The 72,089-nt window shown below is 33.5% G+C and overlaps 5 protein-coding genes and 1 pseudogene across 12 annotated transcripts; 2 read left to right on the top strand and 4 right to left on the bottom strand.

The window, feature by feature from the left end:
- Positions 1-18,606: 18,606 nt before the first annotated feature.
- LOC120075367 (EIN3-binding F-box protein 1-like) lies at positions 18,607-22,434 on the top strand. Its single transcript, XM_039028690.2, has 2 exons — positions 18,607-19,007; positions 19,726-22,434. Exons 1-2 carry the CDS (start codon positions 18,983-18,985, stop codon positions 21,642-21,644), a joined length of 1,944 nt encoding a protein of 647 aa, XP_038884618.1. The 5' UTR covers positions 18,607-18,982; the 3' UTR covers positions 21,645-22,434.
- A 934-nt stretch (positions 22,435-23,368) lies between these two features.
- Positions 23,369-27,536, bottom strand: APX6 (ascorbate peroxidase 6). Of its 8 annotated transcripts, none has more exons than XR_016528980.1 (11): positions 27,184-27,398; positions 26,794-26,905; positions 26,453-26,583; positions 26,123-26,193; positions 26,000-26,042; positions 25,795-25,891; positions 25,195-25,278; positions 24,524-24,645; positions 24,060-24,149; positions 23,706-23,838; positions 23,369-23,602 (listed from the first exon to the last, which is right to left on the bottom strand). XR_016528980.1 is itself a non-coding variant. In XM_090312621.1 (11 exons), exons 1-10 carry the CDS (start codon positions 27,365-27,367, stop codon positions 23,739-23,741), a joined length of 1,008 nt encoding a protein of 335 aa, XP_090168747.1. In that variant the 5' UTR covers positions 27,368-27,398; the 3' UTR covers positions 23,369-23,602; positions 23,706-23,738. The 8 variants fall into 8 exon arrangements, 7 of the variants coding, with proteins under 7 accessions (XP_090168747.1, XP_038885451.1, XP_038885454.1 ...); XM_090312621.1 differs by having other exon boundaries at positions 24,083-24,149; positions 26,453-26,580; XM_039029523.2 differs by having other exon boundaries at positions 24,083-24,149; positions 27,184-27,397.
- A 583-nt stretch (positions 27,537-28,119) lies between these two features.
- On the bottom strand, positions 28,120-31,284 carry LOC120076328 (G-type lectin S-receptor-like serine/threonine-protein kinase SD2-5). Its single transcript, XM_039030123.2, has one exon. It carries the CDS (start codon positions 30,778-30,780, stop codon positions 28,315-28,317), a length of 2,466 nt encoding a protein of 821 aa, XP_038886051.1. The 5' UTR covers positions 30,781-31,284; the 3' UTR covers positions 28,120-28,314.
- A 3,485-nt stretch (positions 31,285-34,769) lies between these two features.
- LOC150036588 (secreted RxLR effector protein 161 pseudogene) lies at positions 34,770-35,504 on the bottom strand (annotated as a pseudogene).
- Positions 35,505-60,296: 24,792 nt separating this feature from the next.
- On the top strand, positions 60,297-62,588 carry LOC120075923 (EEIG1/EHBP1 protein amino-terminal domain protein). The gene is made up of 4 exons (XM_039029672.2): positions 60,297-60,650; positions 60,734-60,895; positions 60,981-61,364; positions 61,550-62,588. The coding sequence occupies exons 1-4, from the start codon at positions 60,345-60,347 to the stop codon at positions 62,456-62,458; spliced, it is 1,761 nt and encodes a 586-aa protein (XP_038885600.1). The 5' UTR covers positions 60,297-60,344; the 3' UTR covers positions 62,459-62,588.
- A 932-nt stretch (positions 62,589-63,520) lies between these two features.
- Positions 63,521-65,422, bottom strand: LOC120075924 (histone acetyltransferase). The gene is given in 6 exon segments (XM_090312512.1): positions 63,521-63,703; positions 63,706-64,529; positions 64,625-64,739; positions 64,926-65,040; positions 65,122-65,222; positions 65,370-65,422. Coding segments are annotated over 5 exon segments (1,197 nt in total). The 5' UTR covers positions 65,370-65,422; the 3' UTR covers positions 63,521-63,661.
- Between the last annotated feature and the right edge of the window lie 6,667 nt (positions 65,423-72,089).

The raw sequence follows: 72,089 nt of genomic DNA, 5'->3' as shown, positions 1-72,089 counted from the left end.
TAGAGGGATCAGTGGTATTTAAGAAGTTAGATGTAACTACAGGGGCAAAATGGTAAATTGGTCTAGTTGTACTTACGAGCATATGTGAAGGGTTATCGTATCGTTGACCGGTTATATCCGATGGACACAGAAATATATCTGTAGTGAGAAAAGTAAAGTTGTCGGTCTTTAGTGGAGTGTCCGACAGTTAACGGATGGTGGATCTCATTACTAAAGAGTTTAGTCAGCTATTCATGTAATGTTTGAGCTTCAAGCTACAGGTCCATAAGGTCCTCTTGGTAGCTCAATGGATTCAAGTTGAGAATCAGTTTTCGGGTCAGTTTGAAGTGTTCAAATTGACAAAAGGGAGTTTGATTATATATGATATGATTAAACTGGTTCAGTATGTTATAATTGATATGATATATGAGATACATTAATTGGAGGAATTTAATATAAATATGATTTATATCAAGTAAAGGAGAAAAGAACTATGGTTTAAATGTTACATATGATGTGATATTAAAACTATAGGTTATAAATATAATATGATAAGTTAGTTATTATATTTATTTATAATTAAAACAATTATGAGATAATTGTGGGTAGTTTCTCCATTAACCGTGCGTGAAGTGGGAGGTTATGTTCAGTTTTCATAACTGAAGGATAAAATAAAAAATGTTTTCATTTTGTAAAGGATCGCTTCATTAAGTACACTGCCAATCTTTAGCTCACGAGAAACTACACGACAGCATTCAAGTGTTTGTCTAAATGATCGTGTACACGCGCCATTATCTAAACGATCGTGTAGCTTTTTACTAAACAATCGCGTGGCTCGCGAGATTCACTAAACGATCGTATAAACGATCAAGTTGCTTTTTCCTAAACGATCGTGTACCTGTCGACTTTTACTAAACGATCAAGCACAACAGTCTATACGATTGACAATATCCTTCTCCCACTTGCTTGATCGTATAGTGCTATCGTGATTTCCTCCTTTTCTCTACTAAATCCAAAAGAGCCCACACCTCCTGAATTCTCACTCTGAGAATACCAAGGTTACTGAGTGGTGGTGTCCGAGAGGTTACTTGTTCGTGGAGAAGTTTGTTCGTGACTACTGGACGATTGGGTAGACGATCTGGGCGAGAGCGAGATTTTGCTGTCCAAGTTCTTCACGAGAGCAAGAGACCTGTGAAAGAAGAGTTCTTCAAAGGTAAGTCTCTCACTCCTTTTGTATTTAATTTCTAAAGCATGCCGTAATTTGTTAGAAGATGCATAACTAGTTTGTATGTTTGTGAATGCTTGTAGTTCTGTCACAATGAATTTGGATCGATCGTGTTTTCGCTCATGGGTTCTCTTTGATAAGAGTTCCTTCAGTGTGAAGGGTCCGCAGCGGAAGCGGATCGTCTCAGTTCCCAAAATTTCACAAAATACTAATTTTACAGTGACATGCATAATTATTATGCATTTAATTCAGAATATAACATGCTAAATAAATAAGAAGAGAAAAAAGGGAAGATGAGACTTACCCCTGAAGAACGAAATCTTCACATTTCCTCTACTCTGTGAAAATCACAAACACTAAAAAGGATACTACCACAAAAGCAACCTCGATATTTTTTGGATGAGAATCTAATAGGAGTGGTGCTCTGGCTATTTTAGATTTTGGGAGGGGAGGGATTGAGAGAGGAAGAGGAAGATCATTAAAATTCGGAGCTCTCTATCTTCTCTATTTTTTTTTTTTTCTTTTCTCACACACCCAGAAGAAGAAAACTAAAACTTCCACCACTTACGTGATGTGGAGAGAAAAGAGGAGGGGGGAGTTACAACTCCCTCCCCTTAATTACTAAAAAAAACTAATTAAATTAAATTAAATTATATATATATATATATATATATATATATATTAAACTATATGTTATATCAAATATAACATATAACCTATAGTTTATATATTGTATCAAATACAATATAACCTATAATTTCTTATCTCTCACCAATGACATTTAATATAAATCACATTTACATTAAATTTAACAATATGAATCCAATTCATATAATAAATATTTGAATCATATTCAAATATTTATTTGCTCTCATTAATATTATAATATATTAAATACATTATAGTAATTATATCATATATAATTAAAATTTAGTTAATTGTATCATATATAATTAATTCTCTCAATTAATTTGAACAATTCAAATTAATCCAAAAACAGATTCTTATTAAATCCGTTGAGCTACCAAGAGAACCTCATGACCCTGTAGCTTGAAGCTCCAACAGTACTTGTATAATTAATTAAACTCTTTAATTAAATTATTCACCATCTGTTAACAGTCAGACACTCCACTAAAGATCGACAGTTGCACTCTTCGCACTACAGATATATTTTTGTGTCAATTGGATATAACAAATCAATAATACAACGACCCTTCACAAATTGCTCGTAAGCACAATTGGACCAAAATTACGTTTTTGCCCCTATAGTTACATCTAACTCCTTAAGTACCACTGATCCCTTTGATTAACAATAAATTATAGTCCAACTATGACCAAACCTCTCTCAGGCCAGAAGAGGGTGTGGCGCCACATTGTTCAAGCCCTGGAATCAACCCTTAAGGGAGCAATTTATCTATTTGTCTCAATATTGGTGAAAGAGTGAATTTCTTCTTGTGTAGTTGTGTTCCCAACTCCCTAATCAGACGAATCCCCCAAAATGGTAGGCTTATTGAGTCAGCAATATAGCCACTCTCACCCATGCAAATCAAAGGACCACCCTCATGGGCAAGAGTTCACAATTCATTTAGGATTCAGGTCATGTTACCCATGGTCATCCTGGTGAAATGTAAGTCTCTATTGTGAACGGTGTTATATAATGAGACTAAACAATTTGTGGTCCGGTCTTATACAAACTCCTTTGTATATAGTATTCTCGCTCATATGTTTCCACATGAATGATCAGAATCAGATCATTTGTAGCACTTTACAACAATTGGAACATCTACAAAGTGGGTCATGCTCGTAGTGTCACCAGAATAAGGTATACAACCTTATCCATCTACTACAAACCATTTAGTTTATCACTTAAACATGATCCACCCATATGTCTGTACATACTTGTTTAAGCTATAAGATAACCTTGGATACTAGTTTATTGATTTGTGGTTTAATGCAATTAATGTTGAAATAAAACATCACATACTTTATTACATAAATAAAATGTTTGTACAATACAATTACAAACTATAGGACCCTACGAGATTTAGGACATCAACCCTAGTACTTGTTACATCACATCCTTCTCATGGGTTGAGAATGCCTCGACGTAGTGGGGGATGGGGGGTGCTATTCAATAGCTTGACTGCTATATGGGTTTAACAGAAACTCAAGTCATCATATCCGATGATAGTTTAAAAGATCCATTAACCTTTAAACAAACAATGGATGATGTAGATAGAGATCAAGGATAAAAGTCATGGACCTAAAAAAGGAGTCAATGTATTTTAATTTTGTCTTGGAACTTGTAGATCAATCAGATTGGGTAAAACCTATTAGTTGCAAGTGGATCTACAAAAGAAAGCGAGACTAAACTGGTAAGGTGCAAACTTACAAAGCTAGACTCGTGGCAAAAGGTTTTACCTAAAGAGAGGGGGTAGACTATGAAGAAACCTTCTCTCCTGTTGCCATGATTAAATCTATTAGAATACTTTTATCCATTGCTGCTTTCTATGATTATGAGATCTAGCAAATGGATGTTAAGACAACCTTTTTGAATGGTCATTTAGACGAAAGTATTTATATGTCTCAGCCAGAAGGGTTTATTGAACAGTGTCAGGAGCAAAAAGTTTGCAAGCTTAATAGATCCATTTATGGATTAAAACAAGTATCTCAATCCTAGAATATAAGATTTGACACTGCGATAAAATCTTATGACTTTGAACAGAATGTTAACGAACTTTGTGTTTACAAGAAAATATTCAACAAGACTATAGCTTTCTTGGTACTTTATGTTGATGATATCCTACTCATTGGGAATGAGACAGGATTCTTTGTTGATGTAAAAAGATGACTAGCATTGCAATTTCAATTGAAATATTTGGGAGATGTACAATATGTTATTGGAATCCAAATTGTTTGGAATCGCAAGAACAGAACGCTAGCGCTATCTCAAGCATCTTATATTGACAACAAGATATAATATGCAAAATTTCAAAAAGGGTATGTTACCTTTTAGACACGAAATTCGTTTGTCTAAGGAATAGCGTCCTAAGACACCTCAAGAAGTTTAGGAAATGAAAAGAATTCCTTATGCATCAGCATTCAGAAGCTTGATGTATGTTATGTTATGTGCACGTTCTGACATATGCTTTGCAATTGGAATTGCTACCAGGTTTCAATCCAACCCTAGACATAGCCATTGGACTGTTATTAAGAACATCCTCAAGTATCTTTGGAGAACGAGGGACTATATGCTCATGTATGGTCCTAAGGATTTGACCCTTGCGTGATACACTTATTCTGATTTTTAAACCGATGTAGATTATAGGAAATCTACTTTAGGATCAGTATTCACTCTAAACGGAGGAGCTATAGTATGGAGAAGCGTCAAACAAGGTTTTATTGCTGATTCATGATGGATGCTGAATATGTAGCTGCATATGAAGTAGATAAGGAAGCAGTATGACTCAAAAAATTCCTGACAGATTTGGAAGTGGTTCCAAATATGCATTTGTGGATCACCCTATATTATGATAACAATGGAGTAGTTGCCAATTCAAAGGAAACTAGGAGCCACAAATGCGGAAAACACATTGAGCAAAAGTACCATCTCATCAAGGAGATAGTACATAGAGGAGACGTGATAATCACAAAAATAACCTCTGAAGATAGTCTTGCTGATCCATTTACGAAGGCCCTCCCGACCAAAGTGTTTGAGGGTCACCTGGTAGGACTGGGACTACGAGCTTCATAAATCTAGGGCAAGTGAGAGAATGTCAAGGGTATATAGATGCCCTAGTTTATTGTATTTTTCTCTCTTTTTCTCAACATTATATATTTGTAACCCATTGGAGTTTTAGTCCAAGTGGAAGATTGTTGGGAATGTCTTAAAACTTCCAATTCGTAATATATGAAATATATTCTACTTTTCAATAAAAGTTTTAAAAATTGCATTCTGTTATAAAATTCAATAAACGAACCCATGACTATAGTATGAATACTTTAATTTTATGTAGAGACATTAGGATCAAGTTATAGTATATAGCCTAAAAGGTCCATAGGTATATGGATGAACCTGAGAACATTATGGATGCGGCCCACTTTGTATATTGATACAAACGTTGTGATCCCATAATCGTTCGTGTGGACACATGTGAGTGGGGACATCCTATGCAAAAGACGTTTGTATAAGACCAGACCACGAAATAGTCACTTTTCTTTATAACGATCGTTTACTGTTAAAACTGACTATTTCAATTCGATGACCTAGGGTAACTCGATCTTAATCCTAAGCTAACTATGAACTCCTGTTTATTCGAGATAATCCTTTGATCTGCATAGATGAGAGTAGTTCAACAACACTGCTCAATAGACCTCCTATTTTGAGGATAAAATCGGATAGATAACTGGGAACATCACCTTGCAAGATGAAATTCACTCATACCCAATTTAGGGTTAGCAGATAGGTTGTTCTCCTAAGTACTGATTTCTGGTTTTGAACAAAGAGGGTCTCGCCTTCTCATGATAGAGAGAGATATGGTTTATTAGTTGGACTATAAACCAATTGTTCAATAGAGGATTAGTGGTGACTTAAGAAGCAAGATGTATTTACATAGATAAATGGATAATTTTGACCTAGCTGTAAATACGAATGACCTATGAAGGATCGACTTACTGATCACGGTTAAATCAAGTAGACAGAAATATATCTACAGTGAGGAGAGTGCAACTATCGAGCTATAGTGGTATGTTCCGATAGTTAACGAATATTGATTAATTTGGATTATAGAGTTTAATCGATTAATTTCAAATCGTTGGAGCTCATGATCTGTAGGTCCATAAGGTCCCTTTACTAGTTCATAAAAGATTAAACATTGGATTAAAATCTTGAGTGGATTTGAAAAGTTCAAATTCAATTTTAAGGTATTGATAATTATATTTTATATAATTAACGTTTAAATTTATTGAAATTAAAAATAATTGGAGAGTTAGAAATATTTAAATAATGATTTAAATATTGATTACGGGATTCATGTTTGAATTAGGTGTTTTATTAATTTAATATTTGATATTAAATTATTATTAATTAATTAATTAAATTTGTTTAATTAAATTATTTAAAATTAAATCAATTTCAATTTTGAAATTCAATTTCAGAAATTGGATTTATGTTTTATTTAATTTAATAAATTTTTGTTGAAAAATTAAATTAAATAAAAACTAAATTAAAAATTTGGTTTAAAAGTGGGTTCATCCAAAATCACTCTTCATAGTGGATTTTTCCACAAAATAACACCTAGCCCACTTAAATAATGTTGTTTGGAGTGTCATTGAGCTAATTATTGAAGTGCTTGCATGTTAAATTTGATTAAAAGGTTGAAGTTCAATGAGATTGAGGGCATGCAATCAGATTTTTGAGAAAATTCTGCAAAGAGTTATTTTTCTCTCAAACCCTCTCCAATTTCTTTCCAAATTCGAGTTTCACCACTCAAATCCAAGGCTAGTAATAGTAGAGAAGGTTCTCTTGGTGGTCTACTAAAGATTTGGGGATCAAATTCGTGGAGATTAGTAAGGAATTGAAAAAATTCTACAAAGGTTGTAAAAAATTTTAAACCCTCTTTTATGTTCTTGTGTTTTAGCATGCTTGTGACTCGAATTAAGTATAATTAGAGTGCTTAATGATTCTGTTAGCTTCCGTTTTATGCATATTCACTCTATCATGAATCTTGAGCCAACAAATTTGTTATTTGTCTAGACTCTTGAGAGCCTTGATCTTAAGGCAACTTGCTTGTAAGCCAATCTTTAGGATTGCAATCGCATCGATGTAAATGTTTTAACGTTTGTGAATTAGAGATTCAGATACTTTACTATATTTTTACTTTTAATCTTCTAGGTATAAAAATTTTAGCCCTCTATATATGGAGTGTATTAAAGAACTAATGTGAATTGGTAAGTTTATATGGATAATAATATTATGAATTTTAAACAAGTGAAATTATATGAAACAATAATAATAATAATAATAAATGTGAGTGAAATGTCCATAAAACAGATATTCTTACAAAATTTTCACCCACCTATTTGACTTTATGGTATATAGCCATAGACATCTATGATTTTACTGCTGATAGACCAGCTTTATGTCTGTTAGTAATGGGGCTGATATTGTGACAGACTAATTTTAAATCTGTGAGTAATAGCATTGATAGAGTACTTCTATATCTGTTATAGTGACATATGACTAATGGACTTGTAAATCAGTAATAGATGTAAAATTATTGATAAAAAAGAAACAAATATAACCTATATATCTTTTTTATTTAACTAAAATACTACATCAATTATATATGAAATTTAGATAATCTAACACACGACAGAATTTATTACACACGTTGTTACAGCATTTCCATAAACATCATAAATCAATGTAGAAAACTAAAGAATCAGAACATAACACAAAGTTTGGTAATCTAGTTCGGTGCAATACCACCTACGTTGAGGGACCAATATGCCAGTGGAAAGATATTTTCACTAATATAAAGTCAAACAATTACAACGATAAATTTATCTGTAAATGGACCACAATTACAATGAGACTCGGATAGTCCAATTTAAAGAATGATTACTTAAGCTCCCCTAAGTATGAGACTCTCTCTCAATAAAACTTAAGCTCCCCTAAGTGTGGGATCCCCTCATCTTCAATGTATATAGGCTCCTCCTGAATATAAGAATATTAAGTTAGAGAATACTTCTCAAACGTAAACTTTCTACCTTGTTGTGAATGTACTTTCATTTCAAGAACTTAGGCTCCCTTAAGTTTGAAAACTCCTTCACAAGTAATGATGTCTTGAGCTCTCCCTGAAATAGATAATCTCTTCTCAAGTGTTGAAGTCTTAGGGGGCATTTGGCGCGCAGGTTTGGAATCTTAAACTTGGGAATGATATGCCTAGGGGATTAGGCTAGGAGGTTTAGGTAGCTTAAGAAAACTGTGCTTAGAGTGTAGGTTTTGGAAGTTTGGGTTTAAGAAATCTATATTTTGAGTGCAGGTTTAAGTAGCCTGAGAATGGAGTGCAAAGTTATAAATATTTAGTTTATGAAATATTTTATTGTATTTAATGTTAGATTTTATACTAGTTTAAATTTGTCATCTTAATTATTTTAATATAGTTAAGTTTAAAATAAATTTAAAATTTTAGAAGAATATTTTTTAAAAAAATTAAAATAGAGATTTTGACTAAAATTATGATTTTATTTAATCTATTGTTTTAATAATATAATATTTTAATCTTACTAGATTTTGAAATAAAATTTCATATACTTTTATCAGTTTAACTAATTTGAAAATGATCAAAAAAAATTTCACCATAATAGACTGACTTAAAATTGAAATAAACTAGTATTTTAATATTAAATTCAATGATTGAAAAACTATACTTTTTTTTTTCTTATCAAATTACATTTGAGGAATCAAAAATAATAAATTTTGAGTTTTAGTTTTTATTTAGTCGTTAAGTTGTTTTAAACATTTTGAATCTTTACGTTTAGAAAATAATTCTAAGTCTTCGAGCTAGTTAATTGACCAACAAAAAAATAATTAAAATGTTATTAAATTAAATTAGAGCTTTCAAACATATATAGTTCTACACATATAACCTAAATAAATATAATTATATAATTGCAGTCTATTGGCGTGTTTGGAATGACTTAGAAAAAATATATCTTTCAAAAATTCATTTTTAATTAAACACTTTTGATAAAAACTCATTAAAAAAAATACATGAATTGCAATTCTTTCTTAAAATTGTTTTTATATACAAATTTATCTAGTTTGTTATATACTAAGAGTATTTTCATTCATGTTTTTCAAAGTTGGTCGGTGGCGGTCGCCGGAGGTGGCAGTCAGAGGGTGGCCAACGGAGTTAATGGCTTGAATTTTGCCAATGTGGGGGGAAGGGGGTTGCCAGAAGTTGGTCGATGGTGATCGGTGTTGCCCAGTGGCAACTGGAGGTTAACCGACGACGGTCACCAAGTGGTGGCTAGAGTTGGTTGGTGGTGGTCGCCAAGGTGGCGCCCTGAGTTGGCCGATAGCGGTCGCTGGAGTTGGTTGGCGATGGTTGTCAGAGGTGGTGTCGAAGTTAGCCGACGACGTTCGCTGGAGGTGGCTGTCAGAGTTGGTCGTGGTGGTCACCGAAGGTGGTGTCCGGAGGTTGGCCGATGTACTTCCTAGATTAAATTAGGAAAAAAAATGAGGGGAGAACCCAAACACTATTTAAACCCATGAGAAAAGGATACATGCTTCCTAAATCCATGCTCCAAATAAGGGTTGAGCTTATGGTGTCTAACCCATCTAATCCCAAACCTTGAAACAAACACACTCTTAGGCTCCTCCTAAGAACGTGACAATCTTCTTTTAGCAAAAGCTTCAACAATGAATTACAACAATAACTTCAAGATCAATGATAATTTAAAATTGAAGTTATAACATCCAGCTACCACAAAATCAAAAGTTTTCACAAAACGATGTAGAAGCAACAACCCTAAATAGAACACACCCTTATTTTCTCTTAAAGATGCACAAGGGAAAATAGGAAAATCTCTAGAGCTTAAAGAAGGAAAGAATCCAAAAAAAATAACCTTGCAAAATTTTTTAGACGAGACAAAAAAAAATAAACTGCAAGATTGACATCTTCTGTGACAACTTCTGTGACATCATTGAAACAGTCTAAGAAACAAACTTAAGCAACCTTTAATAAATATATATAGCCAATTTCAAATCTCTAACAAATGATTGTGCAAATAATTATTCACGAAAAGTAGTGTCAAATTTTAAATATAAATCATTAATTTATTCTATTAATATGGTATATCAACCATAGATCTTCATTAAAAACAAAGATAAATCTAACAATAAATTCGTATGCAACATTGATATAAAAACAAATGTTAAATACCACACTTTTACCATTTTTATTCTAATGATATGAAAAATATTAGACTCTTTTTTTTTTCTTTAGGAATGAAAAATATTAGACATTCTATATATCATTGATAGATTGATTCACCTCTTTTTTTATTTCTTTTTTCTTTTTTTGAGATATATAAAAGTAAAAAAGAAATTACTCATAACTGTCTCAATAGACATAAAAATCTACATGTACTTGCAACTATAGAATGTTGTTGCAATGTTTACAATCAATTAGATAATTTGTTTATCCATACATAATATAGACAAGTCTCCTATGTATATAGCCACATAGATACATAAACACATGATAACTTTATCGGCACATTTTAAATAGTAATCAAGCACATTTTTTTTTCAATAAATAGATATGGTATAATAATAAATAAATAAATGCTAAACACACATTAAAAAACAATAAACAAAAATAAAAACTTTCATCCATCTCCAAGCACCCTCTCCAACTGCAAAGAAAAAATATTTTTAAAAATTAAATAAAAAATTTGGTAGTGACAATGGCGTAATTTCACAAATAATGTACTTCTTCAAAGAAATGACAAAAATAAGGTCATTCACAAACTTATTCTAAAGATAATGTAGATTCATAAATAAATGATAAAAATAGGGTAAACTAAAAGATAATGACAAAAATATATGTGAAAATCGTGACCAAATTCACGATTATCTTTAACTCAAATCTCACGTCCACCTCAACATTCATGTCATCAACAGTAATCGTGGATACGGTTCAGGAGTTAAGTGGAATTCGTGGACCTGATACACGAGTTTTTCTTTTTAATTAATCATTTGAACTTTTTGTTTGGGTTTATAAAACATAAAAAAACATCTTGACACATAATAAGAAAGGTGATAATCAAATTATATTTTTAAAAAGTACATCTAAAGTCAAAATTATCAATTACAAGCCAATAAAAACTCAGATGCCACACGGTGGTTGTTTTCTCGCACATGTTCCATGACGAGGTATAGAAACCTTAAAAGTGTTGTTGATGATAAATCACATCATCAATATCTTGTTGGGTGACAAAAGATAAAAACTCATTAGGTGCATCGTGTCGATAACTAAAACTCGATGCGATGTCTCCTTGAACTTCTAGTAAGTGGCCAGGAGAAGTTGGAATCGACTCATCAACTACTTTGGGTTCTAGGTCAACTTGTTACTTTGGAATATTTTCGGTTCTGTTGCCACTGGCATCTACGACGAACACGTCTTCTATCAGTATCGTGAACATTGAGTCTACGTGTCTATTGAATGATATCTTCTACACTTACAATATATCGTTCACACAATGAACCTAGTTATGGTGAATTATGTTGCACCGAATACTGTTGTACATCTCAAACAAAATTATTATGTATGAAGAAAATAATCAGTGTAAAAGAATATTTAAACAACATTATGACAAAAACAAATAAGTAACAAAATTCTTACTGTGTAATAATAATAAATGCCTTCTGGTCGACGGAGCAGACGACAGTAGTGGTCACGGTGGCTGATCTATTGTGGGTGGCAGCACCTGGGGGGGGGGGGACTAAGGGGAGATTGAAGCGTGGCCAACTGATATAGAAATCGTGGACCCGATCCACAATTTCACTTAGGTAGACGTGGACTAGGTACATGTTTTTTGAAAAATTGTGTACATGATTCACGATTTTCACACCTATTTTTGTCAAATCTTTTGCTTCAACCCTGTTTTTGACATTATTTATTAAAATAATAATATTTAAAAAAAACCAGTGGCATGATTTGACAGTTTTATGGTCAACACAGATGCAGTCGAAATGCACAAAATATTTTCGTCCTCCATCACTTTTCAATATGGGTGTTCGTAGATTGGATTGGGTTTGGTTGAAGAACTTTTTAAACCAAACCCAATTGTTCATGTTGTAAATTTCTTCGACCCAAACAACATTCTTTAAAAAGTGACTCATGGTTGGTCAAGTTACTATGGTCATTTATTTAAATTTTTGTTTTAAAAGAAAGTAAAATGTTAATACATAAAAATTTGATTGAATTATTTTCATATATTGAATTAAGATTAACAACTCAATTTCAATTTATATAATATAAAATATATTTCTAGAGTGAAAAAAAATATATTTTTAAGAGTTGTTGGAGAACAAATTATCTATAAAAGTAATGAAATTAAAAATAAAACTAAAAAGTATATCTAATTGTATCATAAGCAATATATATATATATATATATATATATATTGAAGTTAATAATAAATTCAGGGATCCTTTTCAAATATAGAAAAATATTTAAAATATTTACATTTTATAACAAAAAGTTTCGAGACTATAAAACACTTTTACAACTTTTTATTTTAGAATTTTTTCTACTTATAAAAATTTATCTAAATTCACGTTGTTATTTTAGATATCTCATAAACCAACACAATTCATATAATTTTTATTTTTTTGAATTCAACTCCGTCCAATCGTACAAATTAGATTGGGTTGGATTGATCGATCTTTTCAAATTTTCAAGTTTTTTAAATACCACTACTTTCCACACACATTTGATTTATTAAAAGAAAAGAAAAGAAATCTACACGTGTGAAATGCTAGAATACCAGGAAGTTTCCCTTTTGGTACGAGCAGGTCTTTTTTTTTTTTTTTTTTTGCATTTTTTAATATAATAAAATATAAACTATGTTGCTATACATCCATGATCCATCCAATGGGATCAAATCCAATTTAATTGTCCAAGGGGGATTTTTTTTTTTTTTTTTTTTTTTTGTCGACTACGATTTTAATTAAAGCCTAATTCATCACCAAATAAAGCATTATTTTCTTATTGTTTTAATTTGCTAAATTAAATTACATATAAAGTTGGCCGTCGATGATGTTTACTGGCACCAAGCAAGTTGCAATTTAATTAATTAGCATTAATCAACGTGTTAATCTAATCTTTACAAATGGTCAAATGAAAGAGAAGAGCATTCATGCACAATCCCCAATTCCCTCCATTTGCTATGTTTTAAATTCACCAATAAACAAATATATATATATATATATATATATATATATATATATATATATATATTAATGGGGTCTTTAATTTTCAATTATAGTACGGCCTTGCCTTGAGGCTGGACTTTCTAATTCTAAATAATTTTATAGATTTATATAATACAAATGATATCAAGTGGTTTAACTTTATTAAATTAAAATAATTAATCAAATCGTATACATTATGTCGCCTAAGACAAACCACGTAATGAAGCAAAGGTTCAAAAGTTCTACTCGTCATTTCTTTTGTTAAAAATTTAATTTAGGTTAAATTATACCCAAATTTTATTAATTCTATATAATAACTTTTAAAACTTTCCACATCTTCAACCACTCCAATTTTGTTTCTATATTTTAGTCTATTCATCTTCATAAAATGTGGCAAAGCTATAAATTTTCTTAAAATGATTGAAGTTTTACCCTCCGAACTTGAAAATATAATAGATTTTTGTTACTTCCAAAAATACCCTTCAGTTTTAAATTTTTAATTTTTAAAAATACACTTGTATAGCTTTTTCATTAAAATGATAATGTATTTTGATAAATTGACGCAATAATAATGTGTAAGAAATGGAAAAGTATGTGTAAGTCATCTACAACATTATTTGTGTAAATTGAGTCATCTACAACATTATTTGTGTAAATTGACATGATAATTGATGTGTACAAATTGATTAATGATTTTAACAATATCTTTTAAAATGAAATAAATAATAACAACAATCTTAATTTATACATAGTTGGAATAATATCGTGCATCATAATTTTACATATTTGTTGTCACGTTAATTTTCATAATTTATTTTATTAGGAGGATATTTTCCAATATTTAACTTTAAAGTTAAAAAATATATTTTGTAACATACTTCAAAGTTCAATAATAATAATGAAGTTTTTTAAAGTTTAAAGATAATTTGCAATGGGTGTACATGGGTTGAGTTGGAGAAGTTTTTTTGAACAAACTTGAAATTTCGGGATGGTTGGGTTGGCTACCCAGAAAAGGGTCTCTAATTCAATCCAAGTTGGGTTGTGTGGAGGGGCGTGTGTGATAAATAGAAAATAAAAGAAAAAGGAAAAGGAAAAAAGAAGAAAAATTTAGAATGAAAAAGAGTTTGAATTGAATAATAAGAGAGAATTCCCAAATAGTAAAGACCTTTAAATTTAGACCAATGAAGTTAGGAAAAGAATCCATTGGTGGGTCAGTGAATGGCTCAAAGGGGATTGGTTTTCCTTATTATTCCTTGCTTGTCTACTTCTAAATTGTACTTAATTTTAGTATGCCCACAACATCCTATTTTCTCACTCTTTGAACTCCAAGTCAAACTTTTTGTCCCTTTTATGACTATTTGGTATCTCAATGATAATCGTAATGGTATATTACAAATTATTCCCATTTTGTTATGAAATAACGGCTAAAATTTTAAAAGTGTCTCGTATGTTTTTAAAAATTCACTTTTGTCTATTTAATAAGTCTTTTGAAATTTCAATTTCGTATCTTGTAGGTTCTTGATCGAATTTATGTTTTTTAAAGTTTATGAATTTATTGGACATAGGAGATGGAATGGAAAAGAAAATTTCTTGAAAATTTCATGGGAGGAGAATCGTCCCATTTAACTTCTTTTTAATTTATCATAATTATAATTAATATATTAAAATTTCTTAAATTTCAAGTTTTGTTGTTTATCTTCAAAATAATTGAACGAAAGAAATGTGAAAATCATAATATGAAATGTATGAACAAATAAGCATAAATTTCAATAAGTGTTTAAACATTTGTTGTTTTTTTCTTTTTTTATTTTAAATTTCTTCCTTCTCATTTTTATCTAATATCTTCGTAATTTACAATGATCAATTTTTTACTACAACAGTTGTGGGAGTGAGAGATCAAACCTCGTATCTCTTGGGAGGAAAATCATGTCGATCATCGTGGAAATAACCTCACATTAGATCAATTTATGACATATTAATTGATGTAATATGTTATGGATAAGTCTTAAAAGTACTTGTTTTATATTTATGTTTTAATGATTTAATTTATCAAAATTGACAATAATTTTCACCATTATAGTATACAGAAATGTGTAATTTTCATTTATAATAGTTGACCTCATTGATTGGTTAATTGGTTGGCCCCTTCAATTGAAAATACTTTTGAGACTTAATTTTCAAATGAACATAGGAATTTCCCCCATTGCTCAAGCATTCAACTTGGTCACCTTTTTTTTTAATATAAATAAATAAATAAAATGCACCAAGTGGTGGCTTTTGTACCCAATTTATTCTATTATTTGTGACAAGTTGTATGTGTGGTTATCATTACTTTTTATGAATTGAAATTATCATCAAATCTACAAAGCCTGTCAAAATTTCACATATTTCTCTTACATTTATTTATTTATTTTCAAGTAAAAAAACAAGACTCTCCATTCACATGTCAGTATCATACAAATTGCAATTGCTTTCAAATGAGGGAAAGAAATCCCCCATGAGGGCTCAAAAATTTTCATTTGTAAAAAAAAATAGAAAGTAAAACACATTAAAAGAGTGAATTACACATTAATATATATATATATTTTAAATGGTAAAACTATTAAAAATATCTTTCAGGATAACATAATATCACTATCCATCAAGAGAAGTTTATTGCAATATATTGTGATTTTTCATCGATAAACAGTGATATTTTGTTATATTTGTAAAAAAATATTGCAAATAAAAATAAATCTAATAAAACACATATTTTTCTTTCTTTTGGCATTTTATGCAAACCTAACATTAATTAAATAAACTAGCTTGCAATTAGGGGTGTTCAAAAATCCCGATGACCCGAAAAAATCGATCAACCCAACTCAATCCGTGCGGTTTAGGTTGGGTTATCAACTCATTTGGGTTGGGTTGGGTTCAAATAAATAAAAATTTTATGGATTGAGTTGGTTCATGGGTTTACCTAATATAACCCAAACCAACCCGAATTTATTATTAACTTTAAAATATATTTTTTTCTTACCTATAACACAATTATTTATACATATATTGATTTTAATTTTATTTAATTCAAATATTTTTTAAATAATTTATTCTTCAACAACTCTTAAAAGTATTTTCTTTACACTTTAGAAAGAAAATTTTCACTATATAAATTGAAATTGAGTTGTTAATCTTAATTCAATATATGAAAATAGTTAAATTAGACTTTTACATATTTACGTTTTGCTTCTTTTTATAATAAAAATTTAAATAAATGACCCGATTAACTGAACTAACCCAACCCAAATATTTCATGGTTGGGTTGGGTTGGGTTCATTTTTTAATAAAGGTTATTTGGGTTGAAAAAATTTACAATCCGAACAATTGGATTGGGTCTAAAAAGTCTTTCAACCCAACCTATGAACACCCCTACTAGACATTATAGTCTTACTTATGGATTTTGTAGACATTGAATTTTGTAGACATTATTGTCTTTCTTATAAATTTTGGAGACTTGTTTTGTTATAATAGATTTTGGATATCATTTTGTGGATTTGAAATCTTATGTGTTTTTTATTGGTGATTCCAAGCTTTTTTTTTAAGGGAACCGATGGAACCGAACCAACCCAATCCATTTTTTATGAGTTGGTTTGGTTCGGGTTCATAATTTAACAAGGGTTAGCTTGGGTTAGAAAAATAAACAAACCAAACTATAGAATTGGGCCTAAAATATCCCTAAACCCAATCCAATCCAATCCACGAACATCTCTACTTGCAATTGCAATGGGTTTTAAAATTTGTTAATTTTCAATTGCTTTGCAGTTGAGTCAAAGATGTGTGTTTGATGAACAATGGGGACTTTTTCTTTCTTCCATTTCATAAATGTAATGATTATTGACCAAAAAGTTAAAACTTTCAATTTTGATATTTAAATGCAAATATATACATTTTGAAGGGAAAAAATTCATGAAAATCCCATGTTGATGAGGAAAAAAAAATATCAAGCTCTTGGATTTATGAAGATGCCAACAAAAATATCTATGTATCTGTACATAGATTTCTTCTATATGAAAAATCACAAGCACTGACCAATAAAAATAATTTGATGCATTTTGTTTACATTTACTTTTAAAATGGTGTATTTAATAAGTTCATAAACTATAATAAAAATATCGAATAAATCAATAAAATTTAAAAGAAACTAACATATTTTTTAAACCATTAATTTTGTGCCAATAAATCATTGAACCTTTAAAAAAGAGGATTGCAAATAAAGAATTACCAGACACAAAGTTTTTTCTTTTTCCTTTTATTACAAGATAGAGTTCAAAAGCTCATTTTAACACATAAACATATTAGTTAGCCACAACATTAGAAGTTTATTAAGGTCTTATTTATTAACATTTGAAATTTCAATATTCATTTGTATTTTTAATCCTACTTGACAATAATTTTGTTTTTTTAAATTATGCCTATCAACTACTTTCGCCTCTAATTATCTTGCTTTATTACCTATTTTTTAAGGACAAACCATTTTTTTAAATCTATAAAAAAAATTAGTTTTGAAATCTTGATTTTATTTTTGAAAATCGGTTTAGAATTCAATTTTCTTTTAAAGGAACTTGAAAACCTACAAAAAAAAAAATAAAAAAAGTTGAATAAAAAAAGCAAGTATATTTTTTAAAAAAAGTAAAAAAATAAAAATAAAAATATTTATTAAATGGGAAATTCATTTTTAGTTTTCTATTTTTTGAAATTTATGTTTGTTTTCTCCTAACTTGTTTATTATGATCTTCACCACTTTAAAAGATAATTAAATTCTCAGTCAAATTTTTTAAATAAAAAAAAAAGTGAATTTTAAAAATTATCTTTTGTAGATCTCAAAAGTTGACTTGATTTTTAAAAAACATGAATGAGTTGATTATTATAGACAATGAGTTATAATAGTTTGTATTTAGGTTACAAATTATTTTGATTTGAGTTATAATAATATGTGTTTGGTGTGTAAACTATTTTATTTTAGTTTGAGGTAAAAAATAATAAACATTGTAAGAGAGATAAGACGAGTAGAAAATAATGAATACTGTAACAAATAATAATTAGATAATTAATGATAAATTATAATAATTGAAAACATCTATTTTTATAATTAGAATCCCAAATATAAATCAAGTCCAAATAAACCTCTTAAGTTTTTTTTTTTAAAAAAAAAATCCTATAAAACTGATTGTAGTCAAAGACCAACCAAATCTCTTGTAAGGGTAGGATAAGCCAGTGTCCAAACATGACGTGATCCTGTGAAGAATAAGGATAGGATAAGTGCGCATCCAAACAGGCTAAAAAATCCAATATTTTGAAGAAATAAAAAAAAAAAAAAAAGAAAAACAGAAAAAGCAGTGTATGGTTAAATTGATTTGATTAGGGGGAAGAATATAAGCAATGAAGGCCCACCATTTTTGCGCAAATACATTGCATGTGGGTTTTGTTAGCGTGTATTGTCATGTACCCAAACCCTTCCTTAACTTTTCAATACTCTCTTTTATTCATTCTGTACCTTCCATTTTTTTTCCTTACCCTTCATTTCCTGCTTCTTCTTCTTCTTCTTCTTCTCCTCCCCTTTTTTTCCCTATCTGATAGGGTTTCCATGTCATTTTGCCTTCCTTCCCCCTCATGCATCAGCTCTTTTCACCTGAAAACTTGGTGATTGCCGTCTTCACCTTTATTGGGTCTCTCTTTTTTGCTCTCTTTGGAGGGTTTTTCATTGGCGTTCTGCCCACTGTTGAATTTTTGGGTTTCGTCAACCCGTACTCATGGCTAAGATCTTTGGTTTTACTCGTAAGATTTCTTTAACTCTGCTTTTTTTTTTTTTTTTTTTTTTTCCTCTTTTTGTGTGTGATTTTGGTTGAATATCTCTGGTGGGTTGTTTGATTTTTGTTTTGTTTTAAATACTAGGTTGAAGATAGGATGTAGTAGATGTGTAATTTATACATATGTAGTTTGGATCTTAGTTCTGCAGACGTGTGTTGATATGATTCAACTTCTTTTTGTTTTTGGGTTATGAAATTTTCTGTTGCTATGTTGTAAGGTGTAGATCTTGGAGCTCTACGGTTTTAGATCAATTGTCTTAAGACTTCGAGAGTTTAATTTTGTGAACTTTCATGTTTATGACAAAGACTTGTGGTTGTGAGCTATTTGTTCCAAATCTTTTTGGGATTTTCAAGCAAGCTCAATTTGAGAATGTTAGCTTTGGCTTTGGTGATAATTTTATTGAAGATTTCTTGGTATGGATGATATTGGTAGTGTTTTTTTCTGATACGTTGATCCGATTTCTAATACGAGACAAAAACTCTGGTTTTATTAGGTTGAAAAAATGATGATTTGATCTGTGCTCTAATATATTTTTAATGTTCTCTTTGTTGTGATATTTGTGTAACAATACTCGCATATTTTCATTGAAATATGAAGTTTGTGGTGATTTATTAGGAGTACGGTCACTCAAGTTGTGAACGTGGTAGGATGTATCAGCTAATTTCTTTTTCTTTTGATCTTGCAGTCACAGAAAGTGAGGATTTTTTCCCTGGGGCACCAATCTATCCCAACCCCAAGGATACAAGTCTCTTTTTGTCCCTTGGTCGTCAAGTGGATGTTTATTATCCTCTCCGTAAGAGGTCCCGAGTCAATCCCCCATTTGTGCCTAGTGGAGAAATACTCCAAAAGAAGGATGCATCTATTGAGGTTCTTCCAGATGAGTGTCTCTTTGAGATCTTCAAACGCTTGCCTGATAGAGAGACGAGGAGCCTCTGTGCTTGCACTTCTAAACGCTGGCTCATGCTTTTAAGCAGCATAAGTGGAAACGAATTTTATAGCGGTTCCAGAAATTTGAAGCCTAAGAATATTGTGACTGAAAACGAGGAAGATAACCAAATTGAGAACGATGGATATCTTTCACGAAATTTGGAAGGGAAGAAGGCAACGGATGTTAGACTAGCTGCCATAGCAGTAGGAACTGCTAGCTGTGGTGGCTTGGGCAAGTTGTCAATTCGTGGAGGCAATCATGGCTTTGAGGTTACAAACCTTGGCCTTAAGGCTGTTGCACATGGATGTCCTTCCCTTAAAGCTATTTCTTTGTGGAATCTGTCTTCAATAGGTGATGAAGGTCTGATTGAAATTGCCAAGGGATGTCAACTCCTAGAGAAGCTTGATTTATGTCATTGTCCTGGAATTTCAAACAAAGCTTTACTGCAACTTGCCAAAAACTGCCCTAATCTGACTGATATAACAATAGAGTCTTGTGTAAAAATTGGCAATGAAAGCCTACAAGCTATTGGGAAATCTTGTTTGAATCTGAAGTCTATTTCGATCAGAGACTGCCCTCTTATTGGGGATCAAGGAATAGTAAGCTTATTCTCTTCCACCTCTTACACCTTAAACAAGGTGAAGCTCCAGGGTCTAAATGTCACTGATGTGTCGCTTGCTGTCATCGGGCATTATGGAAGGGCAGTTACAGACCTTATGCTTACTGGCCTGACAAATGTTTCTGAGAGGGGATTTTGGGCCATGGGCAATGGTCATGGCTTGCAAAAGTTGAGATCATTTACACTTAATTCTTGCCATGGTGTGACTGATGTTGGACTACAATCGATTGGAAAGGGTTGCCCAAACTTGAGGAAGTTCTGCTTGCGCAAATGTTCATTTTTGTCAGACAATGGAATGGTCTCTTTTGCTGAGGCTGCTACCTCCATCGAGAACTTACAATTAGAAGAGTGCCACAGGATAACCCAATTGGGTTTATTCGGTACCATCTTAAACTGTGGTGCAAAGTTAAAGGCCCTTTCTCTAGTAAACTGCTTAGGGATCAAGGATTTGAGCCTGAACTTGCCTTCTCTGTCCTCGTGCAAGTTACTGCAGTCATTATCCGTCTGCAATTGCCCTGGGTTTGGTAATGCAAGCTTAACTCTTCTGAGCAAGCTGTGCCCCCAGCTTCAGCATGTGGAGTTATCTGGGCTCAATGGTATTACAGATTCTGGGCTATTGCCACTGTTCATGAATTGTAAAGCAGGATTGGTGAAGGTCAATCTAAGTGGCTGTGTGAATCTAACCGACAAAGTGGTTTCATCCCTGACCAAGCTTCATGGTTGGACTCTTGAATTGCTCAATCTTGATGGTTGTTTGAAGGTCACCGATTCAAGCTTGGTGGAAATTGCAGAGAACTGCCCGTTGCTCAATGATCTAGACGTCTCCAAGTGTTGTATCACTGATTTTGGGGTTGCCACGCTTGCTCAAGCCAACCAGTTCAACCTGCAGATCCTTTCTGTGTTTGGGTGCTCTGCCTTAACTGACCAGAGCTTGCTTGCTTTTGTAAAGTTGGGCGACTCCCTCTTGGGCTTGAATCTTCAGCACTGCAACTCAATCAGCACCAGAAGTATTGAGCTGCTATTGGCTCAACTCCATCGGTGCGACATCCTCTACTGAACAGAAGCTTATTAGCATAAAGGCGATAACAAATGGAGGAATCCATCTAAGAAGGTAGCTTAAAGAACTTATCAGGGCATTATCAGTAGACTGTAGTTTTTGGGTCCATGGGTATGGGTCTTCGTCATTAATAACCTTAGGTTCATTTTCCAGGGAATATGGTCACTCTCCTTTTTTACAGGTCTCCCTTGAATGGGGTCTGTTTTTAGTGTTTTGGCTCTCACATGAGATGTCTCTCACTTTGATTGATGGCCATCCTTCCCTGAGCTTTCCAGTTTCTGGATCAAGGTTATTAAGGTTCTGTGTTATTCGGGTAATTGGTATCTTGGTTTTTTGTCCCGCCCTCGTCACGGGGTAGGATTGTCTCAAGGTCTAATACTCGAGCCACGTTTCGGTTTAATGTGTTTGTTTCTGTTATGTTTGGGTTTTTGTTTATGTTTTCCTCAAAAGTGGGGGGGGGATAGGGTGGATCGCCTAGACAAATCATCTTCCTGGTTGCTTTTAGCAGTTCCATTATTTGGTGCCTTTCCATTCACGGGGCCTCGGTCGTGGCAGCGAGTTATACAAGTCTGCCACCACAATCTTCTTGTTCGCAAGGGATTGTTTTTTTTAAGTTCATACCAGGCCTTTGTTTTTCAGGAACCAATTTTTTTAAGGAACTCTGCCTTTTGCAACTAAGTTGTATGTAATGACTTATACAGATCGGCCTATGTCCCTTGTGATGTAACTTGTAAGTTTCGTATCCAATATTATTAATAAATAAGAACCTGCTTTTTATTTTATTTATTAAGATCCGAGCAATGGAATGGTTTGTTTGGCATTGGTTTCTATTTCTTAAGCTTCAAAATTATTCTCCATATGTTTGGTTTCGTCCATTAACATGCATTCTAATATCTGAAAAAATGAAAATACTAAACTTCAGTAAAATAATAATTTTGGCGTTGAATTTTTAAATTATTTATTTTAGCCATTTAATTGTATAGATTAGAACATTATAAGATTTAATTGTAATTAAACCTGAGTTTTAGAATTAAAACACCAAAATGAGATTTAATTGTAGGTAAAATGATTTATTTTTTAAAAAGGGACTCATAAACTTCTGCTTTTAACAAGTTGAAATATTATCTTAAAATTATCTTACACAGTATGAATTCATTAGAATGCTCTGATAAGCATTAGGACTTGGACCTAGAATAAAAATTAAGAGTGTTTTGATCGTTCTAAGTCTCGATTTTCAGTCAACTTCTTAACATATTTCTACACTAAGGGGGTTTCAGGAATACAGATATTTAAAATTTTGTGGGTATTTTAACCTTTAAATAAATGTAGAATTACCAAGTATAGTGCGCAGAACAGGTAGCTTGTTAGTCAAATCCAAGTGAACAGAATAGGGGGTCTTGAAATCAACATTGGCTGCTAGTGCTTTGTCGTTGAAGGCCGGGGAGACGGTCATTTCACGTCTCAACAAGTCATTCACTTCACGTTCTATTCCCAACCACCGTCTAATAAGGCAAGACACTTTTATCCACTAATTCAACTCCTATTTCTACTTTATCCATAGTAAGCTTATCTGTTATCCAATTAAACCTGCAGTAGCTGATAATTACAACAATTAATATGGGGTACTCTTTCACAACTGGATTGTAAAGTTTTTTACCTGTGGAATCTCCCAAGCTCATCCCATAAACGTATTATGTTTTGACAAGGCAACATTGATATGCATATGCATGAAATATACAACCTTTATTCTGAATTTGGAACTCTGATGAATTGCGAGTAATTATGTTCTTGTTTTCCTGATAAGATACAAGTGCCTATACAAGTGCTTCAAGCCAAATTTAGACCAACAAAAGATAAGGCTTCAGAGAGCGAACTAATTGGTCGGTGATGAAAGCACAATACATTTCAAGCTTTCATCTTCATTGCAACTTTTGCTTTGTCTCGCAGTTTCTTTTAACCTACCAACAACGGATCATAGTAAGCAATGGTTTTGGGAGGCCGAAAAGTGTAGTAATATGAGTCAACCCATCTCCACGCCAATATGTAGTAGCTAAAGCTTGCCTTTAGAGTGTATACATGTCGTACAGTTGTTTGCTAGCTTTTCCACTTTGCACCAGAATTTACTAGCTTGATATAAGCATTCTGGAAATCTTCGAAGAACACATTCTGATCGTTGGCATACTCTTTGATCCATCTAGGAATTCGAAGTAATTCATTTCAGTTAAAAAGATAAAAGAGCGAAATCAGCTAATTTTCTCTCTTAAATCTTGGTGGTCGCCTGGTCTGAAAGTTAATCTCATATGAACTTTTCTACTCTAGTCCAACAAATTGAACTCATTCTTGAAATGCTACCCAAGATACCAGAAAATGTCATCAGTTTACAGTGGTGCAGAAAAGTTATGGTGAAAGTCGTACAGGTTTAAATGATAGAGAAGAACCTCAAGCATTCATCATCGTCAGCAAGAGCATGATCAGAAGGCAGCCCTATCATACTGGACATACCACCTAAAATTGAAAAATAAAACAAGGTCCAAATGGAAATATGTATCAACCAATTCAAAGAAATGGCTTGTATTATTTAACAATGGCAAAAGCCGTGAAAGTAACAACTCAGTTTCGAGTAATCACAAGAATTTCATAGCTCAAGTTAAAAGCACTTTTGGAACTTTTTGAAGTGTAAATATTTTTAAATATTCTTTTTATATTTAAAAAGGCCTCAAAATAATAATCATTTTTCTTTACCTATCGATTCATGGGCACACTAATAATGTGGACTTGAGCAAGAATTGAGACAGTGCCTCATGTAACCAATGATTTGCAATTGAGGCTCAATTCAAACAATATGAGACGTATGAAAGTATCATTATGAGATTGATTACCGTTAGATGACCATGGCTTCTCCAAAAGGATTTTGAAATATGCATTATCAAATACAACTGGGCTTCCGAAACCTTTGCCACCAATAGTATGGGCTCCAGATAGGGCAACTAGTTCTCTTGTCCTGCAAAGGAAAAAGAGGAGTATCCATGAATGTCCTTGTGCAGAAGGCACCACAGAGGTGCAAATTCATTCTATTATGAATTATCTGGCATTCAATTTGGAGTCTTACTCTCCTATTTCATTTATAAATGAAATTGAATGAAATTGTTTCTTCGTAGAAAAAGTATGAGATGATGGGCAAATTTCTAGAGTGACATCATTTTAACTTCCCTTCTACTGTCCATGTGAACATACTTCACAGTGCGACACACATTTGAAAGGACTGTGCTGTGCAATCAAATCCAGAACTAGGATTTCCCATTACTAAACTTTTAATAATCGACTTTTGAGTAATTCACTGTCTAATGTTAGCAGGAAATGAATCCAGATAACACCTTAGAAACTCGGCCACATCAGTAAATAAATATATGAAGGAGAGCGATGCAGCAACTGAGAATGTATTGGCCAAGAAGAAAAGATGCAAATTAAAATAAATACCAAATATAAAAACAGTTGAGTGATTACAATTCCTTCAAATGGCAGGGTCAAATGGGATAGCAGATGCACTCACGCAAATCCTTTTCTGCTGAAGATTTGCTTTAATCCAACAGCATCCAGAGATTCCTCAGGAAGTTTACCTTCTGGATCTGGCTTCCTATTTGGAAGGGAAGAAACAAATGGAGAATGAAAACACAGCTAAAATTAATATGACAAACCTCCTACCATATGACAAACAGAGAAATTAATGAGAAACGGAAGAAATTCGGTGGTGGGAACGCAGGAGATTAATTAGCTAAAACGTTCTACTGCACATGGGGACTAAAACTCAGAGTGCTAGTTAGCAGAGGACAGGTAGAATTGATGAGAAGATGGGAGCAAAGGAGAAAGTGTAAATAGTGAAGAGGGATCTATCTAGAATGATGAATGTTAAAGAGAGGGGATCTCGGAAATTGGAACTCGCCCTTGTGCAGAAAGCTCATCGAAGAAGTAAAAATGGTGAGAATATGCCCATTATAGTCCAGAGAACCAAATGACACTAGTTCATAAAGCTCATGGAAAAACGAGCAATAAGAAAGTTAACAAATTGCATCTCAAGGAAAATATTGGCCAGTGGCCTGGGTTGAAGTCTTGTTTCATCATATAACAAGGAAAACAGCCAGCTTCATCTTACTCAGAGTCCAATCTACCCAACTCAACAGAAATACTTGGACCTCCACATACTGAAACTGCTTCAGCGCCAGCCACTGCTATCACGTCTGCCCAAGATACTATTCAAAAGCCAATTTGCTAAGAAGTTAGCTTGATTACTGGTCAATGTCTCATATTATGGAAACTTTATCTCCTTCTAGTAAGGGAGAAATAGAGAGTAAATGTACCTGGTCTTATTAAATCCAGTGTACTCTTTGCTTCTTCAAGAATCTAAGAAACAACAAAACCAATGACAAGCTTGCTGGTAGATGTATTCATAAAACACCGAGGGCATAAGAAGAAAGAACCACCTTAACTGATTTCTTGAGACCTCTGTTTTCAGGTCTATCAAGTTCGTGAATGATAGATCCGTTCATACCACCTACATAAGAATTGACAATCATATTGAAAACTATAGAAGAACAAACATGTCTGAAAGGCTACATAGAAGTGGATATCATGGCCCTTCGTAATCTCACAAAACTTCACATTTGGTGCAAATAAAAGTTCATACAAAACATCCAATAGTGTCTGAATTCCAACAGTTGCACTCAAAATTTAAAATCTTACTCCGAATTCAAATAATCCAAGGCGCCTAAGAAAATGTCATTCTCTACCATCTTAAAGTTAAGGATATTAACCTGAAGTATCATTCATTTCAAAAGTTCCAGCATCGTGAAATACCAGACGAAGCAGACCAGGTGCCCTGCCTTTGGTTACCACCTTTCTTACTTCTTCTCTTATCCGTTCAACTTCCCTTTTATCTAATCTTCTGCCCATAAAAGAAAATAGACAGAATTCGTTTAATAATCCCTCCTCTAAGACCTAAAGATATATGGAATTATATGATATTTGCTGATGAATGGAGATGATCCAGATCCAGATCCTTCCATGAGTTTCCAACAATGTTCAAGAGTCAAAGAATATAGAAAGCTAGATACTTAAAATTAATCGTAAGCAGTAGCCCCATCCTCCATCTTACTCTGCCGCCTCAGCTTTAAAACCTTCCACGGATTCAGCCAAAATAAGAAGAAACGGCAGCGCGGCAGAAAAGACAAATTCCCTCTTCTTCAGAAAGCAGAAATCAGTCTGAACTGTAATCCAAACAGTATTTTAAGGGATAAAAAATATATATAATGATAACAAGTACTAGTTCCACTAATATAAAGGCTCAGTTCGCCATTGCAAAATGCACAATACAGATTTCGGTTTCAGCAGCCACAAATCCAATTGTTAAGTTCATAAAATATATACACAGGATAGATAACAACAATCAAATTCAAGTTACTTAAATTGAATTGACAACACTCATCGGAACACAACAAGACTTTGCACAAAAGAGGAAAAGGAAAGTAGTTAATTAATATTTTACCAGAAGCATCGCCATGGGCGGGGAGAGAACAGTTAACGGTAGTTTTGGCGCGAAACGGGACCGTCGAAAGAGACGATAAAGGTATGATGGCGGGAAATTTCGGTATGAACCCGAATCTGAGAAACGAAGAAGAAACAACAGCGGCGTTGCATGGCGGCGCAGGGTTGAAGAAGGTGGAAGTCATTTCCACGAGCGGGTGAAATGGACCGGTTGTTCAACTTATATACTGTACATTCTCTTCACGTTCGACCGGTTCTATCGTTTCACTGGTCCACAAATACCGAACCGTCCAAATTGGTCGCAGGATTTTATTTATTTATTATTTATTTTAGGAAATTTGGTGATGGGATTTCAATAACAAAATATGGATTTCCAATTTTGAACGAGTGAAATAATAAACAGAAATATATATTTTTTTATTGATTGTGGCAGCCACGTAAGAATCATAGGAGAGGGAGTGGATTCAAAATTTATATGCACCTAATAACCATAGATATGTATTATTGTATGCGCCTTTCCTAATAATTTTTCAAATAAAAATCTTGAACTCGATTCAACATAAATAACATAATTTTGTTTTTTTTACAGATGACCTATTTTATAAGGCTCAAATGAATGAAAATATGTCTACCTTTTGCTTAAATTCGTTTTTTCTCCTTTTGAGTTGAGCTTTTCATGCTCCTTCCTCTCTCTATTTTCCCTCCCTACTCATTTTTCACTCTCGTTTATTGCTCTTTGTTTAAGTAACGAAAGTCAAGAGTAGGGATTGAAAGCGAGGATATACACTAACAAGACCAAAGAGTAATTGCGAGAATTGAGAGCGAATACCTCAGCATAAGAAAGAGAAGTCATTTCCATGATTTCAATTCTATTTTAAGTCTACAATTTGAGTCAACCGTCAAATTGTCTCAAAAATAACTGAAGATGGTCACGTTCTAACTATAAAATGTCAAATTATCTCATAAATAACTGGAGATGGTCACATTCTAACTATAAATTAAAGTTGAACAATGTTCTTAAAACTGTCGAGAAATTAGTGTACACAAAAGCCGGTTCACAAAACTGCAGCAATCTGAAAATTTACAGTGTCCTAAACTCCTAAAAAATGTGCAAGTTGTATACAAATGCTATCTATCTTGGCCCAGATAGCTGCACTGAAGAAAGATACGCATCGCTATTGCAATCGGATGGCCCCGATGAAGTCCATTCCTCGCTGCTCGATTTCAAAAACCCTGCAGCAAACAGCCGGGAACCCAACGGCGAGCAAGTCGGTGGCGGCGGCACAGTGCTGACCCCTTCAAGCATTTGCACCACTTTAGCCATGGACGGCCTTTGTTGCATATCCTCCTGCACGCACCAGAGCGCCACTTTGATGGCTATCGAGATTCTCTCGTCGTTATCCTTTATGTTCAACTTAGCATCGAGAATGGCTTTCATTCTTCCTTCTTCCATCATCTTGAAAGCATATGTTGGGAAATGGGATTTCTCTGAGCTCTCTGTTGGGTCGTAGTTCTTTCTTCCGCCAATGATTTCTAGCAGCACCATTCCGTAGCTGTACACGTCGCTCTTCTCTGAAATGGCGTAGTTTGTGATCCATTCTGGAGCGAGATAGCCTCTCGTTCCTCGCAGTGTGGTGAACACATGGCTCTGTTCCCGGTTCATTAGCTTTGCTAGCCCGAAATCCGAGACTTTGGCTTGGAAATTGTCGTCTAATAGTACATTTTCCGGCTTTATGTCACAGTGAACGATTTTAGCATCACAGTCTTCGTGAAGATATGCTAAACCTTTTGCGGTTCCTAACGCTATGTTGAATCTCGTATCCCAATCTAGCGACAAATCTGCTCTGTTTTTCTTGAAAATCCATTTGTCTAGTGAACCATTGGCCATGAACTCGTAAGCAAGAAGACGATGGGTTCCTTCTGCACAAAATCCCTTTAATCTGACTAAGTGGATGTGATGGATGCTGCCGATTATGCCCACTTCAGCTCTGAATTCCTTTTTTCCTTGCCCAATTCCCTCTAGTTTCTTCACGGCCAAACGAGTTCCATCTGGTAGAAATCCTCTATAAACTGAACCGAACCCACCTTGTCCGAGTTTCACTGAGAAATTATCCGTCGCTGTTTGAAGATCCTTGTAACTGTAACGAATTGGAGCTCCCGAAAGTCCCTCCAAAAAATTCTCTTCTTCTGAACTCTCTTGAGGAGGTTCTGGAGATTCCTTCTTCTTTCTAACGTATCGAATTCCGACGTAAATCAGAATACAAATGACAATCACAGTGGAAAAGGCAATACCCAGAATCGCAGCGGTTGGCTTCTTTCCACCACTTCCATTTCCGCCATCGTTTTCACTGTTTTCTCCATTTTTCAACAGTTTTATGTACGAAACGAATTCGGAGTTCTTGGAGTTCAGAAACCCACCTATCTCATCAAACAGGAAACAGCCCCCTGTACTCGCTTGGAAAAACAGAGCAATACAAGAGCAGTTACTACTGCAAGAGGATTTGCAAGTCTCCAAATCTGTTTTCGAAGAGGGCTGCATGAATTGGAGTGCAAAATAACCCATCTTATCTTGAGACTCCACAAGCTCTGCAGGTTCACCAGATTGGTCACACGGCGAAGTAATCCCAGTTTGGCAATTTGGACGAGAGCCAAGAATTGAAGGACAGAGACACTTTTTTTCACTGTAACAGATAAAATTGGACCCACATGGCTCTGGTGTTCCACAAGGATCTTCAGGAATTCGAATGGATGAAGCATCACCAGACCCACCATTTTGAAGCTTGTAAAAGGAAATAAATCCATCATTACCCAGAACCGCAATCCATGTAGCGTTTGCGTCAGTATTGGTTGAGAAGGCAAATTGCCAGAGTAATACATCGTTTTCACCATGGAAATTCCAAGAGTTTGCTGTGAGAATTGCAGAGACTACAGACCCACCATCTTTGTTAATCGTTTTGCGATTCTCTCTGCTCATTGACCAATACGGTTGTGGAGTTTTGAATCCTGAAGACAAAACCATATCCCCAGATTTCAATTCCAGAAAATACGTCAAATTATTCGAATCCGGCTTACTTACAAGTCTCATTCCTTCAACAAAACCCTGATTCGACAAAAGGGTATCAGTCGGATGGCCAAAACTTTCCCAAACCACTGCATTATCACTCCCAAGCAAAGCCAAATTTCCCGAATCCATCAACGCAAGAGCAGAGACTCCTTTATTCGCAGTGTTTGTAGACCAAACCACATTGCTTTCATGGTATAAAACTACATTACCTTTCTCATCGAACACGAATTTATCCGAAGTCGTAACCGGAGAGGCCTGATTCGCAGTCCAGACGATACTCCTGCTACTCAAGTGAATAATCGCTAGAAAATACTGCGTTACTTCCTGTGGATTAGTGAATCCAAACCCAAACTCAGAGTTATTGGATTGAAGAAACACCCCATCATGATCGACCCAATTCATTTGAGTTCCTTGAAGCCCTGGAGAAATCTGCCCAACGCTCTGAAAACCAGCGGCGCAGGGTCTGAACCTCAGGAGAAGCAAATTGAGCCATATAATAACCGACAAACAATCACCAAATCCGGTGGTTTCCATCACCCTTTTTCCAGAGAATGAGAGAGGCAAGATAAACGAGAAGAACCCAAGAAGAAGATTAAAAAATTAGAAGCGATCTGAAAGGGTGAAGATGAAGAAAGATGGTTTAGAAATGTTAGAAACTGGGGAACAAGCAATCCCAAAAGCTGGTAGCGGCCAACAAACCGCGAGGAATTGGAAAATAAAAAAGGAAGGGTATGTGAAGAATGGGAAATCCATTAAAACCCATAAAAGAATGAACCCCAAATTCCAAGTCTGTAGAAGCAAGAACACAGAGAAAGAGGAGGTTTAGCGATTAGAATGATGGCGTTGGTAATTTCGTCGGCATTGAAGGAAAAATGGGAAATTGGGAATAATAAATGCGAAGTAGGATAGTAGTGGTGGGTGTTCAAAGATGTCAACTAACCCAACCTCATAGCCTGCCATTGCCGAGCTGTAAGGGCATTTAAATCTTGGACCCCTCTTTCTCCGCTTCCTAGTCACAATTTCCCTTTTTTTTTTTCCCTTTCTTTTTGGTGAGCCCATGCCCATCTTTTTCTCTAATGGAGAGTCAATGCAAGTCCTCGGCTTTGGGTATGAATTTGAATTTTCCTCATTTTCTTCTTTTTCTTTTCCTTTCTGACCTAAATTTTCCTTATTTTATTTTATTCTTTCACCATTGGATTTGATTTTTAAAGATAATCTTCTATTTACTTTCCTTTCAAAATTAGTTCATAATTTTAATAATGTTGTGTATGTGCATATATATATATATGGCTAACTATAAAAACTATCCTCCCAATTTTGTCATTTATTACCAAAATATTATTAATCTTTTAGAATTTGTAATATTCAATTTGATTTTTCATAAATGTTTTAAAACCATTGTTGAAGTTTAAAACATTTTTCTTAAATGGAGGTTGGAACCTAAATGATATGGTGGTGACCAAGAACAAGTGACAATCTAAATTTTCATTCATGCATCATATTATTTTAGGTTGCAATTTTTATTCAAAATGTTAAAAGATTAGTTGATGCCAAAAATTGGATCATTGTGAATTTGTTTTTTCTGGGAGAGATTCCTCCAAGTGCTTGCAAGACAAATACAAATGAACACCAATGTGATGTCTAGTGTCATGGTCGAGACTTTTCAACCGTGCAGTGCCATGATTCTCTCTCGAACATGGCTAGCCTAAAGGCTAACTCTAGTCAATATATGTTTTTTTCTCTCGAGTCATCTTTACTCTGTCAGACCTTTATGCGAGGTTCTTTCGTCCTCAATCGAGTTTACTTAATCTTTTACTTCACAACTTACATCCAACATCTGTTCGGCTAGTCGTACCCGTGAGCATCCTTTCGCTCATCAACAACGTTGTCTTAACTGAGTGTTCTCAACTTGATGCTTGCAACTTAGCTTATCTCGACAATGTACGTCACCCCTTTGTACATTCCAACACTTTTCTTTCATCTTAGTTCTTGACCACTTGGTCATCCCATGTTTTACATCGAAAAGGACCTTACCGATATGAGTCCTGACCTTAAGCAGGGCCAGAACTAACTTACAAGGCTTATCGAATGCAATTAGGTGAGTTCTGCGACTTCACTATGTCATAACTACCTTAACGGGGCCATCAGACATTTCCGAGACCATTCATGTTGCATCTTAGTACATGACTAGCTTATCGGGTCCACCGGGTGCTTTCGGGATAATTCCTGCCACACTTTTGGCCAAGATATGCTTAACTTGCCAACCGAGATGAGTATTGTCCCTTACTGAGTCAATACTAGCTTTCAGTTGCTTACTGGGTGCCCATCAATATTCGATAATGTCATCGTTAACATTGTAAGTTAGTTCTGTTGCTTATCGAGACCAACGGGATAATCATCAATTCGAGTATCACTGCAGCATGACGACACTTACGACCATTGGGATTGTTCTATCCCAATTTGAAGACAAAAGGCGATAAAACACTTTTGCATTGGGATTCAATCTCTTTAATTGGTATCAGAGCCAATCGAATTGTCTTTGTTTTGGTTTAAGAATATAATATTTGATATTTGGTGAGTGCTTTCTGTACTGAATTCATATGATGAATGGTGTATCTTTTGTAGGATTGTATCAACAACAACGGAAGCAACAAGGATCATTAAGCACTACAATTCATTAATTTTGGCAAAATATGACGCATGCTCTTGCAGAAACAAGTGAGTTTCATGACATACCTTTGTAAAACTTCTTCAGAGTTCGATCTCCAGTTGCAATCTTCTCCGAATCTCATTGCAAACCATCTCAAGATCTTTCCCACTATTCTCTTGGTGCTCTAGATTGAGTTGGGGGACTCAAAACAAGCTTGAATTAAGGGATTATGGAGAAATGCTCACAGCAACAATCTTGTTGAAGAACACTTTCTGCACCACGAATTTTCAACTTCTCTTGATTGCATGCCTCAAAATCACTCCATTCTTCTTTATTTATTGCAGGTGAACATGCAAAGAAGAATGTTGCATGACTTGTAGCTCATGCTTGAAGTTAATGAAGAAAAAGAAAATGGATATTGTGTGAGCATAAAGAAGATGGATAATGGAATATCTCTATATTCCATTTGTGCATAGTTTTTTCCAGTTTTCTAATTTTATCTCAAAATAAAAACTTGATTTTTAAAATCCATTTTGATTTTAAAACTAAAAATTTTAATTTTTATAAAATTAATTTCATAAATTAATTTTTAAGTAAAACTAATTAATTTAATATCAAATATTAAATTAATTTTTACACATATTCATCTTCATATATTTAAATTATATTTAAATATAAATTCTCTTATTCCGTTTAATTCTCAAGTTAAACAAGTAATTATATCTCATATAATTATTAATCCCCTTAATTCTAATTTGAACGTTTCAAATCAATTTATCACGCTACTCTAGAGCTAATCCAATTATAAGCTAGTAGGGGGACCTCGTGGACCTACAGATCATGGGCTCCAACAATCCGAGATTAATTGGCTAAACTCATTAGACCAAATTAACCCTCATTCGTTAACTAATGGGTCACTCCACTAAAGCCCAGTTGCACTCCCCTCACTATAGATATATTATGTCTACATGATTTAACCATAATCAGCAACCCCTTGAGATTACATCTTATTCCTCAAGTTCCTACTGATTCTCATATGAACAACTGGTTTGTGATCCAATCACTAAACCAAACTCTCTCAGCCTAGTGAGAGGGTGTGGCTCCTTGTTCAAGACATGGATTCAGTACTTGAGAGAACAACCTTTCTTTTATCTCTAAATCGGGTAGACGTGAATTCCGTCTTGCACCCTATGTCCCCAACTATCTACTAGGTTTTACCCATGAAATGGGAGGCTTATTGAGCTGGCGCTGTTGAGCCGACCCTCACCTATGAAAATCTAAAGATAATCCCGAATTAACAGGAGTTCATAGTTAGCTCAGGATTAAGATCGAGTTACCTAGGTCATCTAAGTGAAATAGTCAGTCTTATATAGTAAACAACGTTATAAAGTAAGAGTGACTTATTTCTTGGTTCGATCTTATAGAAACTCATTACATAGGACGCCTCCACTCCTCATGTCATAATATGTACGAATTAAGATCACATCGTATGTAGCACTTTACAACTCTTTGTAATAACTACAATGTACTATAGATCATTTTGACTATTTACTCGAACCTGATCCACTCTTATGTCTCCACATAAAGTTCAAGTACTCGTGTAATAGTCATGGATCTTAGTTTATTGGATTTAAACTTTCAAATATACAATTTATAAAATCAACAATAAGTTTGTTGATTATAGAAAATGTTTTTCATTTTACAAACTGCGAGTTTTTAGGACATAAAACCCAACAATACTCCCATTTGGACTAAAACTCCAGTGGACCAATATATAAAAATATATACAATATTGAGTTTACATGGAGAGAATAAAATGTACAAATAAATAAACTAGGGCATTTTACAATACCCATAAATTCTCCCACTTGCCCTAGTGATACAAAACTCGTAGACCTAGTCCTACTAGGTGACCCTTGAACACTTTGGCCGAGAGGGCCTTTGTAAACGAATCAACTAAGTTATCTTGTGAAGCAATCTGGGTGACAATTACGTCTCCTCTATGTACAATCTCCCTAATGAGATGGTACTTTCGCTCGATATGCTTTCCTCTTTTATGGCTTCGTGGTTCCTTTGAATTTGCAACTGTTCCATTGTTGTCACAATAGAGAGTGACAGATAGGTGCATATTAGGAACTACTTCCAGATTTGTCAGAAACTTTCTGAGCCATACTACTTCTTTTGCTGCTTCACTTGCAGCTACATACTCAGCTTCCATTATGGAGTCAGCAATACAACTCTGTTTGATGCTTCTCCATACAACTGCTCCTCCATTTAGAGTGAATACTGACCCCGAAGTTGATTTCCTCGAATCAATATCGGCCTGGAAGTCAGAATCAGTGTATCTAGTAAGGATTAGATCCTTAGCACCATACACGAGCATATAATCTCTCGTTCTCCGAAAATACTTGAGAATGTTCTTAACAGCAGTCCAATGATCATATTTAGGATTGGACTGAAATCTACTGACTATTCCTACGACATAGCATATATTGAGACGAGTACACAACATTGCATACATTAAACTCCCTACTGTTGATGCATATGGAATTCGATTCATCTCCTCAATCTCTTGAGGTGTCTTAGGACTCTGTTCCTTAGACAGGTGAATTCCATGTCTGAAAGATAATAATCCTTGGAATTTTGCATTTTATACCTAGACAACATCTTGTCTATATAAGATGCTTGAGATAATGCTAATGTTTTGTTCTTGTGCTTCCGAACTATTTGGATTCCAAGAACATATTGTGCTTCTCCTAAATCTTTCATTTGGAATTGTGAAGTCAGCCATCTCTTAACGTCAGCAAGAAATTCTACCACATTCCCAATCAGTAGAATATCATCAACATACAACACCAGAAAAGCGACAGTTTTGTAAACGATTTTCTAGTATACACAGAGTTCGTCAACATTTTGTTCAAAGCCATAAGATTTGATCGTAGTATCAAATCTCATATTCCAGGATCTAGAAGCTTGTTTCAATCCATAAATGAATCGATTAAGTTTGCAAACCTTTTGCTCTTGATCCTGCTGTATAAACCCTTCTAGTTGAGACATATAGATACTTTCTTCAAGATAGCCATTCAGAAAAGTTGTCTTGACATCCATTTGCCATATTTCATAATCATAAAATTTAGCTATGGACGAGAGTATTCTAATTGACTTTATCATGGCAACTGGAGAGAAGGTTTCTTCATAATCTACCCCCTCTCTCTAGGTAAACCCTTTTGCCACAAGTCTAGCTTTGTAGGTCTGTACCTTACCAACTTGGTCTCGTTTTCTCTTGTAAATCCATTTGCAACCGATGGGTTTTATCCCTTCAGGTTGATCTACAAGATCCCAGACAGAATTGAAATACATAGATTCCATTTCAAGGTCAATGGTTTTGATCCATTGGTCTTTGTCCACATCATTCATTGCTTGGTTAAAGATGGGTCCTCTAAACCATCATCTGGTATGATGACTTGAGCTTTAGTTAAACCCATATACAGGTCAGGCTGTTGCACAATCCTCCCACTACGACGAGGCATTCTCAGCTATTTATAAGGATATGAAGTCCCAGTTTCATCAACAACTCTTGTTGATGGACCTACTCTATTAACAACTCTTGTTGAAGGACCTGCTCTATCAATAACTCTTATTGATACATTTGTCGTTATGCTAAACATTTCTTCTATTACTAGCTTATTACGAGGCTGATGATTCTTTACATAGTCTTCCTCCAGGAAGGTTGCATTTGTCGATACAAATACCTTATCTTCTTGAAGATCGTAAAAGAAACCACCTTTTGTTTCTTTTGGGTAGCCTACAAATAGACATAAATTTGAACGGTGTTCCAACTTTTTAGGATTTTGCACTAACACATGTGCTGGATTACCCAAAATCCTGAAGTGACATAAGTTTTCTTTATGTCCTCTACAGAGCTCATAAGGCATTTCAGAAACACTTTTTGATGGAACTATGTTCAAAATATATACTGCAGTTTCAAGTGCATGTCCCCAGAAAGAATTGGCTAACTGAGCGTAACTCATCATGGAACGAACATGTCCAACAAGGTTCTATTTCTCCTCTTTGCCACACCATTTTGCTGAAGTATGTCAGGGGTTGAGAGTTGAGACTGAATTCCATGTTCTATCAAATAGTTCTGGAATTCTAAGTTCATATACTCATCACCTCGATCCGGTCGAAGTATTTTAATCTTTTTACCTAATTGGTTTTAAACCTCGACCTTATACTCTTTAAACTTTTCAAAAGTTTCAGACATTTGATGCATTAGGTAAATATGCCCATACCTGGAATAATCATCTATAAAACCGATGAAATATTCATACCCTCCTCTCGCTTTAACATTTAGAGACCCACAAAGGGCTAAGTGAATCAGCTCTAGGGGTTCTTTGGCTTTAAGACCTTTTCCAGAAAAAGATCTTTTTGTCATTTTACCCTCGAGACAGGTTTCACTAGGTGGTAATGAACTGTCTTCTAACTTACTTAGATGACCGTTCTTAACCAATCTCTCAATCTTGTTGAAATTTATGTGACCCAGTCTCAAGTGCCAAAGATAGACATTTGGAGAAATTTTCCTTTTCTTATGAGTCTCAGCAGTTTTAAACATCTCTATGTTAAATACAACTTTAACCTCAGTTGTTTTAAACTTTATAATTTTGTTCTAGCAAACAAGAGATAGATATGAGATTCCTTTTCATAAAAGGAATATCATATACATTTTTCAAATAAATGTATTTATCTCCTATAAATAACTTCATATCTCCCACTACTTTACCTGAAACAACCTCCCTGGTCCTTACCTTAAAGATTGTTTCACCTTCTGTCAACTGTCTCCAGGAACTTGTTTCCTGTGAGATAGTACAAACATGATTAACAGCACCTGAATCAATTATCCTGATTTTCTCGTTTTCCACTAAACATGCTTCGATAATAAGTAAATGATATTTATCTTATTGTTCGAATTCTGCACTCTCATCTATACAATTCAAAATTATAGATGAATTGGGAGATAGAGGATAATCCTCTGTTAAAACTCTTTTCGTATAATCAACCACTAGTAATTTGTTTGTTGATTTGATTTTACTGTTATTTAATTCGAAAGTGAGTATTCTAGAAGAATTCGACATGCTGATAAAATTCAAACAAATTCTAATTAACAAATTGTAACTAAATACAAAATCAAGTTTTAGCAAAAAGTAATAATGTACCCATAATCATTATTTATTTGCAACGATACTTTAGTGAGTCAGAATACGTGCTACCGAGGGGTAGTCAGATACTCCTTCACTAAATCAAACAATTTTGACCAAATACTATCTCTGGAATAACTCTTATTTCTATTGTCTCCGGAATAACTCTTATTCCTATAGTCGTTTAATTATTTTTTTCGGTCAAGATCTTTACTAACAATTAGTAATTCTTGTAAGTGTGACCCGCCATATTCAAATCTTATAGGACGGTATGAATATGCCTCCAAAGTAGAAGACAATATCCAAGATGGAACTATAAGACTCTATTCATTTTATTGAAGTCTGGGTTGTTTCAAATCCTATGTTACGACCCTCTGAGAGGATAGCCATCGTTAAATGACTAGCAAAGGCCATCTAAAGCAAACCAACAAACGCAACATAGAAATCTCACGGTTCAAACTAATGGAGGAGACCATAGGACAATGTTGACACATTTCCTTCACCCACTTATTATGAACTACTTCCTCCATTTACCTTGTTATTGACTCATACAAAACACTTTCCGTATGGAGGTCACACCCAGGGTGACACGAAGAGTCATATGAATCTAACGGTGTAAACTATGTGGAGACGTGGCAGTTGAAATCTATATATCGAATAAATTGATTTACATTTGAACGACTTCCTCTTATTCACCGCAATCTAGGTTTAAGCTAAAAAATATTTTTCGTATGGAAGTCATTCCCAGGATGACACGATGTACTGCTAAAATCTGGATTGTGAACTCTTAGAGATGTGAGAGCTAAAAATAACATATCATATATGTTATTCTGAAGTGTTCTAATAACTTTATCATATAGAAGTTATTAAACTGTCACTAAAGTGTTCTATTAATTGGGTAAATTTATACTTAGGTTCTTTTCGGCTAATAAAACAACCCTAAGTCTATATGGTTTATCCAAGTATAACGCTTCTAATTGGATTTTTAACCTACGAGGATTTTTAACCTACAATGTCTAAGTGATAAACCCTTTTATTACCTCACATTACTCATGTGTACTCGTAAAAATCGGTTACCAACGCTTAATAATTCGGCCATAATCCCTAGGTAGGAGGTGTTTCGTAAACCGTCAACTTAAGTACCTCCAGCCTTAGATAGGATTATATACCAGTTGAGTTTGTAACTTGAGTTTTATAAGTTTTAACTATTTAAAACAGGTGGTCAACCTACGTGAGCATGTAGTTGTTCTTTATGGATTTTAACCGTCTAACCCAATTTTATAACAACTTATAAAACTTTAGACATGCTAAACATCCATAACATACATAAAGGCATTCAATATTTAATATAACACTTATATTAAATACAAGAAACCCTAACATGCATACTATATATTATAACAGATTATAACATACTTTCAATGCATGTAATATGCTTCCTATGGTGGGATTTTAAATCTAAATGGCATACTGTATACACATACAAGATTTATTTAATTAAAACATACATCATATGCATAAACAATTAAATACAAATTGATACAATTTCAATTTTGGCATAAACAAGCAAACAGATGCCTAACTATTACAAATAAACTTCAAAACCGTCTTTGAACCGCTCCAAGTTGAACCCAAGCATCTTGAACTAGATTGGATAAGTCTAAACCAGACCAGCCAAAAACCCTTTGAGGCTAAACCAGATTGGACCTCGAGAAAATCGATCGAACCGACTGCTCTCGGTCCAACCTCAAAGTCTCGTTAAGGCTGATCGTGTAGCATTGAAGGCAATCGTTTAACATCATCGCCTTGTATAGAGAAGAGATACACGATCGCTTAGTGTCATCTGTCTATCGCATAGTGCAATCGCTTAGTCTCAGATAGAACTACACGATCGTTTAACACCATCGCTTAGCGCTTCGTGTCATCGTTTAGTGTCCGCCGCAGCTAAACGATCGCTTAGTTCCATCGCATAGAACATCATCGCGTCGTTCAACGCTGTAGCTACACGAGCATTTAGTTCCATCGCATTGAACTTGAACACATCGCTTAGCGTCACAGCTAGACGATCGCTTAGCGCTATCGCATAACACTTCATCGCATCGGTTAGCGCGCGCTGTAGCTACACGATCGTGTAGTGCCATCGTATAGCACCTCCAACGCATCAATTAGATCCCACGCAAAAGCTAAGCGATTGCTTAGTGCTATCGTATAGCACTTCAATGCATCGTTTAGTTCCTACAGGTGTACGATCGTTTAACGTCCAATATCACAACGACCAACGTCTATTGCTATACGATCGTCTAGCTTTTCTTCACATCGTGTAACGCTTAGAACTAGACGATCGCTTAGCAACTAAACCTCGACAACGATTTTGCGTAGAAGTTGAAAAACTAGAACAACAGCTTGGCCTCATTCACTTGTTTCTTCAATTACATCTTAATTTCAACTCTAATGACTCCAAATAAATTACAGACTCTTGCTAACACATATAAGCTCATGAAACAAGAGTAAATTAAAAATTTTATTGAGAAATTAAAGAGAATTAAAATGCCAAAACTCAGGAAACCATATCAGTGCATCAGTTTCATATATCTCATGAAAAACACCCAACATACCAAAATTTAACTAAATTGAACGCTTATATGATGCTCTGATACCAATTGCAGGATTGTATCAGCAACAGCGGAAGCAACAAGAATCATTAAGCATTCTAATTCATTAATTTTGGCAAAATATGAAGCATGCTCTTGCAGAAACAAGTGAGTTTCATGACATACCTTTGTAGAACTTCTTCAAAGCTCGATCTCCAGCTGCAATCTTCTCCGAATCTAGTTGTAGACCACCTCAAGATCTTCTCCACTATTGTCTTGATACTCTAGATTGAGTTGTGGGACTCAAAACAAGCTTGAATCAAGTGATTATGGAGAAATGCTCATAGCAGCAATCTTGTTGAAGAACACTTTCTTCACCACGAATTTTCAGCTAAAATTCTCTTGATTGCATGCCTCAAAATCACTCCATTCTTCTTTCTTTATTGTAGGTGAACATGCAAAGAAGAATGTTACATGACTTGCAGCTCATGCTTGAAGTTAATGAAGAAGAGGAAAATGGGTATTGTGTGAGCATAAAGAAGATGGATAATGGAATATCTCTATATTCCATTTGTGCATGGTTTTTTCCAATTTTTCAATTTTATCTCAAAATTAAAACTTGAATTTTAAAATCCATTTTGATTTAAAAACTGAAAAAATTAATTTTTATAAAATTAATTTCATAAATTAATTTCTAAATAAAACTAATTAATTTAATATCAATTATTAAATTAATTTTTACACATATCCATTTTCATATATTTAAATCATATTTAAATATAAATTCTCTTATTCCGTTTAATTCTAAAATTAAACAAGCAATTATATCTCATATAATTATTAATTCCCTTAATTCTAATTTGAACGTGTGCTAGTAGGGGGACTTCGCGGACCTATCGATCATGGGCTCCAACAATTCCATGCATCCCCTACGGGTGGTATAGGTAGTAACTTTCAATTCTTTTAAGCCTTTCTTAACCATACTTTCATGTCCTCAGGACCCCTCTCATTTAGATGTGATATCGGTTCATTCATGTACCCCTCCTAAACTCTGGTCGTTACAATTTATTTTGTACAATTGATTCTGTAATTTGAATGTTTGTGTCGTTCGTGGTGGCTGATTGTTGAGAAGAACGACAGAAATCGAGCATTCTAGATTGCAGTGTCGCGACGTTGCTACCTTAGTGTTACGATGCTGCGACGCGAGGGCGAATGAAAAAATATTCTGTAGCACCACGACGTTGTATCCTAGCGTCATGACACTACGTTTGTTAGACGCGCGCGCGAGTTGCTGGTCGCTGGTTCGAGCCTCCCAGTGTTTTTTTTTTTTTTTTTTTTCGTTTTTTCTTGTAATTTTGTTATTAGTTTAAGGTGCCAAATATCTGTTTATTTATTGGGATGTATACCTTAAACTCGAATTTATATATTATTTGAATCAATAGTCGATTATTTTATATGCAATAATCTATTAAAGAAAAATATGAGGTTATTTTATGTAACTTAAACATATACATGGTAACATATATGTGGATCATGTTTAAGTAGGCCACAGGAAAATAACAGGATATTTATGCATACTTTCGGACAATGGCCTTGTTCATTTTTATAAGGTAGTAACATGTAACAAAGGGTCATAATGTCCCTCTTTAATCCTTGAAATCGTCGAGTTAATTATTTGAGCAATTACATCATTATTACTGCAACTAATACACCACTTTAAATTCTTAACGTATTATTAAAGGCATGCCCGTTATGAATATAGACGTTTCAGCCTCAATCACTCAACCGAGTTCGACTCTCCTAAGCTTTCTTCTAGGCTTAGGCTTCTCAGAGCTCTCATAACATGAACTTTTCTAGGCTCAGGCTCGACTTTCCTAAGCTTTTTCTAGTCTTAAGCTCCTTTAAGTTCATCTAAGCTGAACTGATACTCTCTGAAGCTCTCTTCTAGGCTTAGACTCCTTTGAGCTACAATATGCTTAGTTCATGGGTCTCATTGAACTCTCTCTAAGCTCTTTTAGGCTCTCTCATGGGTCCTCTTGAGCTCTCTCCTCGGCTCCTTAGACTCTCCCATAGGTTCTCTTGAGTTGGGTCCTCTTGAGCTCTCTCCTAAACTCCTTTGAGCTATACATTAAATTTACCTCACGAGTCCTAATGAATTCTCTCTAAAAGTTGTTGGACTAGCTTGTCACATGGGTCTCATTGAGAGCTAATTTTAACCCTAACAAGATTTATACTAAAAAAAATAATCTTGAAACAACTTTCGGAAGAATATGAGTATTTTTGTAAATATAGACAAAAGTATAAGGCTATATAACAGCCTTATATGTGCGTGTTTGTTGCTGACGAATGATTTTCTAGAAAATTGTAAAAATTCGAAAAATATCAGGGCACATTCCGTCAGCTAAGACAGTTTGTCCTTAGCAAACTCTTCCTTTCCTTTTTTTAATTTTTTTTTTTTTTTTGAGAAATTGTAATGAGCTGAAAAATAAAGATTTAGTCTAGGATACATCCAAATATTATTTTTGTAAGTATATCATTTTGACTAAATATAAATTTTAGTCCTATTCTTTCAATCTTTTATTTTTTTTAAAAAAAAATTGTCGATGATTCTTTTTAAAAGAAATATAATTTAATCCCTTTATATTTCATATTTAAATTATGTTACTTGTTTTCGACTGAATGTGGTAAACTTTGCATGTAGCTAAAATATTTGGTTGTCAACATAAAGATAATTCAACTAGTTAAGATACATATTATTAACTAAAACGTCACTGCAATATATTTTATAATTTTTTATTAAAAAAACTAAACTGTGTCTTTTAAAACAATGATTACTATTTAATAATAACATAATTAAAAATCTCACCTAACTTTTTAGTTTTTAGGCATTAAGAAATTCTAGACTGGACCAAAGAAATTTTGTTGTTACACACATTCTTAACATAGGGTATTGATTTAATTTTAGAAAATACAGAAGGTTCCCCAGCTAACCATCTTAGTAACAAAGATATTATTGTTTGCAAGTTGCATCACCCTATTAAAAAAATATAAAAATTAATAAAAATATTTAATCTGTAAAATTACTAGATCTATTATTATTTTTTTAATACAACATAGGGTAAGGCCTCTCGGAAAGAAAATCATGTCGATATCACTAAGTCAAACTCACTGACACTATCAATGATTCCTTAATTTGCAAACAAATTGAGAGTATTATTATACTTTTTGTATTCACATACAACACTATCATATCAATTTAAAAGGTTAAGATGGTATAGTACAGGTCAATAGATCAAAATAATTAGGATGCATCATATTATCAAGTTTAGAATCATAAATTCTAGGTCTGGTTTGATATCCATTTATTTTTAAAAAATAAAAAAAATTAAGCATATAAAGTAATAGTTGGATTCTTAGTCAAATTACAAAAATAAAAAAGAAATTTAAAAACTATTTTTTTTCAAAATTTTAATTTGTTTGGGTTTTAAAACCTTGGTAAAAAATAGATAATAAATAATAAAAAATTAGAATTGAAATGGAATGAGTGTTTATATGTTAATTTTCAAAATATTATCGTCATTTTTGTTTTTAAAAATTAATTAAGGGTTCAAATGTCCATATAGAAAATACAAAAAAGTAATAAATTTTGAGAAAGAAAGAACATACCTACACAGAATTTTGTATATCAATTTATTATTAAAGTAATTAAAGTATTAAAGTATTTGGCAACAGAAAATGGAAAAAGAAAATGAAGGGAAAAAAAAAAAAAAGAAAAACAAGTAAATTATGTTGATAATTGAGGAGACAATGCGATCAAATAATTTCATCATCACATTAATTAGTCCAGCACACTAAAGTCCACCTCACAAGATTAAATATTAATTTTCAACATTCTAATTAAATAAACCATGCATTGCCGATTTAATTTCACATGCCAATCGCACAATATTTGGTAGCTTTCATCACATTGAATAATCTTTCCTAATAAAGACATTCATCTTGTAATTGTTGCAAACCCCAATTCTCAATTAAAAAAACTTCTAAATAAATATCTTTAAAAAATTAAAATAAATATTAATGATTCAAATTTATGTCAAATTTCATTTTAATTTATTGATAGTTGACAAAAAGAAATCAAATCTATAATCTAAACAAACGTATTTAAAAAAATTGATATTGATTCGATTTACGAGTAACAAAATCTTTGCAATACAAATTGAATTTGAATTTAAAAGAGTTAGGGAGAGGCCATGCTACTTAATTAAGGGGAAAAAATAGTAATATATTTGGATATATTATTTGTTGGGATTCTATGTTGAACCAAAATTTTAAAATAATTTGTAAATTTGTTGCTTGCAAAGTTGGTATTTCTACGTGCCACTCGGACTTCTTATTATTATCGAGAGGAGATTTTTTTTTCTCTATGACTCAAATTTTACTCTCAAAATGCTCTTTGATTTTAAAAAATAAGGATGTGTAACCCTTTTACTTGCGTTGAAAATAAGGATGTATAGTAAGTAATTTATCAATGGTAAAGTTAAAAAGTGGACCTTAGTTGATTACGTTTGTTGTTGTTTATCTGTATTTTTAATTGAGAAATAGAAGGTGCCCAATCTAAGTGTGGTTGAAGATTATATGGAATCCACTACCTTTATTGTTACCGTTACATATAATATTACTGTAACTACATGAAAGTTATGAATATGTCAACATTTATTGTTACCATTACCGTTATCATTAATCTTAGGATCAAATGTAATGGTAAAAATAACATTTCGAATAAACTCAAAAAGTTTGATTATTCGAAACACCTTGTGATCTTCAACTAATTCTGCACTTCAATATAATTAACCGGAGTAAGTGCGTTAGCTTGTTTCCAATATTCGACAGCTTGATCGAACCAAACCTTCGCAATTTCAGAATCTCCTTGTCGTATGGCTCAGGTTCTTGGAAAACATTCTTGACTTCTCCCAAGAATTTCAATTTTGTTGGCACCTTTATGGAATTTCCTTCTGTGCTTGCTTGTTAGCAAGCGGTCGCTTCTTTGCTCTATCGCCAAGTCATTTTTTTTTATAGAATCTAGTTGGACTAACACAGAATGAGGTAATAGCTTTCACTTTTGTCCCGTTGTATAATTGCCCATTGAATTTGGAATGACTTTCTGCAAATTGGAATGGTCCGAGGATCATAGTTATCACATGTGGGATAGTAAAATGTCACAGATTCATAAATCTAAGTAAACACGACCAAAAGCCATCCAATTATGTTTACGATTCAATCTTATTACGATTCATTCATCAATAAAATCTCATTTCAATTACACCAAATTTCATTACGGGTTGATAAATTGTGGCCTAATTAATACAATAATGTTATCATACACTAGGATTTTTTATCTCACTCTCTTTTGTGCTTGTGTTCTATGCTTTGGAAAACCATTATTTTCAAAACTTGGGTCAAGCGACATTTTGGAGGTAAAATTTAGATCATCAAAATAAAAATCTTACATGACTTAACAACTATTTTATTTTTTGTTTCATTTTTCTTAAAGTTATATTTGTTTTCCCACATTAATTTTTTACTAAAATTTTTTGTCTTCCTTAAAAAAAATACACATTTAAATTCTAAGTTAAATTTTAAAGAAACAATTTTTTTTTTCGTTTTCAAAACTTTAAATATTTTATTTTATAATATAGGTAATAAAAAAACTATAAATAGAAACTGTGTTTAGAATCTTAATTAAAAAAAGTTATCCAATAGAGTCCTAGGATATTACAACTGCAAATTTAGAAAGGAAATGTAAAGGTAAAGTAAAATTGACCAAATTCTACCTTTACTAATTGAATATTAATTATACTTAAAACAAATAATTTAATATTAATTAAGGAGACTCGTCTATCCTTAGGAAAGAATCCAGACCAATCACACTCGTTAAAGAATTAAAATTTCACACCGAAATTGATTTATTTCATAGCACGCATAATAATGTTTGAAAAAGCAATAATAAAAATTTAAAAAAATTGAAAGATTAGGTACTGAAATGAAGGAAACATCAATGTTCATCCACTATAATATATTTTTAATTCAAACTTTAAGAAGAACGCAAACCAAAATAAAATAAAAACTTTTGTTGATTCAAACACTCATTAAGAGTGGGAGTAGATTTTGAAAAACACACATAACTTAAGCATAAAATAGGCATTAGGTATATTTGAAAAGGAAAGTAGATCGTCAATGCACCCAATTACATTATATTACATTTTTTTAACCAAATAAATTATCTTTCTTCATCATCATTATTATTATTCACAATATGTGGGGATGAAGAGTCGTTCTTGTAGTCGATAGTATAAGTTTTATCTCAGTTTAAATATGTCCATGTTGACTATTTCTTCTTTATTTGATTGGTAAGTAGTTGGTATGTTTTATCTACAATTTTGATTGGCTACTTAAATATATTGAGTGATTTTGACAAAGAGTGTTAATTCATATCTTTTCTTAATCTAACAAACTATTACTAGAGTAAAGAATTTAAATTCTAGATAACAATCTTATATTTATATGATTTTGTCAATCAAATCTTTTCATTGATATATATTAGATTTATGATTCAAATCAAGTTTAGAAGTTATAAGTTAAACATTTATAAGAAGATATTTGAGATTGTGACTTGATTTAGATGATCATATACTAGTTGGTCAATCAAGTAAACTAAACTTAGCTCCCCTTGTAATCAAATCTTTTAGATGATCATATAAATAATTGACCTCCCTGATTTAGTAGTATGTCTTTGTATTTAAATATATATAGTTCCCCTTATAATTGTTTGTTTTATATAGAATAATGAAAATGAAAAAAAATAAGTGTAGGACTCCTTGCACCTTTTTTATGTTTAGATTTGGATAATTTCATGGTATTTAGATGGTGACAAACCTTAAACCTAGCTCCTTCTAAATGAGAAAGAAGCCCAATATGAAATATAGATGGATTTGGGCAAGGGCCCATTAACTACTTCATGACTTTCGGCCCATTTGATTTCATTTAGGTATAGTCCCTAGTTTTTTAAATATTTCAGTTTAGTCCTTTTAATATTTTCAATTTATAATTCTTTCTATTAGTAAATTTTAAATTGGCCAAGGGCAACTTATTCACCATAATTAGTGAATGAATAAACTTTTATGGAAAAAAATCATCAAAAAGAAGAAAATTTTTAAGACATTTGATAGAAATGAATTTTCTATCTTGAATTGATTTTTTGTTCATTGAATAAGAGTACTATGTCTGGTGAATTTTTCATAAGTAGATTCAAACATCCACTAATGAATAAAAACTAAATTGTAAAGTAATCTTTTAAAACAATAATGGCCAGATTGAAAATATATATAAATATTAAAAAGTAAAACATTGTTTTTTTAACTAAAAAGAAAAATGAAATAATGAAGTCCCCTTATTTTTTAATTGTCATATTTTCTTTTAAAAGCAAAACAAATATCTGTAATACTTAATAACGGCCCTGGGAAATTTAAAACATGAAAGACACATGGGGAAATGAAATAAAGTTTGGTATTAATGGCACGTGCCTACTCAGCTTTAGACACGTGATAGTAAATTGTCCGTCGTACGATTAGAAAAACCCAACGAATGGTTGTTGTTAGAGGCAGAGAGATAAGGGCGGGGGAAACCGTTTCTTGCTTCTTCCAATTCCAACGGACAACCGATCTGTCGTTTTACGTTTTAAATTAATATTTAATTTGTCGCGTTTTTCGTCGGAAAATAATAATAATAATTCGCCGCGTTTTCCTAACAATTTTATTGTTTTTCTTATTACGTGTCGCTTACTAATTGGCCGTATGATCCACCACCTCTGACGTGGCTCTATCCTGGACAGTCATCCAAGTACAACTTGCCGCGTAAGCTAAATGAATGAAAGAGGAGTCCACGGGAAATGTAAATAACTTTTTTGAATTGAATTATATCTTTAAACTTTTAATTTTAAAATTTAAGTCCTAAAATTTAATTATGATAATGGTATAGAACTTTAAAATGTTCTAATTTAAATATGAAATAATTTCATAAATTTGATAGTTCAATTTTTATTATTCGTGAGTCCTGTTTCTATAATTATTGTAAATTTGATGGTCTAATTTTAACACTTTTAGAAATTTGGACCCCTTTTTACCCATAAAAGTTTGAGAGTGTATAAGTTCAAAGATATATAAACCAAGATGTATTTTAACTTCTTTTCTTTTTACAATATATGCATTGAGGAGATGAACTTCACACCTCGATGTTTATAGTACATGTTCATACCAGTTGAATCATGTTCATGTTGATATTTTAACATATTTTGTATCTAATATTTATGACGTGAAATTGATGGAATTTGAAGAAAACAACATTAGTCTTATTATGAATATTATAATAATAAATAGATGTCCATTGCTTAGTGTCCCAAAACCATGTGTTACCCTTCATATTGTCCATATGCTTTGTAATTATTCATGTTTGGTATCCATGTAAGTCCACATTTTACTTGCCACTTCGACTATAAATAGTGACATTTTTGTGGATCTTAAAATCACACATACATTGGTGAGAATTTCACTTAAAATTTTCACTAATTTTCATATTATCCAATTTTATAATTTTAGTTATTTTATTTTATATTATATTATATATATTTAATATTATTATATTATATTTTCTCTATATCTGTGTTCTCGTCGTGCTCCACAATTTCACAACACGTTATCGACACGAGCTCATGTGGTTTTCTCTGCTAAAAGTAGGTAATAAATTTAATGTTATTTTGCATATTCAATATCTATTAAATTTCTAATATAAATATAATATTTTGTGATAGTGTTGTCATGACAAATCTTACAAAATTAGAATTCACACTCTTGACATTAATAGCAATAATTTTTGTCATGGATACTCGATGCCGAAATTCACCTGGATGCTATGAACTTGGAAGAAACAATTAAAGAAGGAAATACGACATGACAAAGCAAAATCTATGATTTTTCTTTGTCATCATCTCCACGAGGGATTAAAAATGGAGGACCTTACAATAAAATATCTCTGTATCTTGTGAAAAAATTTGAAAGAAATGTATGATCATCAAAAGACAGTTATTCTTCCTAAAGCTCGTTATGAACGAATGCATTTAAGGCTATAAAATTTTAAATCAGTAAGCGATTATAATTCTGCATTATTTAAAATCAGTTCAAAATTGTTGTTATGCGGAGAAAAAGTTACTGATGTTGATATGTTAGAGAAGACATTTTCTACATTTCATATCTCGAATATGCTCCTGCAGCAGCAATATCTAGAGAAAGGTTTTAAACAGTATTCTGAATTAAATTCATGTCTTCTTGTGGCCGAACAAAATAACGAGTTATTGATGAAAAATCATGAATCTCGACCAACCGGAACGATACCATTTACTGAAGTGAATGCTGTGAATTTTAATAATAATCATGGTCGAGGTCGTGGTCGCGGTAGCGGTTGAGGTCGTGACCATGATAGAGGAAGAAATAATATTATTTTTGCGGTGATCGTTTTAATCATTCAAATTTAAAAAGAACCACATAAAATGATAATCACAAAGAAAAAGCTCCACAAAATAAAAGTTTAAAAAGTGTTGAAAATAAATGCTTCCGATGCGGAATAACTGAACATTGGTCACGTACCTGTCGTGCGTCAAAATACTTAGTTGACCTCTATCAAGCCTCCTTGAAGGAAAAAGAGAAAAATGTAGAAGTAAATTTTGCATACTAGGATAATGACATATTTGACCGATCTCATATAACAAATTTAGATGTGACAGACTTCTTTGAATCTACTAAAGAGAAGATTGGCTTAGTTGATGGAACATCAAGTGTTTCTTTTGATTTTAGGAATATGTAGACTTAATGTTGTTGTTTCTTTTTATTATCTATCTTCATGTATTTTAAATATTTTTTTCTTATTGTAATTATTTTCTTTTAATGAAGAAACATATATCATTTTCATATGTTAGGTGTTTAAAAAATGAGCAAAGAAGATCTATGTCTGGCAGATAGTGCAACTATACACACAATACTTACAAATAAAAAATATTTTTCCAAATTGACAATGCTAAAAGCAAAAGTAAATATAATATCAGGTCTTGCAAACTTGATCGATTGTTTTGGAAAAGCAAATATTATTTTTCCTAGAGGAACAAAATCCACAATTGACAATGCATTATTCTCTACTCAATCAAAGAGAAATCTTCTAAGTTTTAAAGATATACATTGTAGTGGTTATTATATTGAGACTGATAGTAAGAATAATGTGGAATATCTATATAACATATCCACTGTCTCAAATGAAAAACGTATATTGGAAGAGTTGCATGTTTTATCTTCTGGATTATATTATACTCATATACAAGTAATTGAAATATATGCAACAATGAACCTGAAGTTCATGAATCCAGATATTTACAATTTGGCATAGTCGATTGGGTCATTCGAGATCTACCATGTTGAGGAGAATTATTGAGAATTCAAATGAACACCCATTGAAGAACCAGAAGATTATTCAATCTAATGAATTATCATGTGATGCTTGCTCTCAAGAAAAATTGATAATTAAACCATCACTAGCTAAAGTAGGGATTGAATCACCAGCATTTTTAGAACGAATTCATGGTGATATATGTGGCCTATTAACCCATCAAGTGGACCATTTAGATATTTTATGGTATTAATAGATGCATCTAGTCACACGTGTGCTTATTATCAAGTCAAAATCTTGCATTTGCAAGATTACTTACTCAAATAATTAAGTTAAGAGCACAATTTCCTAATTATACAATTAAGACCATCCGTCTTGATAATGCTAGTGAATTTACATCCCAAACTTTCAATAATTATTGTATGTCAATTGGGATAAGTGTTTGAACATCCTGTAGCTCATGTTCATACACAAAATAGTTTAGCAGAATCATTCATAAAACGTTTGTAATTAATTACAAGACCATTACTTATGAGAGCTAAGCTTTCTTCATCTGTATGGGGATATGCTATTTTGCATGTAACGTCACTTGTACACATTAGGCCAGTAGCTTAAGTACTCACCATTACAATTAATTATGGTGATGAGCCAAATATTTTTCATCTGAAAATTTTTGGGTATGTAATATATGTTCCAATTGCTCCACCACAATGCATTAAGATGAGTTTTCAAAGGATGTTAGGAATATATGTTGGATATGATTTTCCATCAATTATTAAATATCTTGAACCCCTGACGGATGATGTATTTACTGCACGATTTGTCGACTGTCATTTTTATTAGACAAAATTTCCAACATTAAGGAGAGAAATTAAGAAATTGGAAAAAGAAATTACATGGAATGCATTGTTATTGTCTCATTTAGATCCCCGTACAGATCAATGTGAACTTGAAGTTCAAAAAATAATTCATTTGCAAAATATAGCAAATCAATTACCAAATGCATTTATAGATGCAAAGAAAGTAACTAAGTTATATATACTAGTTGCAAATGTTCCATAAAAAATTGATATCCCAACACAATAAGTTATCACTAATGAGTCTGGAACACGCCAGAAGCGTGGTAGACCAATGGGTTCCAAAGATAAAAATCATAAAAAACGAAAAATAATTAATAGTGAAAAAAAACTTGGTTGAGGATGTAAATACCCATAATCCTCGACGTGACTAGTGAAGAAGGTGAAATACCTAAAGATAATAATGAGATTTTAATAAACTATGTTATGTCAGAAAAAAAATAGAATCGAACTAATGTAATTATTGACAACATTTTTGCGTATAATGTTGCTCTTATATCAGAAAATGAGGATCTTGAACCAAATTTTTTTTGAAGAATGTCAACATAGAAAAGATTGGTTTCAATGGAAAGAAGCAATCGGGGCAGAATTAAACTCACCTTCAAAACATCAGGTTTTTGGACCAGTAGTCTGAACACTAGAAGGTGTTAAACCTATGGGATACAAATAGGTATTTGTGAAAAAAAGAAATGAAAATAATAAGGTCACAAGATACAAAGTAAGACTAGTTGCATAAGATTTTCACAAGGACCTGGTATTGATTACGAGGAGACATATTCTCCAATGGTGGATGCAATTACACAAAGATATTTAATTGCTTGACTGTATATAAAAGTCTGGATATGCATCTTATGGATGTAGTCACAACATATTTATACGGATCTCTTGATAATGATATTTATATGAGAATCCCAGAAGGATTTAAGGTATCTGAAACATATACATCAAATTCTCAGGAATGTTATATAATAAAATTACAAAGATCACTATATGGATTGAAACAATCAGGACAGATTGGTACAATCGCCTGAGTAGATATTTATTGAAAGAATGATATCAAAATAATCCAATATGTCTGTGTGTTTTTATAAAGAAATCACAATAAGGATTTGCTATTATAACTGTATATGTTGATGGCTTGAATATAATTGGAACTCCTGAAGAGCATTTAAAAGCAATAGAATATCTTAAGAAAGAATTTGAGATAAAAGATCTAAGAAAAACAAAATTTTGCCTTGGTTTGTAAATTGAACATTTAGCAGATGAAATATTTATTCACCAATCAATTTATACAGGAAAATTTTTGAAAAGATTTTATATGGATAAAACACATCCATTAAATATTCCATGGAAGTCTGTTCATTGGATATAAAGAAAGATATATTGAGACATCAAGAAGATAATGGAAAACTTCTTGGTCCTGAAGTACCATATCTTAGTGCAATTAGTGCACTTATGTATCTTGCTAATAATACAAGATTAGATATTGCATTTTCAGTAAATTGATTAGCTAGATATAATTCTTCTCCTACAAAAAGACATTGGAACGAAATTAAGCATATACTCTGTTATCTTCGAGGAACAATCGATATGGATTTTTTTTTATTCAAATAAATGAATATTTTATCTAGTTGGTTATGCAGATTTTGGATATTTATTTGATCCACACAAAGCTAGATCTCAAATACGTTATCTGTTCACATGTAGGGGAACTACTATATCATGGCAATCGGTGAAACAGACTATAACGGTCACTTCCTCAAATCATGTTGAAATTCTTGCAATTCATGAGGCTAGTCAAGAATGTGCATGGCTAAGGTCAACGACTAGCACATTCGTGAAACGTGTGACTTATCTTCTAATAAAAATCTTCCAACAATATTATATGAAAACAACACAGCTTGCATAGTCCAAATCAAAGGAGATAGAATAAAGCATATTTCACCGAAGCTTTTTTACACTCATGATCTTGAAGAAAATGGTGACATCATTGTACAACAAATTTGTTCGAAAGATAATCTGGCAGACATCTTTACAAAGGCATTACCAACGACAACTTTTGAAAAATTGGTGCATAACATTGGAATATGGCGAATCAGAGATCTTAAATGATGTTTTCGTGAGGGGAGTAAATATATTGTATTATTTTAGGAGTATATATTATATGAAATATGTACTCTTTTTAACGAGGCATATTTCATATATATATATATGGGTATCTAAGGGGGAGTGAATATTATAATAATAAATAGATGCTCATTACTTAGTGTCCCAAAAGTTATGTGTCACTCTTCATGTTATCCATATGCCTTGTAATTATTCATGCTTAGTGTCCATGTAAGTCCACATCCTACTTGTCACTTTGCCTATAAATAATGACATTTTGTGGATCTTAAAATCACACATACATTGATGAGAATTCCACTTCAAAATTTCACTAATTTTCATATTATCTAATTTTATAATTTCAGTTATTTTATTTTATATATTTAATATTATTATATAAATATATTATTATATTATATTTTCTTTATATCCGTGTTTCTGTCATGCTCCTCAATTTCACAACAAGTCTTTTTTTTTCTTCTTTCTTTATTTTTAATTATAATTTATGAATCTTTGTAAAATCATCCAATGGTTAATTTGATTAGTCTAACCTGTTATTTTATTGCCATGAGTGAGTTTATGAATAATTTTCTATTAAAATTAGTGAGTGGATCATATTGAGGGTGATCCAGATAAGGTTTTAGGAGGTCAACATGATGCATTAGCTGATGATATGTAGCCTACGTGTACACTCTCATCAAATTTAAAAGAGGCATTTTAAAAGTTTGAGGTGTTAGAGTTTGTTAAGTTCCATCCAATCTTCTCAGTACACGTAGCCCTTCTATTATATTTGTTTATTTCCATTTATGAATTCTTTATTATTCTTTATTTTTTTATAACTTTATAAATATGTACAATTGTCCTTCCTTTTATATACAGAAAAATAGAGTAATAAAAATATCATTGCTCTAAGAAACAAAATTGTTATTCTTCATTTCTTTCTCTTGCTTCCATTATTTGATTTGATATTAGAGCCATCTTCTTGGCGTTTTTCACTCAGCATTCTTCTTCCTCTTCGTTTTAGGTACATATGTTGGAACCATAACAAGCCCACCCCTTAATCAGCTCCTAAATCGGATCACGTCCATCAAGATGGATAGAACTAATTTCCTCATGTGGCAAAATCTTGCGTGGCCTATCCTCCGAAGCTACAAATTAGAGGGTTATTTAACCGGCGAGCGGCCCTGTCCTAGAAAGTTTGTCCATAAGAAATTCACTAGTGAAGAAATCTCTGACGAGAGCTCAGCCGTGTCTGATGTTGTCAAAACTTTGCCAATTCCTGACTATGACGTATGGGTGATAATAGACCAACTAATTCTAAGATGGATGTACAATTCAATGTCACAAGAAATGACTACTCAGGTAATGGGCTTCCAAACCTTAAAGGATTTGTAGGAGGTTGTGCAATGGGGTACATTTTAGGGTAGAGGTAGATTATCTAAACCTATCCTTCCAATAAACCCATTGTTGTATCGATTAGCTTTGGCTGGGAATCCCGTTCTTGTCAGTGTTCTTGTCTCTCAGGTATTGTCCGGATTGGATGAGGAGTACAACCCTATTGTTGTATCGATTCAAGAGAAACCTGGGATTACCTGATCGGGAATGAAATTTGATCTACTATCCTATGAGAAGAAATTAGAGTATCAACTTACCCGAAAATTTGGAGTTTCGATCCACTTGAATTCTTCCATCTTGCCCAACCCTCCCTTTGTCCATATTGCTCAAACCACCTCTTTCCATGCTTCTATTCAATCACCAATTGGCTCATTCGGAAGTTAAAACTCTAAAGGTGATTGAAAAGGGAAATGTAAGTGGAACAATGTCTCCATCAATAGACCTACCTATCAGATTTCTAAAAAATTGGGCCGTATTACTTATACTTGTTTCTTTCGCTTTAATCCAGGTGTGAACAATCCCAAACAAACGCACTGCCGAACGGAGGCCAACAATCTTGTTCCCTCGTATCTTCAATCCTCGCCGAACTACTATACCCTATACTCTAGATTTGCCATTGCCACCTGAAAGTGTTATATATCCCAACTAGTATGCCGACAATGGTGCCTCCAACCACGTCACAGCAAATTCTAATTTCCTGACTTCTTTTGCTGAGTATATAGGTAAGGAGAAAGTTGTTGCTAATGGGTGTGAACTGGATATTTCCTGTTTAGGTTCTTCTTCAATTAAATCTTGTGTTGATTGTTTACGTTTGAATGATGTCTTGTGTGTGCCACAAATTACTAAGAATCTACTTAGTGTTTCGAAACTGGCCTCTGATAATAATGTTTATGTTGAATTTCACTCGAATTTTTGTGTGGTTAAGGACAAAGGTATTGGGGTAATGTTGCTTATCAGCGTTCTTAAAGATGGTCTTTATCAGTTGAAGTTTCCTATCAGCCAATCTATAAATAACAATCGGGGTGTAATGAGCTCTAATGCCTCTCGGATGGCTGCCCAACCACCTATCTCTTCTAACCTCTCTTCCCCTGTTGCAAATGTAGTGATGACCAAGTCTCTACTGCATAACAGACTTGGTCATCCTTCCCTCAAAGTTTTAAATCAAGTCATTAAGAAATGTACCTTCAAACATAATGATAATGATAATTTACCTTTTTGTGAAGCATGTCAATTTGGCAAAAATCATATATAGTTTGCCTTTTCCCAATTTCTTAACGCTAATCAACCATATGCTCTTATTCATACTGATCTCTAGGGCCCTACTCCCGTCCTCTCTGCTGATGGTTTCCATTGTTATATTATTTTTGTAGATGACTTTAGTAGATTTGTTTAGTTGTATCCTCTTAAACAAAAGAGTGATACTCTTGTGGCTTTCAAGGAGTTTCAAGCACTGGTTTCTACTCAATTTAATCTGCCTATTAAAACAATACAAATGGATGGGGTGGGGAATATAAACCGGTTGTTCAAGTCTGTAATAGCCTAGGTATCAAGTTTGGATTGCTTGCCCTTATACATCAGCTCAAAATGTCGTGCCGAGCGCAAACACAGGCAAATAGTTGAAACTGACCTTACCCTTCTGGTTCAAGCATCGATGCCCCTCAAGTACTGGTGGTTCTCATTTCAAACTATCGTTTTCACTATCAATGGCTTAACTTCTTCTGTTCTATAGGGTAGATCTCTGATGGAGGTTCTTCTTCAACGGGAACTTAATGTCTCAACTCTAAGGGTCTTAGGGTGTGTCTGCTATCCAAACTTAAGGCCATACCGATCACATAAGTTTGCTCTTCACAGTGTCTGTTGTGTGTACTTAGGCCCCTCTCCAGTCCACAAGGGATTTCAGTGTCTTATGTTCAATGGAAAAGTTATTATAACCAGACATGTCATCTTCAATGAGGCTGAATTCCCTTTTCAAAGGGAATTTGGTGGAGTGTCACTTCCGTCTACCACCTCAACTAGCCCATACATTCTCTCTTAGTTTGGGACCCTCACATCTGGCCCATCACAACCCTCCATCTCTTCCTCTCCTCAACAAATACCTCAACCAAGCCCAATTCAACCACTCTCACCAATTATCTCAGCCCTTGTTCCTAAGTCTTCTCCTGGCCCTGCCCATGCTGTTCTTTCCTCATCGGCCCAATTCTCAGGCTCTCTTTCCTCTTCTTCTAATAATCCAAATCCCTCCCTCTTCTCTCAGCCCACGACCTAACCTTTATCCCCAAATATGTCCCTATGGTTGTCGACTTCCCCTGTGCCTTCCTTAATACTTAATACTCCATCTGGTACAACACTTACCCCTCACCCTCTGGTTATGAACAATCATCCAATGATTACAAGAGGAAAAACTGGGATCTCTTGTCCTAAATTTTGGGTCATCTCGACAACAGTTAATCAGCCATTAAAGGAACCAACAAAATTATCTGATGCTCTCGCCTCACCTTTGTGGAAAGCAGCTATGGATGAAGAATATGCTGCTCTTTGTCACTCAAATACATGGCCTCCGGTTCCCTCCTTGCCTGATTTCAATATCGTAGGCTGCAAATGTGTATTGCCTAAAAAAAAAAATCTGATGGCAGTATTCAATAACACAAGGCACGTCTTATGGCTAAAGACTTCCACCAAAGCCCTAGTATTGACTTCTTCGAAACATTCAGTCTGGTTGTGAAATCCTCTACCATTTGAATAATTCTCCATCTCGTTGTTTCGAATAAATGGGCTCTATGGCAAGTTGACTTCAACAATGCCTTTCTCAATGGCTGGCTTCAAAAAGAAGTCTTTAGCTGACTGATTTTGAAGACCCTTCTTGCCCACACTTTGTCTACAAGTTAAACAAGGCTATTTATGGCCTTAAGTAAGCTCATAAAGCCTAGAACAATGAGCTTAAATCTTCCTTTCTCCAGTATGGTCTTTAGCAAAGTCGGTTAGGTTCTTCCCTGTTTATCTTTGGAATTCCTGGTCTGTTATTTTTCTTCTAGTTTATATGGATGATCTAGTCATCAATGGGAATGATACCTCTGCTATTTCTCGACTGATCTGCAACTTACATTTTAAGTTCACTTTGAAAGATTTAGGTACATTACATTTCTTTCTGGGTATTCAAGTTAGCTATGTTGGGAACAATATTCATCTAAGTCAGGGCAAGGATATTTTGGACTTGTTATGTAAGTTAAAAATGGAGAATGTGAAATCTTGTCCTTTTCCAGCTGTACTGTGTCTCTCAATGATGGGATAGCTCTCACTGATCCTCTGCAGTATAAAAGTACCATGGGTGCCTTACAGTATTTAACGAATACAAGGCCAGATATCGCCTTCATTGTCAACAAGTTGAGCCAATTTCTCGAAGCTCCAACAGATATATATTGGCTTGTGGTTAAATGTGTTCTTAGGTATCTCAAGGGCACGATGAACCTTGGTTTACTTATTCAACCAAATGACTCATTGTCCATCGCAACCTTTTCTGATGCTGACTAGGCAGCTAATGTTGATGACAAAAAGTCTGTAGATGCATATGGTGTTTTCTTAGGTACTTCTCTAATATCTTGGGCATCTAAAAAGAAAGCTGTCGTTGCACGTTCGAGCACTAAGTTTGAGTACAGGGCATTGGCCCAAGCCACCGTTGTAATAGTATTGATTCGTAATCTTCTCTCTGAAGAAATTGTGTGTTTTATTCCACAAACTCCTTTTCTTTGGTGCGACAATCTTGGTTCTAGAGCCTTGGCAGCTAATCCAATCTTTTATGCTCGAATGAAGCACATATTGATGTGCACTATGTAGGAGACCAAGTACTCAAGGGACTCATCTGTTTGCTATATTCCCTCAAATGAACAAGTAGTTGATTGTCTGACTAAGCCCCTTACACATGCCAGTGTTTCTACCTAAGAAACAAACTTGGTCTAGTAGCCCAAGTTTGTGGGAGGATATTGAGGGTGATACAGATCAGGTCTCAGGAGGTCAACATGATGAATCCGCTGATGATCTGTTGCTTACGTGGATGCTCTCATCAAACTTAAAAAAGGCCTTCTAGAAGTCCTGAGGTGTTAGAGTTTGTTAAGCTCCAGTCAATCTTCTCTGTACACGTAGCCCTTCTGTTATATTTGTTTATTTTCATTTATGAATTCTTTATTATTCTTTATTATTTTATCACGGTATAAATATGTACAATCATCATTCCTTTTATACAGAGGAAAACAGAGTAAAAAAAATATCATTGCTCTAAGAAACAAAATCGTTATTTTTCATTCTTCTTTCTTCCGCTTCCATTATTTGATTGATCAACCAAAAGTTGAACAGATTAAAAAATCGCTACATTAAGAAGTTTAGAGTCAGAACCAGATTTCTTCTTAAAAAAAGAAAATTAAAAACTGTATGATTAAATGACTATTAAAATGCAAATAAGCAGTTGAGTCGTGAGTGAGAAAAGTTGTATAATTTAATATTATATATTTTAAATTTCTCTCGCGAGTGATATAATATCATGACGCTTATTGCTTTCATGGATACTTCTCGTAATTTATTAATTATTATTTTGAGTTAGACCAAGCATATTCGATAATTCGTACTTTATATCTTTTTAAATAATATTTAAACCCTAAAAACTGCCTTTTCGGTTTGACAAAAAAAAAAAAAAAAAAAAAAAAAAAAAAAAAAAAAAACACGGGTTGGACTTGTTCCTACGAACAAATTAAAATAGCTGTCACTAACCCACTTCATATTAAACCTCTTCCTTCTTCCTTCATAACACATTTTTTCTGAAGAAAAAAAAATGGTGAAGATGAAGAAATTTCAGGTGAAATTAGAAAATTTGAAGCTTTTGGGATATGGTAAAGAGAATGAAAGAATCGCCATTGAAATCAAATGGAAAGGTCCTCAAAGACATTCCCTTTTACCTGTTCCATTCTATGCAAAATCCCCTCTTCAAACAAACCGCACCACCGCCCAACGTGTCTTAAGCAACCACCATCAAACCGTTCAATGGAATCACGAATTCCATAGCATGTGTGAATTCGAATTCCCCCATGATGATGCTTCTTCCATTCCCTTCTGGGACACCAAATTCTACGTTTTACTCGTACGTTTCATTCCTTTTTTTTTTTTTTTTTTCCATCCAAATTTGTAAATTTATTGGAGAGTTTTCCTTTTTCATGGATATAGGAAGAAGAACCCACAAAATCCAAGACGAAATCCTCTGTTTTAGGGAAGGCGTCGCTAAATTTAGCAGAGATGCTATCGGCAATGGAGACGAAAATGGAGAGAAATGTTCCCATCGTGTTGAAGGATTCTGCAGGAGCGGCTCCTCATCATGCTACGATTTCTGTAAGAATTTTTATGAAATTTGATCGTTCATAGATGAAAAAGGAGATTTTAATTTGTGGGTATTGTGGTAATGGGATTTTTGAAGGTATGTGTGAATTTTGTGGAGGTCAGAGACGGGCCGGACCCGATTCAGCAGGAGGACAAGGAGGGATTTTTGAAAACTTTGAAGGATTTAACGAGTTTCAAGAAAAAGAATAGAGAGAAGGGTAAAGTGATCTCATCGGACGGTGAAAACAGGGGTTTGGGGGATTCAACAACAGGGGAGGAAGATGGGGATCACAAACAGGGGAAATCGTTGACCAAGAAGAGACGGCTGAGTTTCAGTTTTAGACATTCGAGAAGGAAAGTGGAGCCGTGGTTGGAGAAGACAAACACGGCGGTCAACGACGGGGTTACCGTTGACCGACAGCGACACGACAATGGTGCCTCCGTGTTCAATGTCGCCCCCATTTCAACTACTTCCCAAATGGTATGCCTTTAAAATACTCTGTGTTCCTTTTAATTTGACTTTGAAAACACGAGGAAGGATTATTCTTCAACGTTGACGTGTTCAATTATGCAAGGACAAAAAACATTTAAATGTTAATGACTAAATCGTATATTCAGCCTTTTGGTTTGAAGACAATGTATTGATTTTTTAAATTTTGTTTACAGGAGAAAGCAGAAAGCACAGAGTTTTCTTTAGAAACCAATATCCAATACAAAGAAGCCAGCGGAGGGAGGTGGGAAACTAGAGAAATAGTAAGCAGAGATGGCAAGTTAAAGCTGAAAACAGAGGTATTCTTTGGCTCCTTTGACCAGCGGAGCGAGAAGGCCGGTGGTGAGAGTGCCTGCACAGCAATAGTCGCTGTGATCGCCCATTGGCTGCACTCGAACTACGGCGTCATGCCTACACAACTGGAGCTTGACAACCTCATAATGGAAGGTTCATCAGAATGGCAAAAGCTTTGCAACAATGAATGCTACTCCAACTCTTTCCCAAACAAACATTTTGACCTTGAGACCGTCGTGCAAGCTGATGTTGGACCGATTACTGTCTCAGCGGAAAATTCCTTCGTAGGGTTCTTCAGCCCAGAGAAATTCAACTGCTTGACAGAAGCAATGTCGTTCGAGCAAATATGGAATGAGGTCAATACAAAAACATTTTCAAATTATGAATCGAGAATTTACATTGTGAGTTGGAATGACCATTTCTTTGTGTTGAAGATGGATGAAAATGCTTGCTACATCATTGATTCGCTGGGTGAACGGCTGTTTGAGGGGTGTAATCAAGCTTACATTTTGAAGTTCGATAGCTCAAGTTTGATGTTCGAGAACCAAGAGAAAGGAGAGGTTGGGGAATTGGTTTGCAGGGGAAAAGAGTGTTGCAGAGAGTTTTTTGAAAGGTTTCTAGCAGCCATAACCATTGAAGAGCTGGAAGAAGAGCAAAAGAAGTTGGGTAGTTGTAATTTTATACCCCATCAAAGGTTACAGATTGACTTCCATTTTAGCAGCCCTGTTGCTTCATCCTCATCCTCATCAACTTCCCCTTCCTCTCTTTTCTTTGATCAAGACTCTGCATAAACCAGAAGCCAACTGAATGATTCTATTCCTTGGCATAGTGTAAAGCTTCTCTAAGATTTTCTTCTTGATGTAAATAGAACTCTGATAGATGGATTGGGACTATTATGAAAAACAACCTTTTGACCTTGAATATCTTCCTCTTGTTTACTTGTGGTTCATTTTTATTAACGATCTACACTTTCAAGATACTCTAAATAGTAAGTTTTAAACAATAACTTTAATGTTTACAAGTTACCTAAAAGGGAACCAATGTTCACTATTTCCAGTCATACATTTGATTGAAAATCAACAGTGAAAAACAGTAGCAAAAAGTATGAAGAATTTGAAGAACACGTGAAAACCCAATGGTGGGATTAAAGTTAGGAATTCAAATCGAGCTAATTCAGATTCCATATCCATATAACAAGCTCCCATTGGATTGGACATTAATCATACAGTGAATACAGGATAGGATAAGTGGCAAAAAGCCCTAAATAACGACTGGTGGAAAAGGGGCAGAATGTGGCATCTAATGGAAAATGACTAAGAGGCATCATATTGATGAAATCTCGTGAAAGAAATCTTATTATTTGAATCTCTCTCTCTAAGCAACTTCCTAATTTGATAAAGCAAGTTTAACTAAAAGCAGAAAGTTTTGTCTACCTTAACAATAGATAAAACAAGAATTATCTATATGACCCCACAGAGACTAATGTTTCCCCAGTCATTAAAAGTTGAAGGCAGAGACTTCCATCCAGACATTCAATGATCAATTCAGCTCTTTCCAAAAGAGAACAAAGATGAAAAAGAAAGGAGAAAAGAAAAAGGACCCACAGAACCAAAGCATGTTGCCCCCAAAATATGATAAATAAGCTTCTTGGCTCAATGCCTCTCTGTCCCCCATTTGCACAGACAGTAGCTTCACCAGTTGCTTGTTTATCAACTCTTCACCCACTTCTAAAATTTAAGTAATCTCCTCCATGGGTCCAAAAAACCCTATCAATTAATCCCAAAAGATAATTCTTTTTTAACAGACAGCCTTAGAACCTTTCCTTCCACATATATTCCCTTACTCCATCCAAGTTTAGATTCCAGTTGTTGAGCATCATTCTTACATTTCAAACATCAATACTGCGGTTGTGGACAGTTTGTGTCTGAGGAACTGGCCCGCTCCAGCTTTTTTTATCCATAATCGTGTTGTTCATTTCAAAATGGAAAAAGAAATCAGCCTACGAACCTGCTGGAAGGAACCTTTGGGAGCCAACTCTTAAGTGCCTTTCCTTTGATGAATGAGTCAAACCTGCCTTCCGTTTTCTCATCCTCGTTTCTCCATCGAAACATTCGCCCTCTAGACTCCGCCCCCATGTATTGTGCTCAGATACACCATATGCATTTACCATAGGAAACAATGGAAGCTTCCTTTCCATCACTTGGGAACAATCCTCAGTTTTGGTTTCCTCTGGTGAACTGCCTGAACAAACTTTAAGCACATGAAGCGGAGTTTTGCTTTCACAGCTTGAGCTTGAAGCTGAGAGAGGGCCCAACCGCAATGCTAGATCACATTTATCAACACATGAGCTCCCAAGAGAATACATTAATTCATTTTGGGGGATGCCATTTGCTACCATTGTACCAGAGACACTAGTCTTCTCCATAACACCTCCATTTGTAGAATCCAGATATGTAGAAACCGGTCTAGGAGCAATTTCGAAGCTGGAGCGTTGTCCTTGCCACTGATCACCACTCCCATAATATAGCGGATAGACGGAGAACTTGCTCGGCGGTAGAGCATTTTCCATCAAACCATGTGGGCTTAACAAAGCAGAGAATTTTCCAGTGGAATTATGAGCAGGAAGAAGGCTTTGGAATCTAAAGCGTGAATGGTCTAAGCCATTGTTCACAGGTTTAGCCAAATTCCAAAAATAGGGGACACAACGGGAATTAGTGACAGCTCCTTGAGAAGTCTTCATTACCATGGGAGGAGGAGACAAACTGGGAGACTCTTGATTCCTGGAACTGAGATAATTTGTAGAGACATTGTTTCGTTGGCTCCTTGAAGCTTTTTTAGGTGTGCAGCCTAAATTGAGAGCAGCTGAAAAGGAAATCAAAATGTAACACAAGGGATCAAAACAAAACACCAAAAAGAGGATGCAAATGGAGACCAAAGAAGCAACTTTTTTCAAGTACCTTCAATGCAAGGCTGAAGAAAGTCTCCAGTTTCTGTACTCTCATCAAGCCTTATTATGGTATTAATGGCATCCAATAAGCGGTCTCGTAAGGTACTAAAATCCATATATTCAGCCTATCCAAGGGAAAAAGAGATTACAACTTTGAAAAAACTGAGCTTAAACAAAGATCATGGACTGCAGGCTACAAATGTCAAGCATAATGTCCCATATTTTTTTAATTCCAAAATCAGCTGGACCGTGAGTGGAAAACAGAAAAATATGCAGCAGCAGAGAAGGGCAAGAATAGAGAAGGAGAATACCTCAGAACTGGCTTTGGAGTACAAAATTTCTTCAGCTTTGAGAACAACAACAGGAAGCATTTCTTGCCATTCTTTGTTCTTCTTAGTGGAGGAGTTATGAATCTCATGCGCAACCCTAACAAAACAAACAAAACAAATCACAAAAACACCCAACAGATATTCAAAAAGAGAAACAAAAATGATCAACAAAAGAGACCTGAAAATCTCTTGAATGAGAGAACCTCTGATGGGTTGGTGCCTATCACTGTGCCAAGCCCTTCTCACACACTCATAAGGCCTAGGCCCTGGTCTTGGCATCTTCAAGAGAGTGAAACAAAAATTAGCTCTGGGGTTTTTCTGGTGCGAAGATCCCCTTAAACCCAATAAAATGCAGAAGAAATCCCAAGATTCAAGGAAAAAGAAAACAGGAGTAAGACGGAGTTCTTGTATGTGTTTCCCAGTTACCCTTTCTTTTTCTTTTAGTTCTCTCTTCTTCTTCCTCACCACAATGTGTGTCGTGTCAAAGACTCAATTATTTGAAAGGAAGGATTTTTAAAACAAAATTGATGAGTTTGGTGTGTCCCCCACTCATCCACATGCCTCCTTCCCCTAACCCCATCAGTCTTTTTTCTTTCTTTTTCCCTTTTTTTTCATTTATTTTCCTCTCTCTCTATAAGAGATGTTTGGCTTTTTTCTCAAAGTCCTGACCATTGATGTAGTCATTGGGGGGGAATTCTCATGATATTGTCACTGTCGGTGGCCCAAACTAACCCCAACCTCAATCCCATTTTGCAATAATGCCCACCATAACTCTTTTATTTATTTTTATTTTTTTGCACAAACCCCCAAAAAAGTATTTCACTTTCTTTTTTTTCATCCTTATCCTTCTGCTCTCCCAAGACTTGCCTTTCTCTTCTGCTCTCATGTGAATTTTAATGTTTTGTTTTCTTTCCCTCACAGGTTTAAACCTCTTCAAACATATGTTGTAACCTTGTAACTTATATTCTACTTCAAACAAAAACATCCATGTCTCACTAATCAGATCTAGAATTTCATGTTAAGCACTCCAATTTATATAAAGTTAGAACTATAATACATGAATTTTTAGATTTGTATCTATATATATTCCGTATACTTTAATATATATATATATAATAGATAATTGAAATCTCAATTTTTTTTATCTAATACGTCTCTTATATATTGGAAAATATAAAAAACTAAATATTATATTACACATTAAATTTCACTTTCTATTTAATATAGGTACAATTGGACATTTTTTAAAAATTAATGTATCTATTAACTATAAAATTAAAATTTTAAGGTTCAACTAAACACACATATTTCTTCAGTCTAATAAAATAGTTAATTCTTTAAACATGCTTAATATTTCTGAGATATATTAAGATATAAAATTTATAGTTTATAGATCTATTAAACATCTTTCAGAGACTTATTAGATCAAAATTAAAAATTTAAAGGTTTATTAGTCACAATTTTTAAAATCTAGAAACTAAATTTGTAATTTAAATTATTCATTTAAATGTGATTCTAAATGATTTGATATATGATATCCATTGAATCCTTTTAAAATGGAGCTAAAATCTTTAATTCAATCAATTTTCGTAAAATAATTTATTAATCATCCAAAAATATTAATATGTTTGTATATGTATTTCTGAGAAAAATGAAAATGAAATCAAGTTTTTCTAATATGTTTCAAGTGTACAAAAGATTTAAATAATATATATTAACTTTTTTTTTAATACAACAACTACAGGATGGGTGAGTGAACTTACAATCTTTTGTCGTACATGTTAATATTATTGAACTAAGTTGAGTTAAGTTATATATAATTAAAATAAAGAAATAAAAAATATGTATAAAAAGGGTAATTTTTTTAAATGGTAAACAATTGAAAATATTTACAAATATAACAAAATGTTACTGTCTATTAGTGATGGACATCTATCGCTGATATTGATAGATACCAATAGACCGTGATATATGTTTATTATGGTCTATCACGATCTATCATTGATAGATAATGATATTTTACTATATTTTGTAAATAAATTAACTCATTTTCTTTTATTTAAAAAACAACCATTTTGTTTAAGTTCAAAATTAAACGAATTTTAAAATTCATATCTTAAAATAATAATCCATAAGCGCCATAATAAAATAAATATTTTGATAGCTCTCAAGCAAATAAGTTGAAGTTGAAGTCCCACAAATATTAGGCACCCAAATTCAATTTTGTATGTAAGTTCCCTCATTTCTTAAGCAATATATGGAGTGGTTGTAATATTGAGGAATGAAAATAATTTAACATGTGTGGATAGAAGATCACATCTCTGAGATATTAATAATACATAAATATCATGATTTTGAATGATTTTTGAAACAAAAGTTTGTTTCTTCTTTCTTTTTAATTCAATTCAAACAATTTATTTTTAAAATAGTAATAAATGTCCTATCTAATTTTACGAAGAATAGTAATATAACTTCTTTTCTTTTTTGAGAAAAATATTAATATAGCTTATCAAAGGCCTAAGCCATTATAAATAAATTATTGACGACTCTTGAATTTAGCGTACAAGAATTCATTGCTACATTTGATCACTTCTATAAATCAACATTTATTGTCATTCAAGTTAAAACGTTGGTTGAAGTCAATGTCCATAATTATTGCTACTTAATATTAAAGAAAAAAAATCATTTTATACCCTAAATTTTGAGAATCGTATCAACAAAAATTCTAAATTAATAATTATATCAATTTGAACCATACACTTTTGTAAGTATATCAATTCTTGATGTGATATGTCACGATATCAAACCTTAAATTTCTTCTATGGCTCTAAGAGTATCCTTTACACCATAAAATCTAAGTAGAATCGAAAATATATTTTTTTTCTCTTTGAAAGACCTCAAAATTGGATGAAAATAAGGATTTATAGAAACCCTAGTTGTTGCGTCTCAATGTTATGTGAAATGACCGAGATATCCCTAAAAACAGGGAGTGCAAAAATGCATTTTTTCCGTCTAATACCACATTGACAAAATGGTTAGAACACTCTAGCATCTTGCTTTGTTTGCTTTTCCTTTTCTCTTCAAAATTTTTTCTCTTATCATAGGTGATAACTTGTAGAAATACAAGTTATTATTATCTCAGAGTTGGAATAGTTAGGATTAAAAGTGAAGTAAAGGCATTCATGATAAAGGAAAACACATAAAATTGTATATATGTGATAAACTCATGCGAAAGTATCATTTGAAGTAAAAAAAACTTCATCATTAACGCACTTTAATATATGAATCAGAAAAATTTACCAAGTGTTGCTGACAAAGCCAATGCAAGGAGTACGCGTCCAGCTGACCCAACGCATGATGGATACATTTGGCTCGTGTAATCAATGTCCAATTACAATTTGCAAGTATGGGCATCTGACTGGTGGCGTTTGATCAAGTCAGAATGGCAAGCGACTGTCTCTAGGTATGGAATTTAATGCAATCACATCACCAAGTGGCTGTTCGAATTGCCTATATAAAAAGATATTATTTGCAGTTGAGCAACTAACCAAATTCGTTAGAGAGTTAAAAACATTTTTTATCCTTCATCTTTGCGACTGCAAGAAAGAAATAGGAGGGACGATAGCCACTTTCCATCATTGGTAACGAGCTGCTACTGAAGAAAAGCTCGAGAGAGACATCTTCTTCACCCCTTCTACCTAGTTGTCAACAGCAAGCACAAAAACAAGCCAAATGGAACAAGAGATTGAACCCTACGACCTGACTTCTTTCTTTTACTTAGCATTCACATTCACTGTCCTACTTGATTGAACTAAGATCATATGTATCAAGACATATTTCTTTAATTCAATCACCCTTTCAACCATTCTCCACATCTCCATCTGTTAATTGAAGGAACCGTGAGGTCCGTAGCGGAAGCGGGATCGATCCAAAATTTTATTTTCTTTAATCCAATATATTATCACACTTATAATATAAATGATGCATGACTATGTTATTAATGCATGCAAGCATATATTATAACACCTATATTATATGATGCACGAGCATGCTATAAATTAAATCATGCAACTATATATTATAACATTTATAATATAAACGATGCATGAATAATACGTAACCTATAGTGGGATTTTACTATATGGCATACTTTATGACATATATAATTAAAATTAAACCATATATCAAATGCATAATTTAAACAACAATTTATAGATCGAGATTGGTCTCATAACCCATTAATTAAATTAATATAACATTTATATTAATTTAATTAATAAAAAAAACCAACTATTACAAATAATAGTCAAATTGGTTCAAAATAAGTGAATTGGGTCTTGAATAACACAAATCGGACCACCCAGCACCCAAACCGAACGCGAACCAACTGAGCCACGGATCGAACCACATGCGAACTGGTTCATTCTTTCTGTCTTGGAGCATTGCAATGCTGTGACCTAGCATTGCAACATTACGGAAAGAACATTTTGTTCGCCTCTTCGCAGCGTTGCAACGCTAGGGCACAACATTGCAAAGCAACTGTATAGTCACGATCTTCATTGATTTTGCTCCGATTTGGGCCTTGAAACCATCAGAATGTCGCTGGAAAACTCACGAACAACACAAACTAATGAGTTACAGACTCGATAGCTTTAAATGCCCAAAACACCGGATTCTTACAAACCAATTTGTAAAGAAAAAATAGTAAAAACTACAGATCAATCCCAAAATTATCCATAATTCCAAACCATTCATTCCATATAAATTCATCAACATGAATCAAGAAATACATGATGCAAACCCACCATTAGCTGTAAATTCAATTCTGAAAAATTAAAACTGAGACAAAAAAAAAAAAAAAAAAAAACCTAGCTCTAATACCAATTGAAAGAAGCGTGAGGTCCTTAGTAGAAGCGAGATCGGTCACAAATTTTATTTTCACAAAAACAATACAGTACATAAATTATACATCAATAGGAAATTACAACATGCTATAAGAAGGATATTAGGAAAAAAGGTTAGGAAAATCTTACCCTTGTTGAACCCAAAGCCTTCACGAAATCCCTTCACGTCGATCACGAACCTAGACACCACCACAAGAGTTTCCTCTGTATTCTCTGTAAGGGAAGAGAATCCTCAAGAGTGTGAGGGCTCCAAAATCTTTTTGGGAGAGGGAGGAGAATTTGAGAGAAGAGGAGAAATCTTTTCTGTAGAACGCAATGAGAATTCAATCAATAGAGAGCTTCTGTATATCTTTATCATGAAGAAGAAGATAAAAAATAAATAATAAATAAAAAAATTCCAACTGCTTCCCACTCACATCTGATTGAGAGAATTAAGGGGAGGGAGTTGTAACTCCCCCTTTAATTTTGAAATTTAAATTTAAAAATAATTATATATATATATATATATATATAATAACTAACTTATTATATGTATATATAACTATATGTTATATCAAATATAATACATAACTTATAATTTTTATATTGTATCAAATACAATATAACCTATAGTTTTTAGTTCTATCAATCATTTGAGGTATTTAATATAAATAACGTTTATACTAAATTTAATTATATGAATCCCTACCATATAATTAATATTTGATTCAAATATTAAAATGTATCAAATACATTATTAATTATATCATATATAATTAAGATAAATTAATTATATCACATATATAATTAATTCTCTCAATTGGTTTGGACAATTCAAATTAATCCAAAATTGATCCTTAATAATCCTTGTTGAGCTATAGAGGGACTTTATGGACCTATAGATTGAAGCTCCAATAGTACTTAAATAGTTAATTAAACTCTTTTAATTAAATTATTCAACTTCCATTAACTGTCGATCACCCCCACTAAAGACTGATCAACTGCACTCTTCGCACTATAGGTATATTTATGTGTCGATTGGATATATCAGTCAACAACGCGATGACCATTCAAATTGCTCGTAAGTACAACTAGGCCAAAATTATTGTTTTGCCCCTGTAGTTACATCTAACTTCTTAAGTACCACTGATCCCTCTAATGAACAATAAGTCATAATCCAACTATGACCAAACCCCTCTCTGGCCAAGAGATGGTGTGTCGCCACATTGTTCAACCCCCGAAATCAATCCTTAAGGGAGCAATTTATCTATTTACCTCGACAGTAGGGAAGGAGTGAATTTCGTCTTTTGTAGTTGTGTTCCTAGCTCTCCAATCAGATGAATCCCCAAAATGGTAGGCTTATTGAGTCGGCGAACTGGCCACTCTCATCCATACAAATCAAAGAACCATTTCCATAAGTAGGAGTTCACAACTCACTGAGGATTCAGTTCATGTCATCTATGGTCATCTGATGAAATGTAAGTCTCTATTATTAATGGTATTATAAAATGAGACTATTCATTTCATGGTCCGATCTTACACAAAATTCTTTGTATAGAATACCCCACTCATATATCTCTACATGAATGATCAGGATTAGATCATTTGTAGTACTTTACAATAATTATAACATCTACAAAGCAGGTCGTATTCGCAGTGTCACCAGGATAAGGTACCCAACCTTATCCATATACTATAAACCATTTAGGTCATCACTTAAAAATGATCCACCTATATGTCTCTACATACATGTTTAAGCTCCAAGAGAATAGTGGTGAAGATCTTATAGTGGTCTACAACAAGATTTGGAGATGCAGCTGAGAATCAAGATTTCAAGAAGTTCTACAAATGTATGGCTTGAAACCCTCTTGCTATAGTTTGAGCATGCTTTAGTTACTGCCAAAATTAATGAATTAGAGTGCTTATTGATCCTTGTTGCTTTCGCTACTTGCTGATATACTCCAACATAGTGTAGGTGAAAAGGACTATGATTTATATGTTGCATTTGATGTGATATTAAACTATAGGTTATAAATATAATATGATTATATTTATTTTTTTTAACTAAACAATTATGGGATAATTGTTGGTGGTTTTTTTCTCCGTAATTGAATGAGATAGTGGGAGGTTGCATTCAGTTTTTGTAACTGAAGGATAAAATGAAAATGATTTTCATTCTGCAAGACATCGGTTAATCGCTACACGAACAAGTACACTGCCCATTGCCTAGCAAATGAGAGCATACACGATAGCTCATAGTTTA

Source organism: Benincasa hispida, chromosome 4, assembly GCF_027475165.1.
Source record: "Benincasa hispida cultivar pf3 chromosome 4, pf3_genome.v1.1, whole genome shotgun sequence".
In the NCBI taxonomy this organism is placed as follows: domain Eukaryota; kingdom Viridiplantae; phylum Streptophyta; class Magnoliopsida; order Cucurbitales; family Cucurbitaceae; genus Benincasa; species Benincasa hispida.
This window is presented reverse-complemented; position numbering and strand designations above follow the sequence as displayed.

Bases quoted from the DNA above. Each gene is read 5' to 3' on its own strand.
- LOC120075367 (XM_039028690.2), top strand. From the start codon at position 18,983: ATGGCTAAGATCTTTGGTTTTACTC. The intron at 19,008-19,725 runs GTAAGATTTCTT...TTGATCTTGCAG, and splicing joins TAAGATCTTTGGTTTTACTC to TCACAGAAAGTGAGGATTTT.
- APX6 (XM_039029523.2), bottom strand. From the start codon at position 27,367: ATGACTTCCACCTTCTTCAACCCTGCGCCGCCATGCAACGCCGCTGTT. The intron at 25,279-25,794 runs GTAAGATGAAGC...CCTTCCAAATAG, and splicing joins TTGGGTAGATTGGACTCTGA to GAAGCCAGATCCAGAAGGTA. The intron at 24,150-24,523 runs GTAATCAATCTC...TTTCAATTTTAG, and splicing joins GAAGCCATGGTCATCTAACG to GTGGTATGTCCAGTATGATA.
- LOC120076328 (XM_039030123.2), bottom strand. From the start codon at position 30,780: ATGGAAACCACCGGATTTGGTGATTGTTTGTCGGTTATTATATGGCTC.
- LOC120075923 (XM_039029672.2), top strand. From the start codon at position 60,345: ATGGTGAAGATGAAGAAATTTCAGGTGAAATTAGAAAATTTGAAGCTT. The intron at 60,651-60,733 runs GTACGTTTCATT...TCATGGATATAG, and splicing joins CCAAATTCTACGTTTTACTC to GAAGAAGAACCCACAAAATC. The intron at 61,365-61,549 runs GTATGCCTTTAA...TTTTGTTTACAG, and splicing joins TTTCAACTACTTCCCAAATG to GAGAAAGCAGAAAGCACAGA.